Here is a 66276-nt window from a genome sequence, read left to right as displayed (position 1 = left end):
GATGCTTCTCATCTCTCCGTTCCTGTCTGTCTGTCCCTGTCTATCCCTCACTCTGACTCTCTCTGTCTCTGTAATAAAATAAAATAAAATAAAATAAAATAAAATAAAATAAATAAAAAAAAACAAAAAAAAACTGCACATGAATGTTTCTAACAGACAAAAAGTGGACAAAACTCAAATGCCTTAAATGGATGAATGGATAAATAAAATACAGTATGTACGTGCAATGTAATCTTATTTGGCAATAAAAAGGAATAAAGTACTAATAAATGGTACAACATTGATGACCCTTGAAAACATGCTAAGGGAAGCCCTGACTGAGTAGCTCAGGTGGTTAGTCATCCCAGTACGCTCAGGTTGTGAGTTCAATTCCTGGCAGGGGCACATACAAGAAACAATGATAATAATAAGTAGAACAACAAAACTGATGTTCCTCTCTCTAAAAAAAAAAAAAGTGCTAAGGGAAAGAAGTCAGACACAAACAACCACACAGTGTAAGATTCACTTATATGAAATGTTCAGAACGGCCAAATCCATAGAGGAAATGTGCAGTGAACGGTTGCCTAGGGCTGGGGAGTAGGCAGTGGTAGGAAATAAAGGTAAAAGTTAGAAGGTACAGAGGTTCTTTTGAGGGTGAATGAAATATTCTAAGATTGATTGTGGTAACGGCTACATTACACAACTCTGTGAATGTACTAAACTATTCAACTGTATGTTTTGTTTTTATTTGTTTATTTTTATTGATTGATTTTAGTGAGACAGGAAGGGAGGGAGAGAGGGGGAAAGACAGGAACATCAATCTGTCCCTGTATGTGCCCTGACTGGGGATCAAACCGGCAACCTCTGCACTTCAGGACAATGCTAACCAACCAAGCTATCTGTCCAAGGCGATCAACTGTATGTATTGAATGGGTAAATTTATGATATGGGTAAATTATATCTCAATAAAGCAGTTAAACACACACACACACACACACACACACACACACGTACACACACACAACAGAAACCCGAGGTCACTACTGGGTACCAGGACAGCTGGTACCTAAGATGGCCCAAGCTGTGGCTTTGATCCCCTGCCCTCTGTTTCCTTGCCAATTGACCCCCACTCTTTTTGTTGCCTGGAAGGAACAGCTGCTCTGCCCCCTCCCTTAGCTCCGTCTGAGGTCTTGTTCGTCTCCAAACTGTGGGGTGGGGCTACGGTGCTGGGTGAGACCAGGCCTTTGGCCACAGGCCCTTCGGCTAGTCTTGGCCTAAACTCCTGCAAGACAGTGTCTCCTCTGCTTGGCCTATGTGGGCAGGCAAGCTCTGGCAGCTCAGAGCCTGGCTGCCAAGGCAGTCAAGGAAATAGCCTTAGGGTGCTAAGCTAACACAAAGCAGAGGGCCCTGGGCAAGTGTAGGCAATACCCTTGCTCACCAGCCTCCATCCAGTCCCTTTAAACCACAGAGTAGGGCCAGCTCAGAGGCAGGCTGCTTGAGAGTAACAGGTCTTGTCTTTGTGGTCTGAATCCTGGGGTCCAAAAACCAAGATCACAAGGACAGTGTTCAAGGGAAACTGAGGATCCCCCACCCAATCCTTGGATTTTGCAATGAGATTGTAAGAGGTTAAATTACAACAATTTCTTGTAAGGGCTGAGTCACAGAACTTTCTATAAGGAGTTAAGGCACTGTAGATAACTAGGAACTTAGTTCACAAATCTTAATCTTTACTTTGTTGCCTAAAGAAATACAGGGAGTTCTCTTGTGGAAAGTTCCCAGGGGCATGGATGGCTCCCAGTGGCTCCAGACCCAGGCCGTTCTGGAGCAATGTCAGGGACACCAGATAGACCTGTGCCAGTGTCAGAAGGACATTCCAGAGAGGCATTCCTGCAAACAGGACTCCCATCTCCCATACATGGCTATGTGACTGACTGCATGCTATATAATGAATCACTAACCTCTCCAAGATATATAAACTGGCCAGTCAGCCGAGACTGTTAGGGCAAGATTTGGATGCATTTGCATTTTTAGGCTCCCTGCCTTCTCAGGTTGCTGGCAGTTTGACTAAAAGACAAATACCCTTATACCACTTGGATCCATCTCTGTGATTAATTGGCAGCAATGGGCAACTCAAACCCCAGCTTGTTCTGGTAACAGGATTGAGTCCATGGAGTCCCTCAGTGAGCCCATCTACTGGCACCTGTCAAACAGCCCCCACGACCATACCCCCATGGGAAAGGGCAGAGCTAGCAAAGTGGACCAACCTACCCTGGGGGTACTCCCCGATCTGAGAGTAGACCAGAATCCTGTAACTGATGGAAGACAGTGCTGCTGGAGGAGGGTGTGCAGATGAGTCATGGACAGTGGGAGGGGGGCCAGCAGAGCTCTCTGCCGTGGTTAGGGATCAGAGCTGAGGTAGAGTGCCAGTCCCTCTGCCACCCCACTGGTGGAGCTCCTTACATACTCTCCGTTTTCCTTACCCGTAATATGGGGCCACCACAGTGCCTACTTCCAAGATTCCTTGTCAGCATGAATTCCAATAATCTGTGTGATTCACCTGGCCCAGGCCTGGCTCCCACTGAGTACTCCCAATGCATGAGTCATTGTCACTGTCATTTGGGGGCGGGACTTGGAGCCAGGGCTGTGCACAGCACAACTCTGGGGGGCATCATTCAGAGGGCAGCCATTGTGGGTCTATTACAGAACTCTCAAGCCAATGGAAGGAAGAAAGCTGCCTCGAGAAGTTGTACTTTTCACTAATTTGCACAAAGTTGACACGGTCTAGGTATGCACTAACCAGTACAATAGCCACTAGCTACATATGGCTATTTTTATTAAAATTGATTCAAATGAAGTAAAATTAAGAATTCAGATCCTTAGTTGCACGGACCATATTACAGGTGCTCAGTAGCTTCACAGGGGCACAGTACCGGACAGTGCAGATGAAAGACATTTCTATCATTGCAGAAAGTTCATAGGGACCACGCTGGTCTAAGTGGAAGTGTTGCCTGGAAAGACCAGAGGAGGCTTTGCTGAAGTTTGTGAGCAAGCTTGAGAGCAGGGCCAGGAGGGGTCGGAAGAAGAGAAATGGGTGAGAAGAAGAGGGAGTTGCAGGCAGGAAGTCACATAGCTCCTCCCCTCTTTCCTCCACATTCTTTTTTTTTTTTTTTTTGACAGAGACAGAGAGACAGTCAGAGAAGGATGGATAGGGACAGACAGACAGGAAGGGAGAGAGATGAGAAGCATCAATTTTTTTGTTGTGGCACTTTAGTTGTTCATTGATTGCTTTCTCCTATATGCCTTGACCGCGGGTCTCCAGCAGACAGAGTAACCCCTTGCTCAAGCCAGTGACCTTGGGTCCAAGCTGGTGAGCTCTGCTCAAACCAGATGAACTCATGTTCAAGTGAGCTTGGGGTCTCGAACCTGGGATCCTCCGCATCCCAGTCTGATGCTCTATCTACTGTGCCACCACCTGGTCAGGCTCCTCCACATTCTTAGCGTCTTTAAGCCCAAATGAGATCCCCAGGAGTCAGTCTTTGAAAAAGAAAGTTAGAAGAGAGATTGGAGAAGCTAGGACAGGAATAGGCACAAGGGTGATTGGCAAGCTCCCTTTCAGGTGGAGAACCTCAAGGGCGGAGATCCCTGGGTGGAGGCGGCGACCTTCTGCCTACCCCAAGCTGTGGTTCTGCTGTGGAATTCAGGTATGCAATATGAGTGCATTTGTTTCTTTATGCAAAAACAAGAAATGCACACACACCTTGAAAATCCCAGCAGGTTCAGTCCAACAAGGAAGTATTTGGTTCCAACTGTGAGTATTAACCTGTGAGCAGGTCAAGTGTATAGACTGACACTGGTACTTGAGTAGGCATGCTGCGGTTTGGAGCAGTGCCTGGAACATAGTGAAGTGGACACCAGCTGGCATTTTAAGGTTGGATGAAGAAGACCCTTCTGGGAAGGGGACTGGTGTGCTACTTACTCTGATTTTGGGGGGAGGGGTAACCAGGCTGGGGGATATGATGTGGAGTTAGAATCTCAGATCTATGATAAACAGCACATCCCCCACTGGCTGCAGCTGCTCAGCTGCTCAGTTGGAATGACCTTTGCCTGGTGTAAGCATGATGTTTTGAGAGGGGGAGTTGGTATGTTCAGATGGAGCCACTGAGAAAGGTGATTCTTAGGGGGTGCGGTGAGGATGGGGGCCGGGATCCTGCATAGCCTTTTCCATAATACCATCTGCGAATGATATAATGTGGTATACACATGCTTGTGTACAGTTGTGTGAGTCAGGTGACAGGTGTGGAAGAATACACCATCAGGGTGGGAGTGGGTGACCAAGGAAAGGTGTTGGAGCAGATGCAATGGTGGGCTTTGTCTTTATACCTTTGTAGCACCTTATTCCATTTATTACAACTGGCAAGATCTGAAAGATATAAAATGCTGTCCAAAAATTTAATCATTTACTAATCCTTTCTCTCCTTTTTCATGGTGAACTTTTGCTTCCGCCTCCAGATCCAGAGAGAAAATCATTCTGCTGCTGTTGATGGTACAACCTGAAGGAGGTAAGGAACGGGCAGTGCCTTATGCCAGGGTCCTCTGTGTGTCAGACCACACATGTGTCAGGCATGCACTATGAGTCCACTGTCCTGTTGGACTCTCCCAACCTAAGGGTGGGATTATTATTTCATTTTACAGAGGAAAAATTTTGGTTTAGGAAGTAGAGTAACTTAATGGAATATGTGGTTTAAGATAGCATACTGGCTAAGAACCCAAGAAAAAATAGAATTCCCTTCAAAAGGGTTTAGCTAAAGAGAACTTAAAGATCTAGCCTGACCAGGCGGTGGTGCAGTGGATAGAGCGTCGGACTGGGATGTGGAGGACCCAGGTTTGAGACCCCAAGGTCGCCAGCTTGAGCGTGGGCTCATCTGGTTTGAGCAAAGCTCACCAGCTTGGACCCAAGGTCGCTGGCTCGAGCAAGGGGGTTACTCAGTCTGCTGAAGGCCCACGGTCAAGGCATATATGAGAAAGCAATCAATGAACAACTAAGGTGTTGCAATGTGCAACGAAAAGCTAATGATTGATGCTTCTCATCTCTCCGTTCCTGTCTGTCTATCCCTCTCTGACTCTCTCTCTGTCTCTGTAAAAAAAAAAAAAAGATCTGCAGGCATGGTTAAGAGAATCAACAAAGGATGTGGAGGATCAGGGACTAACAATAGCGGGAAGTCATTGTCACCCCTTGGGCTGAGGGGAAGGAATAATGTTATCAGAGGAGCTCACAAGGAGCAGGAAGAGGCCAAGGAAGACCCCTCCCCCCCAGTCTCTCTTGCCCTTCAGTTCTGCTGGTGCCTCTCACTGGCTGATCCAACAGGAAGCCAGAGAACACAGAAGCCAGGGTGATGCAGTCTGTAGGGGGCCGAGAGGTTGGAGAAGGAATGGGAGGGGACAGAAACGGAGAACCAGGACACAGACAGTAAGTGGTGGAGCAGGAGTAGAACCCAGAATTTACTGACTCTGAACTGTAGCCCCGGAAGCCACTGTACTTACTCACGTGCCCCTTGGGTCCTACACATCACTCTGTACATGGGGTCACCTGCCAAGTAAGAGCCCAATCCTGGGCTCTAGTCATTCCTTCTTTCTCTAGCCAGAATATTCTTGTTCCAGTGAGAGGGCTGAGTTTTGGTCAAGATAGTGGCATCTGGTTCCACTAGCTCAGTAGGGAAATGTAAGCCCTTTATTCTGAGCCAGATGTTAGTGTGCACCTATGTTGCTGTTGGGGACCGAAATATAAACAGGGTATTTTTGCAATTTGGATATATCTAGGGGACAGAGGTGCTGGGCCCAACTCCTATCTCACATGCCTAGTTAACAGAGCTATACCTGATTCTTGCTTGTCTCACCCATGTTCTTCAGAAGAGGCTGGAAGCTAGTTTCTTATTGGTGTAAAGTTAGATTTGAATGGTATGGTGGGGGTTGTCTTTGAGTTGTCTTGGAAACAATTGAATTGCTAATGAACCACGTTTTTGTTTTTGTTTTTTTTGTTTTTTTAATTTTTCTGAAGCTGGAAACGGGGAGGCAGTCAGACAGACTCCCGCATGCGCCCGACCGGGATCCACCCGGCACGCCCACCAGGGGGTGATGCTCTGCCCCTCGGGGCGTCGCTCTGTCGCGGCCAGAGCCACTCTAGTGCCTGGGGCAGAGGCCAAGGAGCCATCTGCAGCGCCCGGGCCATATTTGCTCCAATGGAGCCTTGGCTGCGGGAGGGGAAGAGAGAGACAGAGAGGAAGGAGAGGGGGAGGGGTGGAGAAGCAGATGGGTGCTTCTCCTGTGTGCCCTGGCCAGGAATCGAACCCAGGACTTCTGCACGCCAGGCCGACACTCCCCCACCGGGCCAAGCGGCCAGGGCCTGAACCACGTTCTTCCCCTGAATAAAGACTGATGCGCTTTGGGGAGCAACCATGTTACAGCCCAGGAACAGTGGAGACTGTTCTCTGTGCTATCCTCCCGAACCCATCTGTATATATATATATCTTTAAGTCTCTGTCTATCACTTATTCAATTCCATATCTTTTCCCGTTCGAAGACCCCGTAATAGATTCGTTGTGGCTGGACCGCGACAGGTCCTGTGCTCAATGCCTTCCTTCTTCCAGGACCCTCTTGAGTAAATGGGGCATTGATGTTGGTGAATAAGCACTTCCATTTTCTACCTTGAGCTACTTTCAAATGGCTGAGACAGTCTTGCTGGATTGCACATGCAGACGCCCAGAGCAGTGGCTAGCTCCTCCAAGGCCACTTCCAAGGGTGGCCCTCCATCCTCCCTGCTTTGCTTTCACCACCCCTCATTCTGGCTCCCTGGGATCATCTTCCAACATAAACTTGCACTAAGCCTTTGTCTCAGGCTCTGATTTCAGGGAACCCAGGCTGAGACAACCTTTTAACACTCATGACAGAGGTCCTATTGTTATCCCTGCTCTGCAGGGATGGAACCTGGGGCTTGGAAAGGTTCTATGACTTGCCAGGATCATACAGGTAAGGGCAGAACCACTGAGCCAGTTAGGAAGGAAGGAGCGGTATGTGTGCTCCTCTCAGGGAGTGGGAGATTGGTCTTACCAGGGAACCGCAGTAGGATTGCTGGCAGTGTCGTGCGCCCACTGATGTTTGTGGTTATGAATTTAAAGTGAGACCGGTTGGCCAAGTGATGGGATGCACTCCAGTAATATGCAGATGCTGAGGAGGGACAGAGAGGGCAGGTGGGGGGCTAGAGTAGGCACCATGGGCTGGCAGGGGAGGGGGCTGGGCAGAGTAGGGGACACACAGAGCAATACGGATCCGGAAGTCAAGATGACAGGAGTGACTGGGGGGCTTGGGCTCCTGGTGATGACAAAAGTTTACAGGGAGTGATGCAGGATGCAAGTCCTGACAAGTGCTCCACCTTTTTCTTTTTTCCCCATAGAAAGCAGGAACATAATTGATTCCAAAAGATGGTAGAAGCAAGAAATTCATTCTGAATATATACATACTTTGGTGTAATTCTGTTAGGACAGCTCTCATCTTGAACATGCTCTCCTATTGGCTGCTGCACTGGAGTCTGACTGTCTTGTGACAGCTTTTAAACACTTCACTCATTCCCATGTCGTGAGCAGGCAGGAGCCATCTTCAAATCCACAGGTTCCAAAGAGAAAGAGTGCTGTGTTTCTCAGAATAGCACCTTCTATCTCAGAAGAGTGCATCAACATCTTACGGCATCAGCACAGTTTAGATTAGGAAGGCATGTAATTGCCTGACCCGTGGTGGCACAGTGGATAAAGCGTCAATCTGGAATGCTGAGGTTGTCGGTTCAAAACCCTGGGCTTGCCTGGTCAAGGCACATACGGGAGTTGATGCTTCCTGCTCCTCCCCCCTTCTCTCTCTCTCAAATGAATAAGTAAGTAAATAAATAAAAAAGAAGGCATGTAATTCATCAGAGTGTAAAAAAAGATAACAGGAAAAAGAATTATTGCATTGTAAAATAAGGTATTCAAATGTGCTGTGAATGTTTAAGGCAGCTGATGGTAGAAACAGGCAAGTCAAGGAAGGAGGTCTGGGCTTAGAGGTGATTTTGTATTGAGAGGATTTTTCTTCTTGACCTTGATGGCTGAGCAATGGACAGCAGGTCTTTCTCCTGAAGTCCAGTAATATTTGAGCTACCAGGTGGTTTTATTTTTCAACTGTGGTCCAAAGAGAAGGTTGAGTTGAGCCAGAATTGCAATCAGCTCAGAAAAGATAGCAACAAACAGAACAAGTCACCAACATGGTGATGATTACTCCATGGTTGGGACTCCTAGGGATGAACCAGGGCACCACCTAGGATGATGCCCCAGAACACGCTCATCACGACCAGAGGCGCGGTGAAGCCGCAGTGCGCCATGCTTGTGGCCGGAGCTGCCAGCCCCTATCTCCCTGCCGCACTTGGGTCCCGCCCGAAGTCAGCGCTCCATCTTTGACTTTAGAAAAGAATGACCCCCAAAGATACCAAGATCAGGAGACACTCTCTCAGAGGCTGGCTAGGTCATGCCAAGGGGGAGGCGAGGCTGTGTGGCCAGGGATCAATGTAGCCCCTGCCAGGCCCTGGGTCCCAAGAATCTGACATTGAACCTGGACTTCGTGATTTATTCCCAGCATGATTTTGAGTTGCTTTCCTGGCTTTTCTCAAATTCTACATCTGTAAAATAGAAAGAGAGGCACTTAGGGGTTGGGGAAACAATCTTCCTTCTACCCTCTGCATTCTTCTGGCTGGTCTAATAATCAAATTGACATGAGGCAGATTGAAAGGAGAAAATAACCAAATGGATTATATATGTACAAGAATATGGACCATGAGGACAAATAGGGCAGTTGAGGCTTATATTCTATTCTAGACTAAGAAGGAGGCAGGGGTCTGTGACTTCAAAGGGAAAGCAGCAATCACAGGTAGAAGAGAAAGCACAACATTTGGTAAACAAATTCTTGCAGGGCTACCCAGAAACAATGGACACAGAGGGGAGTCTGACAAACAGAATCAGCTAGGTTCCTCCCTGTCTGCAACACTCAGATCATGTTATGATGCAGAGGTGCTATCTCCCTTCCTGAAAGCAGGGAGGGAGATTTTCTGTTTAAATCCCTTCAGTCAGGGAAAGGGGGAAGTCCAAAGATTCTTTCTGAGTTCTTTTGTTTTTTAAAAATAGCCAGTTTACCTGTGTTAGCGCAGTGGGTAAAGTGTCAACCTGGAACATTGAGGTCACCGGTTTGGAACCTTGGGCTTGCCTGGTCAAGGCACATATGGGAGTTGATGCTTCCAGCTCCTCCCTCCTGTCTCTCATTCTCTCTCTCCTCTATAAAATGAATAAATAAACAAGAAAAAAATCACCACAAATAGGCAGCTTAAAACAAGCAAGTCCCAAAAGACATATTTTGGAGTGGGAAATCCTGCTTCCCTGTAGCCTCCCACCTAGATGGGTGGGGGGACAATTAGAGATCACATCAGAGAAGTAGTAAGATCCAATGCTGACCTGCCAGGTGTCGTGCTGAGTGCTCTTTCCAGCCAGTAATTTATTTAACCTCCACAAACACTTGGTGGGGTGAGTGCTATTAGAATGACACGTCACAACTAAGAAAACTGAATTGCTGGAAGTTAGATGACTTGCCTGAGGTCGCCAGCAGAATGCATCAGCCCCAAGATTTTCCTTGGCAGCTCTCAACAGAGTCTGTTCTTCCCCTCTCCTTCGCCCGGCCTCCCAAGGGAACTGCCCTATAACAGGCAGCATTTTCCCTAACACCAGTCAGAACAGAGCTGCCACTTCCTTCTCCTTTTCAGCCAGCTGTTCCTGGCTTTCCTCGGCTCCTGTGGGCTCAGCTCCAAACAGGGGGAGGCCAGGTCTCAACACTGCCTCACAGCCTCCCCTCCCCTGCGGCCAACACTCTTCTGGGGGAGAGACCCAGGGCTCTTAAGGTGCATGCAGAGTGGGCTGGGGGACGTTTGCCCCTGCCTGAACTGGGGGCAGGAGTGACTTCTGATCTGCTTGGCCTTTATGGCAGGCGGGAGACCGTTTTGGCAGGATTCATGACTCCACCCTCCACATCCCTCTGCCTGTGAGCTTGGGGCCCATCCCCACTTCCCCTGCTGCACTGAGGAGTTTCCCAGACTTGTGGATCCATGTGGCCAATTTCCTCACTTCCTTCCTTGGGCTCCATTCGCCTGCTAAGCCCAGGGCCCTGCTCTGCATGCTGCCTTGCCTGCTGCTCACACGCCTAGGCCAGGCCTGAGCTCAGGTGCTGGAAAATGGGTTGGGACCAGACAGCATAGAGAGGCCTTGGCATTTGGGACCAAGCCTATGACTGCTGGGGTGGGCAGGGGCTGTAAGTAGAGTCCAAGAAAGAATGTATAGGTGGAGAGAGGAAGAGGTGACTGGGAGCCCCTGATTTCAGAGATGGGGTAGTGCCTATGCTTATCTGTTATTTACTGAGCACTTGGCATGTGCTAACCGCTACCTTACATTCTTCATCTGCATAATCTCACTGAATTCACACTGCAGGTCTCTAAAGTAGGTATCATGACCCTCAGTTTCCAAACAGAGAAACCAAAAGACAGAGAAGTTAGGGGGTGCGTGTAAGGGCACATGGAGGTGACTTAACAGGATTTGAACCCAGCAGTCTGCTTTCCCTGGACACAGGGGAGAAAGGTCAAAAGCTGAACTGGGAACGCCAGGGGATTGTAGTAACCCAAGGGGACACGGAAACCAGTTTTCTCAAAGCCCCACAGGAAGAAATGTGTGTTTATCTTCAGGGTCTCCTCTGGCATCATATGCAGGAGATGTTGCCCCCACCGGCTCCCAACTCCCTTCCGGGCTGGGGCCGAGTCAGGATGGGGCTGGGACCCCAGGGTAGGGGTGCCTAGCAGGGAGGTAGGCGAAGACGGCAGGGTGACAGACTCCAGAAGCCCTCCCTGAACAAAGACTGGGTGGGAGGAGGCCTGGTGTGTCCCCACCCCGCCTCCCCCAGCGCCCGCTGAGCCGAGACCACAGACAGCACGGGCGGAGCGAGCATGGCGGGGTCGGGGGCCGCTCTGCTGCCTCTCGTCCTGCAGCTCCTGAGCCTGGCGCTGGCCCGGGGGTCGGGCAGAGGTAAGTCGGGGAGCCCAGGGCTTGGGGTCGGCCGGCCGGGCGGACCCACCCTTTCTCAGTCCATCTGCGGGAAGGACCTGGGGCCTCTGCCTGTCCCGGCCCTGCCCGGGGGTGGCGGCCAGGCTTCGTCCCCGCGCGGGTGGAGGAGCCCGCGTGGTGGGGGGCGCCCAGGCGGAGGCGGGGGGTCCCGGACAGGGAGGGGGCCTCCTGCCATGGCCTGGGAGGAATCCTGCAGGCGGCGGTGGGGGAGAGGCTGGCCTGGAATCCGGGATCTGAAGTTAATAATTTGCCTTGAGAAAGGGGGAAAGGAGGCCGGCTCCCGGAGCTGACTTGGAGTCTGCGTCTGGCTTTCACCCAGAGGGACAGGCGGGAATCGCGGGACCAGAGAGGGGAACTGAGGACACTTCCGTGGGGAGCAGTGAGGCTTTGTGCAAGGTCCCCCCCGGGCAAGGGACTGGCCCTGTCTTCGCTGAGGGTCCCGGAGGACTCCCAGCTTCGCCCTGCCCCCCTAGTCGTTCCTGCATAAGCAAGTCTGGAGGAGGAGGCGAGTCAAAGGGGTGGCCCTGCCCAACGGGGCGACGGCACCATGCACAAGAGGCTTGGGTGCCCGCGTTTGTTGGGGTGTCAGAAGCCTGGATGTGGCGGGTAGCGGGGCAGGCTGGAAGATAGGCGGCCCTTGGGAAAGGTCACACTTGGCCCTGCTGCTGGGAACCTTTAGATGTGTCACTTAGACCGCTGTGCGGAGGGAAAAGGAGCAGGTGGAGGCAGGGAGGACCCTGTCTTCAGTCCTCTGAGCGGAGACGGACCGACAGCGGAGGGGGAGGGGCGGGGGGATGCTGGGGGAGGGGAGGTGCAGAAGTGGGTAGTTGAACCCCAGATTTCTGAGTAGGTGGGGATGGCACTAACCAAGCCAAGGACTAGAATCTCCAATCCCTCCTTGGTGATGGCAGGGGGTTGTGGTGACATTAATTGGATGTCTCACAGGAGGACTAATGTCCTTGAGAGAAACCCTTTCAACCACTAATGAGCTGTCTCTGTGGGAAAGAGCCTCCCCTCCCCCTCCTCCCAGCCCCTCCTCTGCCCTGCCCACCCCACTGGAGATCTATGGGATGTCAGCTTGTCTGCCTCCCCCACACAGCTTTTACTTTTCTGACTTGCAGGAGAGGGATCAAAGTGAGGTAAAAGTGATTGTCCCCAGCCCCAGATCTGAGCTCAGAACCCCCCTTTTCTTTCTCATAGAGTCACCAGGGACAGCTAGCTGTCTGGAGCCTTGCAGGCTAGTGGAGGCCCTGCCAGTACCTTCCCCAAACCCTTTAGGAAATGCAGCCTAGTCCCATTTTCTGGGGCCCACCCTGCACAATGTGGGGTCCCCAGGCCCCTTGGCCACAGGCCTGGAAACAATGGCCAGTCTTCAGAATTGTACCCCTCCTCACCTCACACCCCACACTCTTCAGAAGTAGTGTCTTTTTTCTTTTCTTTTTTTTTAAAGACTTTATTCATTTGAGAGAGAGAGGTGGGGGAGGAGCAGGAAGCATCAACTCATAGTAGCTGCTTCTCCTATGTACCTTGACCAGGCAAGCTTGGGGTTTCGAACCGGTGACCTCAGCATACCAGTCGATACTTTGTCCACTGTGCCACCACAGGTCAGGCAAGTGGTGCCTTTCTGATAGGTGGAGACAGCAGTTGGCTGGCAGGGTCTGCTCATACCAGAACCCAGTCACCTCCACACGTCTGTGTCCTTCTCCTGCACTTCAACCTGTGCTGGCTTTGGGACTCTCTCAGCATGACATGTCAGCTCCCCAGGCTGCCCCTGGCTGAGTCCCTGGCCCAAGTGATGATGAACGATGCTGCCATGCAGGGAGGCTCTGGTCTAGATCCTTCCTGTGCCCCCAGAGGGCAGTGTCCTGGGAGTGGGTACCTGAGTAAAAGGTTTTTGCTACTTGGAAAAGCTGGTCTGGGTCACTTTTGTCCACTCAGGGCCCCCTCTGTCTCTTCTTTCCATATTTTTACTCTAGCTCCCCCCTCTATCCTTTTCCATAGATGATGGGTGAGCAGGTGAACAGGTGGGGCACAGGGTGACATCATTGGGCAAATAGGACCTAGGAAACTTTGCTAGCCTCTCACTCACAGGGCCACCCTGGATTCTTGTACCTTCAGGTGGGGCTGTCCATGGTGAGTCCCCGGGGTTTGCTGACATCCTTGACTCCTCAGCCCCTGCTTGGGCCCCCCAGGAGCAGAGGCGCCCCCTAAAGGAGTCATTAGAAAGGCTGGAGGCTGAGGTGACACAGCTCAAAGAGCAGGTACTATTGGAGGCTGGGCCTGTGTGCTGTGTGCGTGGGATAAGGCAGGCTTTGTTTAGTGGGTGGAAAGGAGAGAAAAGTTGGGTTTGGGGTGAGCAAGGGACCCTAAAACAGAGTTTTTCTAAAAATTTATTTATTGATTTCAGAGAGGAAGGAAGAGAGAGAGAGAGACAGAAACATTGATTTGTTCCTGTATGTGCCTTGACCAGGGATCGAACCTGCAACCTTCACATTTTAGGACAATGCTCTAAACAACTGAGCTATCTAGTCAGGACTAGAGTTTTATTTTAAATGTACATAGAGAGTCCTGACCAGGCGGTGGCACAGTGGATAGAGCATCGGACTGTGGGATGTAGAGGATCCAGGTTCTAGACCCCGAGGTCACCAGCTTCAGCATGGGTTCAACTGGTTTGAGCAAAAAGCTCACCAGCTTGGACCCAAGGTCGCTGGCTCGAGCAAGGTGTTACTCGGTCTGCTGAAGGCCCACAGTCAAGGCACATATAAGAAAGCAATCAATGAACAACTAAGGTGTCGCAACGAAAAACTGATGATTTATGCTTCTTATCTCTCTCCATTCCTGTCTGTCTATTCTTCTCTCTGACTCTCTCTCTGTTTCTGTAAAAAAAAAAAAAGTACATAGAGAGGTTATCTGAACATTTATTTATTTGAGAGAGAGTAAGAGAGAGGACAGAGAGAAACATTGATTTTGTTTTATGCATTGGAGGTTGATTCATTGGAAGATTGGGTGTCCTTGTGCCCAAAGAGAGGCCTGGGGACTCCATGCCCCATGGGAGCCCATCCAGACCCCGGGTTCTGAGAACTGTGACTGTTTGAGCCAGATGTTGACTGGAAGTGGTCTCATGTCTGCTTGGGAACTGTCCAGTTTCCTTCTCATCCTGCCTCAGTTTTCACAACCCACAGATCTGTATGGGGTAGTAGGGGAAGCGGAGCCAGCACCTCCAACCTCCTTGACTCTTTGCTCCAGAACAGGGACCTGCAAGAGAGGGTGAGGCGGCTGGAGGCCTGTGAATGCCACCCTGCTTCTCCCCAGTGCTGGGAGCTGGGGCGGGCCTGGCCCGAGGGGGCTCGCTGGGAGCCTGACGCCTGCACAACGTGTGTCTGCCAAGATGGGACCGCGCTCTGTGACCCCAAGCCGGGCCTGCCCCATTGCCGTGGTGAGTGCCACCCTGTCTGCCCGCTGGGACCACCTTGGGGCCTCGAGAAGGGCAGGAGGGCCTGAGTGACGGAACTGTCTCCTTCTCAGGCTGTAGCCACAACGGCCAGGCCTATGTCAATGGGGACACCTTCTCCCCAGACGCCTGCACCACCTGCCACTGCCTGGTGAGTTCTGTGACCCACCTGAACATCCCGTACCTGTGCCTCTCCCCCTTACCTGATTGTTTCCCTTTAACAGTGACAGAAGTTGCTTGTCACTGCAGCCTGTTGTGCCGCATGTTAAGTAATGGAATGGCCTGCCCCCTCCCCAAAGTGTTGCTGCGGGTGGCCTTCAGCTGATTCTGTGTAGTTCTTCCTGGAGATCAACCCTCATGCACGTGGTGGGGGCCCCTAGGCCCCTCTGATTCGGTCCTGACAAACAGTGGCATGGAAGGCAAAGAGGATGGTGTTGCTTGTCTTCCTACATCACCCCCTCGCCTGTGGACTCACTGTCCCCGCTCATCCATCTGCCCCTGCCATCAACCTGCCTGTTCTCCGTCAGCTGGCTCCACATCGACCTTCTTCCGGCCTTCGTGCCTCACTCTCATTAAGGAAGGCTTTGATCCCCTTCCTAGGATCTCTCTACTTTGGGAATTTGCTGGCAACTGGAAGAGATGATTTCTGGGGTCAAGAGTGGTGGGAGGTGATGTAGATAGGGGGTGGGATGTCTCTTTTCTGCCCTTAACCCATGCCCCTGAGCCAACCCAGCCTCTTGCTCCTCTGACGTGTCCCAGCCTGGGGTAAGGTTTCAGTTCCAGAGACCCTGCCCTCCAGGGTTCTGATGTCTGTGCAGCCACCAACCTGCCTCCCCACAGGAAGGAACCATAACCTGTACCCAGAAGCCATGCCCAGGGGGACCCTGTCTGGAGCCAGGAGCATGCTGCCCACACTGTGAGCCAGGTCAGCCTCCTGCCAGCCCCGGCGCCACCTCCTGTGCTCATTCTGGGGCCCCTGAGCCATAGTCTGCCACCTGCCACCTGCTCCATGCCCAGAGGGCGCCTGCTCACTTCTTCTGGTGTGGCTAGCAGAGTTCAGGACTGAACCCAGTCAGCAAAATTCTGATTGTGGCCTGGGACTAAGCCAGAGGCTCTGTACAATCTTTTACCTGCCCTTGGGGAACTTCTGGTCGAGTTGATAAAATAAAGTTATAGTTAGTTTAACTCAAGATCCAGAGGAGGTGTAGAAAGGTGGTAAGTGGTTAGTAGCCAGAGGAGAGAGCAGGAAGGCAGGGGAAGCCCATCAGACTAGGTGTCAGGGCGGGCTTTACAGACTGAGCTGGACCTTCAAGGGAAAGTGGGATTTCACCAGAAATAGGCAGTGCTTAAGGGCCCTCTGGTCATGAGAACAGGGTGGGGAGAGGTGCGTTGCAAGAAATCAGTTTGGAAAAGGCCAGTGGGATGGACTGCTGTAAACCTTGCAGTTTAAACTTTCTTCTGTGGGCAATAGGGAGCCATTGAAAGTTGAAGAGCCAGAGTGGGGCATGTTCAAAGAATTATTTTAAGAGTGTTTATCTGGTACGATGTTAGGTGTGGAGTGACCAGTTAGAGCAGTTGTCCAGTCATGAAACCAGGGATGGCAGTGGGCTACAGAGGAGGGGTGTTTCTAAAGAATGAGCAGGAGCTGGTGCTTGGTTTTGCAGCTTCTTTAAAGAGGGAACATAAGGAAGATTGGAGAAAGGCGGACACTGGGTTATAAGATAGTTAACAAGATTATGGGCTCTCGTGAGGATGGTTGAGGCTTATATCAAAGGTATGTTAACATAGATACACAGTGGACAGGGCTTGCTTAAGGCAAAGATAAGCCTTTTACTAAAAAAGTCATATGCCTGAAGCATGACTAACCACCATGACCAGTTAGGAATTTTTGATCAAATCACCCTGTAAGGTTACTTTCCACAGAAGCCTTTTTTCCCCCCACCACAATCTGAAATTAAAATTTAGCTGAGCATCCTGTATCTTATCTACTTTACTCCAGGAAGAACCTTAGCCGGTAACAGAGAAGGTGAGACAGGGCTTGGGAGACAGAGAGGTCTGGAAATGTAGCGTGGGTTTCTTGACGGGAGATGAGGAGTGAAGTTGGAGTTGATGGATCTCAAAAACAAAGAAAGAAAGAAACGGACATGCACACAGCCTGCAGGAGAAGTGGGGTCTCACGGCCACTGCTACCCCATATGATGTCTTTGGCAATTTTTTTTAAAGGGCACCCTTTCCCCAACATTTTCATCCATTGAAAAATACAGTAATGGAAATCTACTGATTATATTAGAATCAGACAGTTTACTGCCACCTGCTGGAAAGTTGTGGTAAATACTAAAATCTCTGACGTCCGACTCCTGAATGGTGCCCCTTCTTGTGGTGCCCTCTGGGGTGTTTTTGTCTTAGTCCTCTGGGTCTCTTACTTGGGGGCTTGGCCTTGGTTTTGTAGGCTGCCCTGGAGGTCATAGGGCTGGTGAAACATGGCAACTGGAGCCCTGTGTCACCTGCACCTGCCAGGTAAGGGAATCAGAGCCTGGCCCCAGCCACTACCCAAGTCCCTCCTGCTCAGCATAGCCCAGGCCTGGCAGCGCCAAGCCCAATCTGGGGACCAGACAGAACTGCTGCCACCGCCACCCAGGCATTGAGGCTGGAGCCTGCTAGGCCTGCTGGGCCAACAGAGTAAATCCCAGTAAGCTGCAGTGGAGAGGGAGGGAGGGCTCAGTGTCTGCCCCGCAGGCAGGGACCGTGCGGTGCCAGGGGACCTCATGCCCAGAGCTCAACTGCATGGAGAGCTACACCCCACCTGGGGAGTGCTGCCCCGTCTGCCGGCCAGGTGACTTCCCCACCCTGCCTTACCCCTCCACCCTCAGCCCCTGCGGGTACAGTACCTATTTGGGGTCAAGCCTTCTCTCGGGTGATATTCACCCACCCTGCTCTCATCTGACCAGCCTGTCACCCGGGCTGTGTTGTGTGTCTCCAGGCTGTGAGTACGAGGGGCAGCTTCATGAGGAGGGGGCCAACTTCTTGTCTAGCTCCAACCCTTGTCTCCAATGCTCCTGCCTGGTGAGTCCCCCGCGCCTTTGCCCAGGCCCTGCTTCTCCTTAGATGTCCCCCACCCCACCCTGGGGTCACTCTCTCAGCCCCTGACATGTCTTCCGAGGCCTGGTGCCAGTGAGCTACACTCTGTGTCCTGACCCTGTGCCCCACCTCTCCAAGGGTGCCTGGCCCCTGCCTGCCACGCCCCCTCTGGGAGCCAGACCCAGAGGCTTTATAGCTGTTGGTACATTACAGAGGAGCCTGGTTCACTGTGTGCCCACAACGTGCCCACCCAGCCCCTGCCCTGAGCCAGTCCTGAGACCTGGCCGCTGCTGCCCGACCTGCCCAGGTGAGCCGTGACCCTCCCCTGGCAGAGCTCCAGGAGCCCACTCTGCTGGCTCTGACCCAGGGGTTCAGTCAGTGAGAGAGGCTTGGCCACACCCACTCTGCAGCCGCACCGCCTGAGCTCAGATTCTGTCCCAGCTTGTGGTTGTGGGCCCCTGAGTGAGTTATGCTGTGCCTCGGTTCCCCATTTGCAAGGTGTGGATAATGATATTCTATCTTGATAATGTTGACTATTACCTGCTTTATGCACATTTAAGACCCAGTCAGTGCCCTTGAGGCAGACCACTAGAGGGTGACACTGACTCACACACCAATACTGTCCCAAAGGCAGGAGTGGAAGCTGGCGCTGGGTGCTATGGAAATCCAGCCTGGGCACAAGAGGAAAAGAATCCTGAAGTCATTGTGTCCTGAGTGAACCTTAAGGATAAAGGGCAGTTAGCTAGGTGAAAGGTGGAATAGGCAGAGGACTTCCCAGGAAGAGAGGGCAGCTAGAGAAGAGGCTCGGGACTGACACTCAAGAGTGCAATTGGTGGATGTCAGGTGGGAAAGTGCAAGCGGACAAATCTTACAATGAGAGGTGGGGAGGAGCCAGAGGGAGGTGGGCGTGGCCATGCTGGGTCCTGGAAAGCTTGGTAGGGCAGAATAGGAGCTTAGCCTTACCAGGTTTGGGACACAGGCAGCCACCAAGGGGTCTAGGCAGAAGCATGACCTAGTCTGGTCTGGGCTCAGAGGAGGGGCCACAGAGGGCATGTGGAGGAGGGTGGGGCAGGCTGAAGCTGGGATCCAGGCTGGCTTCCATCAGACCTTCTCCACCCATTTCCCCTCCAACTGTAGGCTGCAATGAAGGTAGCTCTCACTGGGAGCATGGCCAAGAGTGGACCCCACCTGGGGACCCCTGCCAGATCTGCCAGTGTCTGGTGAGCCCCTGATGTCGCTCCTGGGCTTCCCCCACCCCTCCTCTTCCCCAGACACGCCATATTAATTCTTTCACTCCACTGAGCACATCGTAAAGGTAGTGAGCAGATAGAAATGAAGAGGACCTGACTCTGGGCGCTGCGAGAGCAGGAGTGGGGTCGTGCCCATCTGTATGCCCAGCTCTCAGCACAGAGGGTGGACAGCATGGGTTTTGAATGGAACTCAAGGAGCTTACAGGCTACAGGAGTGAAGCCGGGCAGGATGTGACTGGTGGTACAAGCTCCAGGGAGGAAGAAATGCAGATTGACTTGAGGTGTCTAGAATTGCATGTTCTGACCAGAAGCCACAACTGCATGTGGCCATTGAGCCCTTGCAATGTGACTGTCCAATCTGAGATGGGCTTTAAGTATAAAATACACACAGGACTTTAAAGATTCAGTATGAAAGAAAGGAATGTATGATGTTCATATTTTGTGTTGATTACATGCTGAAATAACATTTTGACTATATTGGCTTGAGTGAAACATATTACTAAAATTTAGTTTTATCTGTTTTAATTTTTTGAAATTTAACTACTAGAGGATTTTAAATGACATACGCGGCTTGTAGTATATTTCTATGGGGCACAACAGCTCTAGGAAATCTTCATGGAGGGGTGGTGTTTACCTGGGTCTTAAAGGGTGAGTAGGATTTAAGCAGGGAGAAATGGGGAAGATGCCCCAGGTCTCATAGCCTGAATGTTTGCGACCCCACCTCAAATTCAGATGTTGAAATCATAACCTTCAAGGTGATGGTATTAGGAAGTGGGACCATTGGGAGGGGTTTAGATCATAAAGGTGAGGCCTCATGGATGGGGTCAGGGCCCTCAGAGCAGCGTCACTTCCTTCTGCAGTGTGAGGACACAAGGAGACAGCCATCTTTGAAGCAAGAAACAGGTTCTCACCAAGTGCTGAGGGGGGCTGTTTCCTGGGGGCTGAAGCCAGCCACAGAGCACCAGCCAGCCACGGACTGAGGACTCCCTTGTGGAGGCCTTGGGCTCCTTCACAACCATGTGCTTACCCTCCCTGTTCACACTGACCCCATCACACACTTGTGAGAAAAGTCTCCAGTGGCCCAGATGCTGTTGGGGCTAGAGGCAGTGAGCGCAGGTGTAGGTGTGAACCCAGGAACGGCGTCTGGGTGGGAAAGGTGATGAGAGGGGGAGCAGCTACTGTTTGTTAACTGCCAGCTTCCAGAGGGGAGGTCGATGCCACACCTTACCTCATGCCCATAACAAGGCTATGAGGACAGGAATATTACTGTTTCTTTTTTTCCCCTCAGATGAGTAAACTGATTCACAAAGAATTTAAGTATCAAGCTAGGTTATAATCTGTATTAGTGTTCTAGGGTTGTTGTAACAAAGTGCTGCAATGCAGTGGCTTAGCCAACAGAAATGTGTTGTCCTGATTCTGGAGGTCAGAGGTCTGGGATCAAGGTGTTAGTTAGCAGGGTTGGTTTCCCTCTGAAGGCTGTGAGGGGAAGTGTTCGGGCCTCTCCCTCATCTTCCTGTGGTGGGCTGGCCAACTTCCGTGTTCCCCGGCTTTTGCCTTCATTTTCACATGTTGCTTTCCGTGTGTGTGTGTGTGTGTGTGTGTGTGTGTGTGTGTGTGGGTATGTGTACGTGGTTGTGGGTGTGTGTCCAAATTCTTCTCCTCCCTTAAAAAACATTTTTTTATTGATTGATTTTTAGAAAGGAAAGGAGAAAGAGACATAAACATTGATCTGTTCCTGTGTGTACCCTGACTGGGATCAAACTGGCAACCTTTGCATATCTGAAGATACTCAAACCAACCAAGCTACTAGACCAGGGCTCCCCTTTTTATAAGGACATCAGTCATTGGATTAGGGGCTACCCCACTCTAGTATGACCTCATTTTACGTCATTACATGTACAACAGCCCTATTTCCAAATAAGGTCACATTCTGGGGTATGGGTGGTTAGGACTACAATATGTGAGTTTGTATGTGGTGGGGACACAATTCAAATTGTGACAATGTCTAGTAAGTGGATAGCTAGGACGCAACTGTTGTTTTTGCCACTTGGCTGAGCTCTGACGGCCCCCTCCCTGCTCACTCTGCCCCCTACCAGGAGGGCCGCATCCAGTGCCGCCAGCGAGAATGCTCCAGCCTGTGCCCATACCCTGCCCGGCCCCTCCCCGGGACCTGCTGCCCCGTGTGTGATGGTGAGTCAGTGGGTGGAGCCTGGAGGCTCAGAAAGTTGATTGATGGCCCAGCTAGGTTTCACAAAGGCCAGGACCTGGGGCAGCGAGGGGTGCCTGAGGAGGGTCTAAGGCACACTCTTCCCAACAGGTTGTTTCCTAAACGGGAGGGAGTACCGCAGCGGGGAGCCTGTGGGCTCTGGAGACCCCTGCTCGCACTGCCGCTGCGCTGTGAGTGTGGCTGCCCCGCAGGGAGGGCCTGGCTTCCAGGCCTGCCTCTGGAATGCTGACCAGGCCCTGTTGTCAGAATGGGAGTGTCCAGTGTGAGCCTCTGCCCTGCCCGGCTGCACCCTGCAGATACCCAGGCAGGATCCCTGGGCAGTGCTGCCCAGTCTGTGCTGGTGAGTGGGGGGCGCAAGTCACCAGGTGAGGGCCAGGCATTGGCCAGAGAGAGGATGTGTGTGGGGGGTGCTGTCTTAGACCTACAGGAAGCCCCTTGAGCTAAAGTACAGAGAAAATCCTTTATAAAACTAAGCTTCTGTCACCACCAGTAAAGGAAGGGTTCTTACCTCACTGTCTCATGGCAAACTGGCACAGGGGTAGGGCCCTGGCTCCTGGGGGGAGGCTGGCAGGAACCCCGAAGGTACCCGTCCTCATCAGGGTGGAAGGTGGATGTCAGGATGGAGTGAGGCTTTCCCACCAGCCTCCAGCCCTGTCCCCTCACCTCCACCCCCTTTCTCCCTATCCAGGATGTGAGTACCAGGGACACCACTATCAGAGCCAGGAGACCTTCAGACTCCAAGAGGGTGACCGCTGCATCCGCTGCTCCTGCCAGGTAGGCGGTCCCCCTGTCCCATGCCCCAGATCTGTCCCCTCCTTGAGGGCCTCTCACCCAGTGTCCCTTCTAGGCTGGCGAGGTCTCTTGTGAGGAGCAGGAGTGCCCGGTTGCCCCCTGCACACTGCCAGACTCTGGCCCCCGGCTGTGCCCAGGTGTGTGTGGGGGGAGGGGAGAAACAGCTGCGAAGGGCGCCGCTGCCAGTGGCTGGAAGTGGAGGGGTGTTCCTTCACAGTAAGGGGGGCATTGCTAAGTCCATCAACCCTTCCAGGGCACATGCAGAGGACCAGATCCTGTGGTCCAGGAAGGGGAGGATGGAGGGATAGGTAGAGGTGTCTGGGTTGCCATGGTGACAGCCCCCTTGCTGCAGCCTGTGTGCTCGGGGGAGAGGAGTTTGCTGAGGGGGTCCAGTGGGAGCCCGATGGTCAGCCCTGCACAGCCTGTTCCTGTCAGGATGGGGTGCCCGTGTGCGAGGCTGTGCTCTGCGCCCCCATGCCCTGCCAGCACCCTACTGAGACCCCTGGTGAGTGCCCCGCCCTGATCTAGCTCCCGTCCCCTACTTTGCCCCACCCACCCTGCTCAGCTGGGTTCTGATCAACCTGCCCCACCCAGGTGCCTGCTGCCCCAGCTGTGAGAGCTGCACCTACCACGGCCAAGTGTATGCCAACGGGCAGAACTTCACAGACACAGACAGCCCTTGCCACGCCTGCCGATGCGAGGTACCTCCCCAGGCTCGCTGCCGCCCTGCCGAGCCCCTCCCAGGGCTCACCCCCATTGCCCTCTCCCCTGCTCCCAGGATGGGACCGTGAGGTGCTCCTTGGTTGACTGTCCACCCACAACATGTGCCAGGCCCCAGAGTGGACCCGGCCAGTGCTGCCCCAGGTGCCCAGGTACATGCTTACTGCACCTTTCCGGCTTGGGGGACCCTGAGCCCTGCCTTCCCATGCCCTGTGGGCACAACAGTTCCCTTTCCCTTAAGAAACAACGGCCTTCTTAGTTGTTTCAGTTCAGACGGAGCTTGGAGCTCACAGGGCATGGGTGGGAGGGAGAGGAGACCTGTGATCCTTCATGTCACTATATCCCCCTTTTTTCCCATCCTACACTGCCTCTTCCCATCCCTATCACTCAGACATTCGTCAGTGTGCCCTGGGCCCTGCCCCCTGCCCACATGGACAGTGATGAGCATGTGTCACAAATGGGCATGCACAGGCAAGAGCCCTTCGTCTTTCCACCCTCAGAGGTGCACACATTTGCCTGTCGGTAAAGGGACCACACACACACACACACACACACACACACACACACACACACACACACACACACGTGTGCACTCAGAGAGATACCCATGCCTGCATCACTGCCCCCTCCTCCCCTCTGTGGGTAAGTGGCACTTCTGCAGAGGCTCTGGACTCCAAGGGTGGAGGCTCTGTCTGTCTGTAGGTCTGCTCCTAGCACCCACCTTCTTTCCCCCCACTCCTTCCCACCGACTGCTCAGACTGCATCCTGGAGGAACAGGTGTTTGTGCATGGTGAGAGCTTCTCCCACCCCCGAGACCTCTGCCAGGAGTGCCAGTGTCAGGAGGGCCATGCCCACTGCCAGCCTCGGGCCTGCCCCAGGGCCCCCTGTGCTCACCCGCTGCCTGGCCCCTGCTGTCCCAGTAACTGCAATGGTGAGGCAGAAGGATCGGGTAGGGGCGGGATCTCCTGAGGTGGCCCAGCCTCATCTCTGGGCATTTAGGGCTGGGAGGGCATGACCTGGGGCAAGTCGGGTCTCCCCCAGGCCTATAGCTGCCCCTCCCCCAGGCTGTGCCTTCAGTGGGAAAGAGTACCCCAATGGAGCCGACTTCCCCCACCCCTCTGACTCCTGCCGCCTCTGTCACTGTCTGGTAAGTCTGCCGCCTGGGTGCGAGGAAGAGTCCAGGGGAGCAGGGGTGGGACTTGGGGAGACCAGGGGAGGTCTGCAGGCGTGGGCGTGGGGTCAGTCCGCCTCCCACCACTAACCCTGCCGCCGTGGCCCGTCTGTCCACGCAGAGTGGCAATGTGCAGTGCCTGACCCGCCGCTGCCCTCCACTGCCCTGTGCGGAGCCGGTCCTGCTGCCCGGAGAGTGCTGCCGGCAGTGCCCAGGTAAGAGCTGGACCTCGTGGCCGCTCCCCCCTGGGGACCCTCTGCAGCCTCTCCCCGACCCCCCATAATGCGCGCTGTCTGGCCTCAGCTTCCCCCTCCAGCTGTCCCAGGCCTGGGGGCTTGGTCCCCGCGCGCCACCAGGAGCACTTCTTCCTGCCCGGAGACCCCTGCCACCGCTGCCTCTGCCTGGACGGCTCCGTGTCCTGTCAGCGGCTGCCTTGTCCGCCCGCACCCTGCACCCACCCGCGCCAGGGGCCCTGCTGCCCCTCCTGTGACGGTAACGCCCTGGCGGTGCCCCCTTTCCACACCGCAGCGCCCCCCGCGATCCGCTTCCTCCGACTTAGCGGAGCCTCGCCCTTGCGGTCACTCTCTTACCCCTTGTCCCCCTCTCTCCACCCCCTGACATTGCTCCACCGTGGTATTCCCCTTCCTCCTGGCCTGGCCCTCCGATGTCACAGTTCTCACAAAGAATTTGGGGAGGCAGTGCCCACTTCGCTGGGAGCCTGGTAGACAGCCTCCATGGCCCCTAGCCCTGCCCCCTCCTCTGCCCACTAGGCTGCCTGTACCAGGGGAAGGGGTTTGCCAGCGGAGAGCGCTTCCCTTCGCCCGCAGCCCCGTGCCACGTCTGCCTCTGCTGGGAGGGCAGCGTCAGCTGCGAGCTCAAGGCCTGTGCCCCTGCACAGTGCCCCTTCCCTGCCAGGGGTGACTGCTGCCCTGCCTGTGATGGTGAGGGACAGGGGACAGTGGGGAGGGGACGGGAGGGCTGGGTTAGCGTCATTCTTACTGCCCTAGAGAGGGTCTAAAGTACTTATTACAGTAAGGAAAAAAAAAAAAGCCTGGATTTTTCTCCTGCTTCTGATGCTATTTGGCTGTGTGACCTTGGACAAGTTATACAACCTCTCTGGGCTTAATTTTTTTCAATGTTTAAAAAGACACATTTTATAAATGTGAATTTTATTTTTATTTTTATTTTTTTCTGAAGCTAGAAACGGGGAGAGACAGTCAGACAGACTCCCGCATGCGCCTGACAGGGATCCACCCGGCACGCCCACCAGGGGGCGACGCTCTGCCCACCAGGGGCGATGCTCTGCCCCTCCGGGGCGTCGCTCTGCCACGACCAGAGCCACTCTAGCACCTGGGGCAGAGGCCAAGGAGCCATCCCCAGCCCCCGGGCCATCTTTGCTCCAATGGAGCCTCACTGCGGGAGGGGAAGAGAGAGACAGAGAGGAAGGAGAGGGGGAGGGGTGGAGAAGCAGATGGGCGCTTCTCCTGTGTGCCCTGGCCGGGAATCGAACCCGGGACTCCTGCACGCCAGACCGACGCTCTACTACTGAGCAAACCAGCCAGGGCTAAATCAATTCACTTTTAAATTTATTTAGAAAGTAACCTTTATATCATGCTGTAAATAGAAAATCAGATTTGCAAGGAATAGAATATTATCATAAAAATGAATACAATTAAAAGCCTAATATTAAATTTGGATCAAAGACTTTGGCCCACTAAGGCTTTGAACCTGAGACTTACTCCCCTTTTCTATTTTTTACTGACTTTGATTTTTTAAAGGGACGTTTTAGAATCACAGGAAAATTGAGAGAAGATTATAGGTTTTCCCATATGTCCCCTGCCCCCACACAGCACAGCCTCCCTCATTATTAGTGTCCCCCACCAGTGTGTTATGTTTCTTACAACTGATGAGCCCACGCTCACACATCATTGTCACCTGAAGTGCCCTCTTTTTCTAAAAAGTCAGAAAGTGTCAGCTGCTACATGCAGGCTGCTGCCACCACCCTGGGACCCTTTCCCTTCCTTGATTGATCAGATGGCTTGAATGAGCATTAGAAAGGGGATACCTTGAGTCCAGGCCACCTAAGTCATCTCAAGCAATTCCCAACTCTCCTCGGATGGTGCAGTGGCCTGCTAGGTATTTAACTCTGGGGACAGATTCCTTGTGGTTTTTCCCTACAGATTGGCCAGGGAGAACTTTTTTCAGGCGGGAGGAGAGAAAGTTGGCCCTTTGGCCAGTCTGACTCTCCCCCTAACTCTCCAGTCCTTTGCCCACTGGCCTGGATTGAGCCCTCCCTCCCCACCATGGCCAGGTCTCTGAGGCCTTGGACTCAGGCCAGGTGCAAGCTCAGAGCTGATGACTGCTGTCCTCTCACCCCTTTCTGCCCCCACCCTGCCTCTCCTTGTTCTTTCTCCAAGGCTGTGAGTATCTAGGGGAGTCCTACCTGAGCAACCAGGAGTTCCTAGACCCCCGAGAGCCCTGCAACCAGTGTACCTGCCTCGAAGGCTTCGTAACCTGCAGCCGCCAGCCCTGTGAGCCTCTGGGCTGCAGGCACCCTCTCATCCCGCCGGGGCACTGCTGCCCCACCTGCCAGGGTAGGGCGGCACCTACCCTCCCACTGCCCCTTCTGGACTTCCAGCTACCCAAGGTCACCTGGTCTGGCCACTGCCACCCCTCCCTGTGATAGCCACACTGCAAACCCACACCCTGCATTCTCATCACACTCCTCACACTGTATCCCTGCCCTCTCTGTCACTGCTGTCACCTCTCACTGACTGTTGGACTCACCAAATAACTGCCCCTGTGCTTCCAGACCTTTCTTCTCTTAAATGGTCTTGCTGCCTTCTTAAAATATCACATCACGAGACTCAAAAGCTTTCAATGACTCCCACTGCCCTTGGGGGCATCAGGTGGGGCAGCTTCCTAGGCCCACCGTCCTGAGCCCAGTCCATCCCCCGCTTTCCAGGTGTGCCCACCCCTTACCTCCTCAGTCTGTGATCCCCACCCCCCACTTCCCACCCTTCACTGCCACCTGCATGCACTCTTACCCCCTACAGCCTGGCTGAAGTGTCCCACCCCTCACCTTCCCAGCCACTGTTCTCTCCTCCCAGAGGTCCCCAGGTCTGGCTGTGTGTGCATGTGTGTGTGAGAGAATGTGTGAGTGTGTGTAAGAGTGTGTGTGCCAATAGACCTTATTTATTTATTTTATTTTAATTTTTTTACTTACTGAATTTAGAGAGAAAAGGAGAGTGAGAGAAAGAGAAACATCAGTTTGTTATTCCACTTATTTATGCATTCATTGGCTGGTTCTTGTTTGGGCCCTGACCAGGGATCAAACTTGCAAACTTGACATATTGGGAGGATGCTCTAGCCCAGGGGTAGTCAACCTTTTTATACCTACCGCCCACTTCTGTATCTCTGTTAGTAGTAAAATTTCCTAACCGCCCACCAGTTCCACAGTAATGGTGATTTATAAAGTAGGGAAGTAACTTCATAAAGCAGAGTTACAGCAAGTTAAAGCATATAATAATAATTACTTACCAAGTACTTTGGTTGGATTTTCGCTGTTTGTCAGAATAAATCTTTATAAAACAACTTACTATAGTTAAATCTATCTTTTTATTTATACTTTGGTTGCTCTGCTACCGCCCACCATGAAAGCTGGAAAGCCCACTAGTGGGTGGTAGGGACCAGGTTGACTACCACTGGTCTAACCAACTGAGCTAACCAGCCATGGTAGTAGATGGCTTTATTGACAGCAGCTCTTATGTTACATTCCCTGCTTGCCAGGATGCCTCTATCATGGGGTCACTGCTACCCCTGGAGAGACCCTTCCTGACCCACTTGACCCCACCTGCTCCCTCTGCACCTGCCAGGTGAGGTGGCCCCTTGGGGACCTAATAACCTTTCATCCCTGATCCGCCTTCCTGGGAAGGCATTTCCTCCACCCAAGTTCACAGGGTACATTCTGCCTGTGACAACTAGTGAGACAGGAGTAGCTTCGGTCTCCGGGGCTGAGCGAGGAGGGTTTGGACCTGGCAGGCGCAGTAGGGTGCCCCCTCTTGGGACAGAGTGTAGCCTGGTCGGAGGGTGCAATGACATGGGAATCAGGAAGCGGCAGTGTGATCTCTCTCCCCCAGGAAGGTTCCATGCGGTGCCAGAAGAAGCCATGTCCCCCAGCTCTCTGTCCCCACCCCTCTCCAGGACCCTGCCTCTGCCCTGTGTGCCACAGTGAGCTGCCTCCTCACACCCAGGCCCCCATGCCTGTCCCTGCCCCGCCTCCCTCCACTTCTGCCCGGCCCGAGGTTGGACAGGGCAAGGTGGCACAGCCCCCCACCCAGGAAGCATGTTGCCCACAGGCTGCTTCTCTCAGGGCCGCCAGCACCAGGATGGGGAGGAGTTTGAGGGGCCCCCAGGCAGCTGTGAGCGGTGTCGCTGTCAGGTATGGTAGGGAGGTGGCAGAGGGGGCTAGGACGGGGGCTGGACATGGTGCCTCTGAGGCACCCGGCCTGGGGAGCAAGTCACTGACCCAGCTTCTCCTGCAGGCCGGCCAAGTCAGCTGTGTGCAGCTGCAGTGCCCACCCCTGCCCTGTCCACTCCAGGTCACAGAGCAGGGGAGCTGCTGCCCTCGCTGCAGAGGTATGCCCGGCTGGTGGGGCCGCCCCCTTGCTTTGGCCGCTGGGCCCAATGCACCTCAGTCTGCCCCACCTCCCCCCACTCAGGTCCCCTCTGGTCCTTCCACCTCTCTGTCCACGCATGGCCCTCCCACACCTCGGTTCTTGAGCCTTCACCCCTGCCCTCTTCTGCTCTTCCTACCTGTCCCTGCCCCTGACCTGCCAGACCATCTCTGCCTGAAGACACTTATTAGAATTCCCCACAGCTGCCCCTGCCTAACCACACCCCATTCATGATAATAATAACATTTATTGAGCATATACCATATCTCACTTAATCCACACAAAGATTGTACCAGGTAGGTGCTATTCCTATTTCACCCATGAGAGAATCGAGGTACCGAAAGGTAACATAACTTACCTGTGGTCACTCAGCTGGTAGGTGGCAGAGACAAGATTTGCATCTAGGCTGTCTGGTTCAAGAACAGAAGACTTCCTTAGCCTTTCATCTGCCCAGCATGCTGTAGATTCCAGAACCATAACACGAGGCAAGTGTCTCACTTGCCCTGTGAGGTGGGCAGGAAGGACAGGTGAAACCCCTATTTAACAGCTGAGGAGACAGACTTGGAGAGACTGAGTTACTTTGGACACATGGTTAGTGATGGAACCTTTCATTCATTCTACGTGCATTTATTAGATGCCTGTTGCATGCCAGGTAGTAGTGCTGATGCTGGGCTACAACAGACGGTGCCTGCTGCCTGGCAGTTGGTTTAGCAAGCAAGCAGACATGGAAGGAAGGGGTCAGTGTGCAAGAATTCTGGACTCTGACCTAATGTCTTTCCCTCCACCACAAACACGGGGTCAGCTCCAGGCCACCTCCCCCCCACATCACTGCAGATCCCTCTCCCATGCCAGACCCTCATGCCCTGCTGACCACCCAGGGTGGGCGATCTGGGGCAGACATACAGAACCCCGGCTCAGCTTACCCTGCCCCCCTGGGACACAGGCTGCCTGGCCAGCGGGGTGGAGCGCCCTGAAGGCAGTAGCTGGGAGCCTCCGGACAGCCCCTGCTCCTCCTGCATGTGTCACGACGGCGTTGTCACCTGTGCCCGTGTCCAGTGTGTCAGTTCCTGTGCCCACCCCCATCAGGGGCCTGGTGACTGCTGCCCTCGATGCTCTGGTACTGGGAGCCTGGGCTAGGGTAGCAGGGAGGCAGAGACAGGCTTTGCCAGGAGTGCCCCATTCTCGTACACACCCAAGTCCCAAGGGCTCAGGGTACCTGGGGGCATCGCTGTCAGCCTGAAGGCTCCCTGCTCCCATTCTGCTCTTGTCCCGCCCCAAGACTGTGAACATGAGGGCCGGAAGTATGAGCCAGGGGACAGCTTTCAGCCTGGGGCAGACCCCTGCGAAGTGTGCATCTGTGAGGTGGGTGAGGGTCACGCTGGGCTGGGAGGGAGCTGGGGGGCAGCCTGGGAACTGTGGGGAGCAGACAATATGGGGGTCAGAGACAGAATAGTGTCCCTGTGGCCAGGAGGTGGGGCAGGGTTTGGGGTGAAGAGCCAGCAAAGCCAGGAAGTCTGGGGTTAGCCACTGCCGCACTGGTGCTGAGCATGGGGAGGCAGTGGGCAGGTCCTGTTGGTGGGAGTGTAGGGGGGTGTGAGTCGGGGGTGGGAGGAGACACCTGGGAAGTGGTTGGGCCATTGGGGAATCTCCATTTGAAAGGTAATGGGGAGCCAATGGGAGGGTTATGAGCAAGCAGTGATGTTATAGGTCCAGAGATTAGGAAGTGTGATTGGAGAGGAGGGTGACATGAGAGTATAGGAGGGTCAAAGGTCACATGATGGTTCAAGCCCAAATGCCTGGAAAGAGAAAGGGAAATATCTCTGGGGATCAGGGCATTGGTTGAGGAGTCTGGGGAGATGCTGGGTCTCTCTGGAGACTGGAGTGTGACCTGCTAAAGGAGCTACAGCAGGGAGATGGGAGGGTCTGGATTCCAGGGGGATGGGGGAGCTCTGTTCCTGGGGCCTGGGACCCACCCCTTGCCTACTCATTCCTGTTGTAGCTGAAGCCTGAGGGGCCTCCCAGCCTTCGCTGTCACCGACGGCAGTGTCCCAGCCTGGTGGGCTGCCCGGCCAGCCAGCTCCTGGCCCCTGGGCCCCAGCACTGCTGCCCCACCTGTGCCCGTGAGTCCCCAATACAGGGTAGATAAACGAGGGCAGGGTTGCCATCCCCAGACTGAAGCTGGAAGTGCCAGCCATCTCCCTCCACAGTCCCAGCTGTCGCCCTTTCCTGAGTCCAGTGCACTGTTCTGGGAGCCCAGGCCCTGGCGGGCGAGGCTTGCACTGCCCCCAGGGGAACTGGAGAAGTTGTCAGGGACCCCTCGACTCTGAAGCCAGGTATAGTTTGTGGAACTTCTTGCCCAGCAGATGTTCTGCAGGGTGGCAGTTGTGCCAGCTGCTGGCTTATGAAAGCAATGAGTCTGGACCTGAGGGGCAGTGAGTGGTCTAGCTACAGAGATGGGGAGAGCTATTCTTGTCAACACTTGCTGGGGTATGCTTCAGCAAAAAAGAAAAAGACTACTATTTATTAAGCACCTACTGCATGCCATGCACTGTACTTGGTAGTTTTAGTAAACAGTATCTCATCTAATTCTCATTTACCCAGTGAGGTAGATATTTTTTTTTTCTTTTACAGAGGCAGAGATAGACAGGGACAGAGAGAGATGAGAAGCATCAATCATCAGTTTCTCATTGCGTGTTGCGACTTCTTAGTTGTTCATTGATTGCTTTCTCACATGTGCCCTGACCGCGGGCTTTCAGCAGACCGAGCAACCCCCTGCTGGAGCCAGCGACCCTGGGTCCAAGCTGGTGAGCTCTTTGCTCAAGCCAGATGAGCCCGCGCTCAAGCTGGCGACCTCGGGGTCTCGAACCTGGGTCCTTCCGCATCCCAGTCCGACACTCCATCCACTGCGCCACCACCTGGTCAGGCTAGGTAGATATTATTATTCCCTTTTTACAGATGAAGAAACTGAGGTTCTGAGAGGTTGATTGATCTGCCTAAAATGGCACAGGCACTGAGCATTGACACCTGGGGTGCCCAGTTCTCTGTACCCCATAAAACATAATGTTTTAGCCAGACAATGTGAAAGAAGTGGAAAGGGGAGCAGACATGGCCTTGTGTGATCTTTAGGGACCTCAGGCTAAAGAAGCCACACTTTGTCAGTTTCAAGACACCCCCCCCCCCCCCCCCGGGTAGCCTAGCAAAGTTCCTTTTGAAAAGTCCAAAGATTTCTTTGCTGAACCAAAAGGAAAGAGGATTTGTCCTTCCTGGAGTCAGGGTGCTGGGAATATGGATTTGCCCTGGGCCCAAGAAGTCTGGGCCTAGAGTGGGTAAGCGAGAGCAACTGGGCTTCCATCCCTGCTGCCCCCTTCTACCCTCCACATCGCATTCTTGTCTACACAGAGGCCTTGAGTAACTGCACAGAGGGCCTGGTAGGGTCTGAGATGGCCTCACTGGACCCCTGCTACACCTGCCAGTGCCAGGTGAGCCCTCTGCCCTTGGGGACTCCCAAAGGCCTGTCTTCCTCCTCCTTTGTGGGCTGTGCTGAATCCTCTCCTGCAGCAGCTCCGGGCTTCCCACTCACTCTGACATTCACCCACTTGTCCTGAATGTCACATTCCACTGAGGCCCTGCTTCTTCCCTGCTGTTCTCCACCCATGGCGTTCATATGCCTTTCCCTAGGACCTGACTTGGCTCTGCATTCACCGGGCCTGTCCTGAGCTTAGCTGTCTCCCATCAGAACGCCATACCCCCCCTGAGACCTGCTGCCCCGTGTGCCGGGGTAAGTGCCCAGCCTTGATCTGCCTACTCAGAGTGTGACCCTAAGAAGAAGACAGGAGGGGTGGCATGCATGGGCCAAGTGGGCAGCCCAGGTCTGCACTCCGAATGCCAGCTTTGTTCTTCTGTAGAAATGGAGGGCTTATTCATTGGGGGTGGAGGAGAGACCCACGAGGCAGAGGGAGGTAGGGAATGCAGTTTGGATTCTCAAGGCCTCACCTGAGGCTGGCTTGTTAGTGCACTCAGAAACCTCAGGCCACTGGTGGGTACTGTACTGCTGAGCTGGCCACCAGCCCAGAAGAGGATTTTAGCTTCTGGCTTTTTGGGTTTCTGGGACCCTTTAGACGATTCAAGTCCTGGTGCAGGACCTGCCATCTAGTAGGCCCTCTACATGCTGGTTGAAGAAGTTGATACCATTAGGGTGCTAAGTTGATGGGGTGACCCCTGCTATGGGTCTTCAGGGTGAGCTCCCGGGAGGAGGGATACAGCTGGAAGGTCAGTGCTCCTCCAGCCCCATTTCTTCTCATCAGAATGTGTGGTGGAGGCTGAGGGCCGGAGAGTGGCGGATGGGGAGAGCTGGCGGGACCCCAGCAACGCCTGCATTACTTGCTCCTGCCATGTGAGCTGCGGGTGGGAGGGTGGGGGGGTGGAGGACCTTATAGAAGGGTGGAGCCTCAGGACACAGCCAACCAATACCTGTTCTTGAAGGTAATTAGGAAAGGGTACTCCCTCTCGGTGAGAGGGGGCAGAGGTATCCCTGGGCTTTGGCAAGAGCTGAGAGCTGTATTTCCAACCCCACTTGAAGTGCATGTTCTTGTGGGACAGAGATGGAAAGGGCTGCTGCCCCAGCCCCTGAACCAGACGGCCCCCAGAAGTGTGAGGCCAGGGACCCCAGGTCCTACCGGAAGCCCATAGAACAATGACTTCTGTCCTCAGCTGGGCCACGTGGAGTGCCACCTTGAGGAGTGCCAGGCTCTTTCTTGCCCCCGTGGCTGGGCGAAGGTTCTGGACGCTGGCAGCTGCTGTGAACGATGCCAAGGTGTGGGGCCAGGATGATGGGGGAAGGAGGACCAAGACCCAGTATGAGGGACTGGCAGCTGACCCTTGCCCCCCTCCCTCACCACCCCCAAGCACCCTCAGCCCCTGCCCAGTCGTGCTCGCACCAGGGACGAGAGGTGGCCTCCGGGGAACGCTGGGCCGTGGACGCCTGCACCATTTGCTCCTGCGTGGCCGGCACCGTGCGCTGCCAGGGCCGGCGCTGCCCGCCGCTCACCTGTGGCCCTGTGAGTGCCGCGGTCTAGGCGGTGGGTGAGTGGGCACGTGGTAACGCCACCCTGGTTCCACCCAGGGAAAGAGGAAGCTGGGCTTGGGCCGCGGCCGGGGAGCGCCGGGACACCAGGGACCCGCAGTTTGCGGAGCGGCCACGAGGCGGTGCGCTGAGCCCGCTCTCAGTAAGTCTGGGCGCCGGAGCGCTCCTCTGCCGCTAGGGAGGCTCAGCGCGGGGTTCCGCCGGGACCGCCGCTTGTCTGACGGTGTCTGGGGCCGAGGCCAGGACGAGGCCCCTGCCCTGAATCCCGGCAGCTGCTGCCCGCGCTGCCTGCCGCGGCCGGCTTCCTGCATGGCCTTCGGGGACCCCCATTACCGCACCTTCGACGGCCGCCTGCTGCACTTCCAGGGTAGCTGCAGCTACGTGCTGGCCAAGGACTGCCGTGGAGGGGACTTCAGGTGCGCAGCCCCCTCTGCCTGCTTCCTAACCCCCTACAACCCACCCTGCTGACCACTGCACCCGGGCCTCTCCCACCGCAGTGTGCACGTGACCAACAATGACCGGGGTCGCAGCGGTGTGGCCTGGACCCAGGAGGTGACGGTGCTGCTGGGGGAGGTGGCCGTGCGGCTGCTGCAGGGCGGGGCGGTCACGGTGAGGCGAGCAGAGGACGGGGGTGGGGGAGGTGGGGGGTGGCCGCTAAGCGGGGCGGTCGGTCCGGCGTTGTACACTCTCCCATCCTGACATCACCCTTCCCTCCGGCCTCCCTTCTCCTCCAGGTGGACGGGCGCCCCGTGGCCTTGCCCTTCCTGCAGGAGCCGCTGCTGTACGTGGAGCTGCGGAGATTAACCGTGATCCTGCACGCCCAGCCAGGGCTCCAGGTGTGGCCAGGGCGCTTTGTCTTCTGTCAGGCCTGAATACTCACGAGATAGTGAATCTCTGGGAGTGGGCAGCACTTCACCTGGGGGTCCAGTTCAGGAATGAAGACACAAAGTGCCTTCCTGGGAGCTGTGGGCGACTCTTCACAGATCCCACTGCATGTGCAGACTTGGCCTTGGCCAGGGCAGCCTCCCTTCCTTGGAGGGCCTCCATCCTACAGTAGGGGGCGTGCTGACACAGTGAACATGGCCAGGATGGACCTTGGGCTTCTTGGGGTCCCTATGTTTCCCCACTCCTCAGTCCCAGCCTCTCCACACAGGTGCTGTGGGATGGGCAGTCCCAGGTGGAGGTGAGCGTGCCTGGCTCCTACCGGGGCCGTATTTGCGGGCTCTGTGGGAACTTCAATGGCTTTGCCCAGGATGATCTGCAGGGCCCGGAGGGGGTGCTCCTACCCACTGAGGCTGCGTTTGGGAATAGCTGGCAGGTGAGTGGTATGGAGCTCCAGGAGGGTGGGGCAGAAGACCTGAGTGTCAGAGAAGCCCTCTGGTGTGAAAATAGGGGTGGGATGGACACAAGATGGGCTTTCAGGCTTTGTGTGGTTTGGGGGCTTCTTGCCTGTCATGGAGAAGACGGGATAGCTTATTAAAAGAAGCCTCATCATCTGATTTCCCAAGCCCTGCTTTGCTATGCACAAGCTGTGTGATCTTGAACACATTACTTGCCTGCTCTGGGCCTTTGTCCCCAAAGGAAGAGTAGCTGATGCTCGCTTTGCTATTCTTATAGGGAAGTTTTTGAGGCTAAAACAAAATATTGGGTGGAAAATGCTTTGAAGGACAGTGGACAAAGGTCAGCTGCCCATGGATGCTGTCACACCAGGGTCCTTTTCCTCACATAGGTCCCAGAGGGGCTGGGACCTGGTCGGCCCTGTTCCAAGGGCCGTGAGGTGGATCCTTGCCGAGCAGCGGGCTATCGTGCCAGGCGGGAGGCCAATGCCCGCTGTGGGGTGCTGAAGTCCTCCTCATTCAGTCGCTGCCACACTGTGGTGCCACCAGAGCCCTTCTTCGCTGCCTGTGTTTATGACCTGTGTGCCTGTGGCCCTGGCTCCTCAGCTGACGCCTGCCTCTGTGATGTCCTGGGAGCCTATGCCAGCCACTGTCGCCAGGCAGGGGCAACGCCTGCCTGGCGGGGCCCCACGCTCTGTGGTGAGCTGGCAATGCCCAGTGTGGGATGGGAAAGGGGGTGGTACAGAGGACACTGGTCCAGATGGGGTAGGTATGGGGAGGACCGCAAGGGGTGAGCAGGGCAACTGGAGCACTGTGACCCTGTCTTTCACTCCTCCTGCAGTGGTGGGCTGTCCCCTGGACCGTGGCTTCGTGTTCGATGAGTGTGGCCCGCCCTGTCCGCGCACCTGCTTCAACCAGCATGTCCCCCTGGGGGAGCTGGCGGCCCACTGTGTGAGACCCTGCGTTCCCGGCTGCCAGTGCCCCGCAGGCCTGGTGGAGCACGAAGCCCACTGTATCCCACCTGAGGCTTGCCCCCCAGTCCTTCTCACTGGGGACCAGCCACCCCATGATCTGCTCAGCCCCAGCTGGGAGTCCCAGGGGGCACCCTGATCCAGGAGGACACTGACCAGGACTCATCAGACCAGAAGTCTCCTTGGCCAAAGCTTCAGAGAGCACCTGCCCGGGCACTGGGAGCCTCGCCCCGTGTCCCGCAAAGACCGCAGCCGTGTTGAATCAGAAGCAGTAAACTCGGGGCCCGCCCCAAGGCTGCTGTGTGTGTACGTGTGCTTATTCCAGGTGTTGGGGCGGTGGCATGGGCTGCTTGGGACGTGGGAGACAGAAGTCAGTGTCCCCAGAGTCAGAGGGGTGGCAGCTGTGGGGATTCAGTTCTGGGCCTTCCTCAGTCCTGTGCCTACATCCCTGGTGTGTCCCTACCTGTCACATTCTGGTCCCAGCCCTGTGTTCACATGTAGCAGGCATGACCTGTGGCCCCTTGGGGGACTCTGTGTGGCGCCATGTGGAATCCTGCAGGGACTGGAGTGGACGGAGAGGGGGCTGAGTCCCCAGGGACCTCCTCTTTTCTCTTGATTTGGGAATACCAAGTGCTCAGGTGCTCCTGGGCCACTCTAAGAGCTGGTAGTACAGGAACCCTGTGCCTGGACTGGGGACCAGGACCGTGATGAAATACACATGTTCATGTGCACACACACCCCCCCGCATTCATGTACACCTGTGTGCATTCACAACCATACCCACCCCTGAAGGGCATGTGGGCAGGGGACACACATGTGACTTTCAAAGTCATCCTTGTAGGGGAAAGAACATGGGTTTTGAAATAGAAAAACCCTATTTCTTTGAAAAGGAAACTATCTTTTTTTAAGTGAACTCTACTTTGAGTTCTCTCTGCCACTTTCTGGCTATGTGACATGGGTGTGTTAAGGAGCTTTGCGAAAAGATCAAGGGGGATCCTATTCTCATTGCTGGGTCCCTAATATTTCAATAGGAGTGAGGAGGGTGTTGGGCTGAATTGACATCACCTGCTTGCTTACTCAGCCCGCTTCTGCCCAGGCTGCTCTCTGGGGCCCCTCCTCTAGTGGAGGTCACAAAGCAGCAGGCAGGCAAATCTGCTCATGGCAACAGAAACCACGAAGATTACAGATCATCTCGTGTGTTTATCCCTCCGCCCCCTTAGTTATAACTTAGAACAGTGTTTTTCAACCGTTGGTCCATAGACCGGTCCACCAGGAATTTTGTGCTGGTCCACAAAAGAGTTAACCAACCTGCTGTTGTATGAAGATTATAGACCCAAATGATCTTAGTCGAATTTGCTTATGCTCAGGGTGATTTCTGCCTCAGTGGTCCCCCAAATAATTCTATTTTCACTGGTCCATAGGTGTAAAAAGGTTGAAAACCACTGACTTACACAAACTGTGTCTTCATCTGATGTATTGCAAGGAATAAGTAGAATGACCTACAACAGCATTCTGCATGGGGACTGCTTGAAGCCAGTAGTAGGGAAGCACTTGCCATTGTCCCGACTGTCGCCATTGTCTTGCCTGTGATGGCTCACATTCAGGGACCAGGTTTTCCCAGGGCTTATTTATCCCAGCCATCCATCCCCAGAGGAGGGAGACAATATCACATGTTAGGGTAGCTTATGTTCCGGGGTCCAGTCTTCTGATCTATAAGATGGGGATGAGAGTGATAGCGCCTCCTTCACCAAGTTGCCATGAGGAAGGGTCACATGTATGGAGCATTGGTGTCCTGGCATATAGTCAGCTCTTGGTTGCTGCTACCCATGTTGAGTATACTAGATGCCTATATAATGCAGCTTCATATCTGTATGTATGCGGATGTAAAACTCATTTGGGATTACAAACAAATGCATACGCATATCTCTCATACAGGATCACACTCATCTTACACTGCCACCTCCATGACCAAGACACCTTTTCAGCATCGGGCCAGAATCTCTCTGACTTGGCTGTGGTCCAGGCTGTGGCTCAGATGGCAGGGTCCTGCATTATTGAGCTCAGGAGCTTTGTCTCCTTGCTCCCGTGTGCAGGTCCTGCTCCTCCTCTCTTCAGGCTCCAGTGGCACGGGGAAGGGAAAAGGGACATCTGTTCGAGACTCCTACCCCATGGCGCAGGCAGCCACACCTGGGGGCCTAGGGCTCCCTTGTAGCCCCAAACAGGCCTTGGCTTTGTACCAGCGCCTCTTCCGGTGCCCTGCAGGCCTGGGCCAGCTCCAGGCTGCACTTCGGCAGGTGAGGGAGGCAGGGCACTATCTCCGAGGGGACAATCTCTGTGTGTGCAGAGAGGATTTCTGACCCAACCTTGCATCCCCAGGTGCAAGAGGGCCAGGCCTCTCCCTCGGGCCTGGAGCTGCCCACCGTGCTGCTGGCGATGGAGCGGAGCCGGCGGGCCCAGGAACAGGTAGGGGCAGGCCGGGGTCATGGCACAGGGTAGGATGGGCAGCCCTTCACGTCCTGGTTCATCTCTCGGCAGCTCCTGTGGGACTTGGAGCTGCTAACGGGGGCAGGGCTGGGGCTCTTCTGGCCTCCCCGGGCCCAGTTCTGTGCTCTGAGGGACCAGGCCCACGGTGTGTGGAGCCAGCGCAATGAGCCCCATGCTAGGACGGGCGGAGACTCCGAGCAGCTGATAAGCAGGGTGAGCAGGCCAGGGGGCGGGAGTCAGTGTGACTTGGGGGCAATCGTAGTGGTAAGGGAAGTGGAAGCAGTGCAGGCTCTGCAGACAGATGGATCTGGTTCAGATCTTGGTTCAGACGTTCTATGTGGGCTGTAAGTCTATTGCCTCAGCTAGCAAATGGGGAAGGGAGCATCTTTCTCAGAGGGCTGCTGGGAGAACCAGTGGACTCATCCATGTAAAGGGTTTACATGATGCCTGGAGCACAGGTCCTGCTCATTCTGTGCAGGCCATTAGCATTCCATAGTTAATGACTTTGGTCAAACCAAGTGCGTGGTGGTGGTTAGAAGTCTTTAGACATGGCTGCAGTGTGGGAGGGAAGCAGGTCTGGTAGGGCCCTGGGGCAGAGGCACTGATGCCCACGGTACCTCTGAGATGCAGTACTGAGCAGCCCCAGCCGCAGGCCCCTCTCTCCGGGGCTGGGCTGGCCGACCCCTCTAGGAAGAAGGGTGCTCTGGTGACCGGGAACTAGGACTGTGCCTCTAGTCCAGCTTAACTGTCAACCTCTGAGCCACTTTGGGCAGGTTGGAAGCCACCTCTGGGCCAAGGCATCCTCAGCTGTATCAGGAGGGTGTCGAGGGAAGTGTCCAGCCAACACTGGTGGTTCATCTGAAAGCTTGACTGGGCAGGAGGGACCCCATTTCCAAGCTCCTTCACCTGGAGGGGAAGGGGCGGGGGTGACCCAAGGAAGAGGAGTCTCTGGGGGCTGTTTTAGAGGCTGCCTACCACACCAGTGCCCTGGGACTACCCCCCTACACCCCTTCCAGAGTTCTAGGTTCTGCTCATCGCCCCGGACCGGGGACACCCTGAGCCAGAACCATCAGTCCTTGGAAGGGTGAGTCTTTCTCCGAGGGAACCTGTGTACTCCATGTTGCCACACAAAGTGACAGAACACGGACCCCTTTCCTGGTCTCCTCCCACAGCCCTGCCCTGAGCCCTCTCCTCATGCACCAGGTTCCTCCACCAGCTCTCACTCAGCTGCACCCATATGGTCGCCTTACAGCCCCTGGTCAAGCTCCCAGGGTCCAGGGGCGGGGGCAGGGGCCCGGGCAGGCCACCCTGGATTGAACTTGATGTAGGGGTGGGAAGGCTCAGCAGCCTGCTGGGGAAGGGGAGACTGGCAGGTAGGCTGCCCCGCCTCCCTTTCAGAGCCCAGGTGCAAGAGGTGGGCTTGAGGCAGATTTTGTACTCCGGCAGGGGACAGGCCCCAGATCTGGGGGAAGCCGGGAATGGTGCGGACCCGAGGTGGGAGAGCCCTGGTGAGCCTGCAGAGCCCACACCTGGTAGGTTGACAGGAGGGGTTGGCAGCCAGGACAGCAGGAGCCCCTAGGCCATGGTGGCCAGATTAGATTGGGAGGAGGCAGGGAAGTCCTCACCCTGAGTCCCAGGATTCCAGCCCACTCCTTACTCATTCTTCATCTCATTTTCTTTTTATTGGGTGTCAGGGCCGCCAAGGACACCAAGGTTTTATCTTATGTGCTAATTCCCCTTGATTGGTACTAGCTGTCTCAGATGCTATATCCAGGAGAACTCTAAGCTAAGTTGGGGCTCACAGGAGAGGGGCAGGGAATGCCTGCCCATGGCTGTTCGGTGAGGAGGGGATGGAGCAGCCCACTTATCAGACTTGTGCTAGGCACAGGGGATATACTGAGCACAAGAGTCTTGGCCGTGTCACTTGGTCCTCATCTCTGAGGAGACCACAGCCTAGTGAGAGTGTGACCATAAACAGGCGATTAGAATCCAGTGGGATAGATGCTGTGAGCCCTTGGCCTATTAAACAAAATGGACACTCAAAGGATTTGTTAAATAACAAACCCAGCAAAGCCATAAGCTTTTAATTGTTTCATGGTGCACATAAGAGAAGAAGAAAGTGGCAATGATTTTCTGATTGATAGAGAAATTTTTACAGGTATAGTATTTCTTGGGAATACAGAGATACCAATTACAACATTATTACCAGAGAAATAGACAATTTAGTAAGACAACACACCAGAGGGAGGGGCTTGGAGGTTATTTTCACAGTTCATGGCAATAATTTCTAAAGGCGTTGGAATCTTATCAGACCGCTTTGTTCAGAAACTCTTCAAAAGACAGATTTATTTTGCCCTGGCCGGTTGGCTCAGTGGTAGAGCATCGGCCTGGTGTGCAGGGGTCCCGGGTTCGATTCCCGGCCAGGGCACACAGGAGAAGCACCCATCTGCTTCTCCACCCCTCTCCCTCTCCTTCCTCTCTGTCTCCCTCTTCCCCTCCCACAGCCGGGGCTCCATTGGAGCAAAGATGGCCTGGGCACTGGGGATGGCTCCTTGGCCTCTGCCCCAGGCACTAGAGTGGCTCTGGTCGAGAGAGAGCGACACCCCAGAGGGGCAGAGCATCGGCCCCTGGTGGGCAGAGCTTCGCCCCCTGGTGGGTGTGCCGGGTGGATCCTGGTCGGGCGCATGCGGGAGTCTGTCTGACTGTCTCTCCCCGTTTCCAGCTTCAGAAAAATACAAAAAAAAAAAAAAAAAAGACAGATTTATTTTCACAGGGAACATTCTCGTTTGGTTAGTTATGAATATTCCCACATCCATATTGCATAAAGATGGGATGTTCTGGTGAAAGTTCTCAATTTAAGACCTTATAAAATCAAGTTCTCCTATCTAGTTTTATGGATGCTGAGCGACTTCCTTCCCTCCACAGCTGCAAGGGAGCAGAGACATTTCATCTCCTTTTTTAGATTCCTTTTGTTAATTATGAAGACTTGCAGTTTTGGCTCCAGCCTAAAGTTTCACTTCCTGAATTTCATTTGATGTTGCTGTCAGAAACCAGGAAAGAGCTAAAAGAGGATTTCCCTTAATAATAGAAAAGTAAGATACATGCAGTGGGTTTCCTTATGGGCCTGGATGGGCCCATCAGGACAAAGTGGGGATGTCCTTATGAGGCTCTTCCTGCTCCAGGGCATCCCGTAGTGAAGGAAGAGGATCTGCAGGTTCCCATGAGATGGTCTACCTTGGCGGGGAGGATGAGGAGGGTGGGGCCAGCTGTAGGCAGGCAAACCTGACGAGCAGCCACAAGTTAGGCTGTGTAAATAAAGGTAGAACAGTGAACTGTGACAACCCTGAAGTTTAAACATCTGCTCTTTGGGCACTCGCTCCCCTTATCTGCCGGGGATTCCCAGGCTTTTTGGTTCCAGCTCAGGTGAAATGTGAATGAGGGGCTGGGACCTGAGCGGAGGGCTCCTTACATCAATCTTTCTCCCTCAGGTTGCTTGCAAGAGCTGGACCCCACCACCAGTGGTAGCTTTGGAGAGCCAGAAAACTCAGAGTTCAAGGTGAAAGAGGTGAAGGGTCCTGGGCACCGGCCCTCTCAGATTGAGGACCGTGGGGGTAGGGTCTGCTCTGCAGGAGGCTGTTGGGGTGAGGCGGGGCCCCCTTCTACGACTATGTGGAAGGAGAGACCATTAATGAAGCACCTTTTATGCTACATAACATGGGTTTAACAAATTTAGGAATCGGGCAAGGGCCATAAGGGAAGTGAGGTCCACTGGGGCAGCCACTGGGGTCTCCAGGCTCCCCTGGGGAAGTGGCCCTGGCACAGGGAGTTCCTCACAAGCCTGAGACAAAGTGCTCTTCCCTTCCACAACCTGGTCCAGGAGGAAGAGAGGGGCCAGGCAGAGCCCACAACCCAGAGGCACCTTTCACTGTCATCTGGGAGCCTACAGAGGAGGAAGGTCATTCAGGAAGCCCTGGGGCCGTCAGGCCTGCCTCCCCAGGGCCTGCCAGAACCCCAGGACCCCTTCCTGGGGCTGGGCTGGAGCTTGGGCCAGGACAGAGCAGAACTTCAGAAACTTCTGGGAATTAAGATTCCTCAGAGTCAGAGAGATGAGGACCCTCGGGGTCAGGGAGGGGAAGCCCCGCAGAGGGAGAACGAAGAAAGTCCTCAAAGTCAAAGAGAGAAGACAAACCCCGGGCTGAGTAGGGAGGCTACTCAGGCTCTAGGAGAGGTGTCTGGGGTTCCAGGGTGGGAGACGCCTCTGGTTGAGAACAAAGATGCTTTTCCGGATCAAAAAGAAAATCGCCCCGAGTGCCTGAGAAAGGAGACCCCACAGGGCGGGGAAGTGAACATCCTTCAGTCTTCTGGAGGCCCAGGCTGGATCTCACAAGCCTGGGAGGTGGCTCAGGGCGAGGCACCTACACAGCCCCAGGAGGAAGGCAGCTCCCGGGGAGTTGCAGGAGACTTGTGCAGGTCTCTGGGTGAACAGAGGCCGCCGCCTGGGGGAACGGAAAGCCCAGGCCCCCAGGGAAGGAGCACCCAGCAAATACAGGACAAGGCCCGCATCCAGAGAGGAGAGGCAGCCCTGGCCGTGGGAGAGCAGGGGACTGGCCGGGAGGGGGAGCTGGCTCCCCTTGGGCCCCTGGCCCGGCCACACCTGACAGGCCCAGGAGCAGGGATGCTAGCGGTCCCGGGTACCGGAGGCTCTGAGCCGCGGGAGCACCCTACAGCTCTCCCAGGGCACCCTGGGCTGCAGGATCCGGGAGGGGGCCGTTGCCCCGCGGAGCAGCAAGTGGGTGAGAGGGGGCTCCAGCCGGGCGGCTCCGTGAGGTTCCCAGGCTCCCTCGAAGAGCGGAGGGGCGCTGCTGGGGCCCCCAAGGCCGCATGGCCCGGGTCCCCGGGCAGGGCAGAAGCACCGGCGGTTGTGAGCGCGGCGCAGCAGGAGGCGGCCCTGCAGCGGCTGCTGGAGCTGCACTGCGCAGCCAGGGACCGGCGCCGGCAGGACCGTGAGCAGCAGCGACTCCGGGTGCGTCCCCCTACCAGCGGGCCCGCTGGCGGGCCAGGCATGGCAGGCGGCCACCAGCCGCTGACAGCTCTCTCCCCCAGGTCCTGGAAGGCCTCCGCATCGCCAGGAACCGCCACTGCCGCGTGCACCCCCTGGGGCCCCCGCCCAGCCCAGCTCAGCTGCTGCCACAGGCAAGAGCCCCCAGGAGAAGGGGGTAGGGGGCGGGGGTCGAGCTGGGCGGCACCTGGGCCCCTTGGAAGTGCACGCGCCAGGCACTTACATTGACACTCATGGAGTTGGGGGTAGGGACGGGGTAGGGACTGGGTAGGGAGTCTGTCCCTGGGCTGTCCTGTGCTGGCTCCGTCGAGCCGCGGGCTTGGATACAAGGGCACTGAGCGCTCGGCACCGCCCAGGAGGACGCGGAGGGGCAGCGGCGCGCCCTGCGAGAGCAGCTGGAACAGGTGCACCGGGAGAGGACTGGGCGGCTGCGGGCCCTAGGAGCCAGGTGAGGGGGCTGGGGGACAGACTTGTGGTGTGGTAGCGGTCCCCTTTCCCTGGCATGTGGGATAATGGGCCACTGTCTCCCCAGGAACACCCAGAACTTCCAGCAGCTACTGTGCCCCCCTGGCGCTGAGGAGGCTGCGCCCTGGGGTAGCGCTCATCGGTCCTAGCCCACTAACCGCTGCGGAATCTTCAAAGGGATGACTAAGGAAAAACAAGAGGGCAACCTGCAGAGCAGAGGTAGTTTCAGAAAAGCCCAGAACGAAGCCTCGAGGCCTGGGAGAGCCAGACACACACACACACAGCGGCTTCTTCCCACTCCTAAGCACACTGCCTGGCCCTAGTTCAGAGGGCCACGTCCCGGGGGTCAAGGGGTGCGAAGGCGCCATTCTTTCGGAAGAAGGATTCAATGCGGCACATCTTGCAGGAGACCAGATCTTGCTTCACTGTGGGGCCTGGGAAAAGATGTCAGAGGCCAGGAATGGGTTCCTGAGAAAGGAACTCGCAGAACATGACAGCCTGGCCTACCAGCCCTAGGAATCTGACCGCATTGTATCCACTTTGTAAGCGTGAATAAAGTGCTTCTGAGGATTGGGAGCTATGGGAAAACAGGGAGTGGGTTGGGTGCCTGGATCAATGCTATCATTGCCCCCAGCCTCAGGATCTTCAAGGAGAGGGTGGCAGGACACTACGGGACAAAGCTAGATTTCTCTGCGACAGCTGGGGCTTTTATCTAATTCCTGCTTTGTTTGGAAATTGCTCCCTTTACTTCCCTTTTAGGGCCCTGGTAAAAATGGGGGAACTTTTTAGACAAACTTTCAAACTGTGTATATCTCCAACCCTCCACCTGTTCTGCACAGGCCCTCCAGCAGCTGGAGAAAGATACACGACTGAGTAGTTTACTTGAAACCCAAGTAGTTCACACGACAGAGAGCGAAGGGACACTAGGCATCACCCAGCAATTCTGCACCACTCCCTGGCATATTCCTTTACCCACACCTTAACTCCCCATCTCAAACTACACCACTGCCTCTGCTTCTCCCCCTCCCAACTGATGACCTGACTTAGCTTCACAGAAAAAGTGGACTCAGTCCAGACGCCATCTCCCTATACCTCTGTGACCCCTGCCTCTCCTCCTGTCAGGCTCCAGAATCTGGATCTCCCAGAGGAGCTTACCCCATCTTAAAGAGCACCTATTTCTGCCTGACCAGGTGGTGGTGCAGTGGATAGAGGGTCGGACTGGGAGGCGGAAGGACCCAGGTTCGAGACCCCGAGGTCGCCAGTTTGAGCGCGGGCTCATCTGGCTTGAGCAAAGAGCTCACCAGCTTAGACCCAAGGTCGCTGGCTCCAGCAAGGGGTTACTCAGTCTGCTGAAGGCCCATGGTCAAGGCACGTGTGAGAAAGCAATCAATGAACAACTAAGAAGTCGCAACACGCAACGAGAAACTGATGATTGATGCTTCTCATCTCTCTCCGTTCCTGTCTGTCTGTCCCTGTCTATCTCTGCCTCTGTTAAAAAAAAAAAAAAAAAAAAAAAAAAAGCACCTATTTCTGATGGCCCCACATATGCATCTTTAGTCTGACCTCACTCCAGAACGACACACAGCCGCCTGATGCCCCCAGCACATGGCCTGTACTGACCCATCTTCACCCCCACCACCACTTCCCGCCACCGGCCCTGCTCTTGACACAGCTGCTCCAGCCAAACACCTAGGTATCATCAGTGCATTTTTTCCCTTTTCTCATTCAATCCCTCAAAAAGTTCCATTGATTCTTCCTCCAAAACAGATCCTGAATCTCCTTCTGCTCTGCTGACCACCCTGGCCCAAGCTATCATCTCTTGTAAGGAAAACTCAAAGTAGCTGCCTAACTCCTCTGGCAGTCTACGCTTTCCCCTGGGCAGGATCCTGCAGAAGTCAGGGTGATTTAAAAAAAAAGTAAATCAGTGTACTCCCCTGCTTAAAACCCCCCATTTACTTCAATAAATCCGGAACTCCTCCTTATCATTTAGCTCTTAGTCTTTAGGTTCTAAATGCCTTTAGATCGAGCATTTCCTGACAATCTCACCTAATGCAACACATACCCCTACCACCATCCCATCACTCCCTAATCTCATGGTGGAACTTCTCCCTCCCAGACATTTCCTTGCTTTTATGGGTGCCCTCAAAGGAGTGACCCTGTGTCTCCTGTGCCTCATGCCCAGCACACTGCTTGGCTCATGGCGGGTGCCTCTGTGCGGGGAGTAGTTTCCAGGAGGTTGGCGCTCACCCAGCTGCCAGCCATACGTGAAGTTGGTGGTGATGGGGAAGAAGTAGCGCTTCTCCGGCACGTCCAGTTTCCGGGTGTTGAGGTAGCGGTAGCGCCCCTGGGAGTCGTGGGAGATGCCTTCATACAGCAGGGCCCGAATGGCAGGCAGCACTGGGTACATTTCTGACTGTATAGGAGCCTCCGGGGCAGGGCTGGGGACCCTGGAAGGGACTTCTTTGGGGGCAGGGGGGGGTGAGGGTGGGGCTTTGGGGTATAGAGTGGGCAGTTTGGGAGGTAAACGGGCAGACGCTTTAGCCTTCTGCTTGGCCTTCACCATCGCCCCATACTTGCGGTGCCATTCACAGCGCAGCATCTTCTCCCTCAGAAACTCTTCCTTCCAGAAGTTCTGCCGCACTGTATCCATGTTGAGTTGCCGTGCCATGGTGGTAAGGAGAGGTGCTGGGGTGGCTGCAGCTGAGGGGTGAGCACAGCAAGCAGTCCTTCTGACAGCAGGTGACTACCCAGGGACAGTCACCAGGCAACCAAGCCTCACCTCACACAGGGCCAGGGTTCTACCTGCCATGCCCTCAGCAGACCTCACATGCAGCCTCAGGCCAGGCCCGCTGGCTAAGAGCCTTGATCCCCAAACCTTCTGGAGGACCCAGGCCCTGTCTAGTACCACAGGCTTCTAGTGCTTTCTTCTTCCATCCCCTGCAGTCAGGTCCTCCACAGCCAATAGACTGAAGTGGGGGGAGCCAGGGGCCTGTGCGCAAGCCTCCTCCTATACCTCTCTACCAGGGCTGGTCATGTTTTTTTTAATAACCAGTCCTTGAGTTATGGCCTCCTGGCCCAGTCTCCCTTGTCCAGCTCCTCTACACGCCTGGATCTTTGGCAAAACCTTTTCCAGCCCTGCCCATCTAATCCCTCTGACAGCCTCATCCTACACGTGTCCCTTCTAGCACCCAGGCTCAGTTTGGAGAGAAGTTAAGAACTTTATTTTAATTTAACATCAACAATGACACTGTGTAACAGCTCAGGGAGGAGGTACTGGAGAGAGAAGACAATCAGGCTTCCTGTTCCCTAACCAGCCTTGGTGAAAATGACAGAGCCCCAGCAACAGGGAGGCACCGCATCTAGCCTCTCAGTGGAATGAGAATGGGCATGGAATTGGAAATCAGAGGCTCAGAACTTAGGAGGGGGCTGACAGCAAGCCTGAGAGAGGCGGCAGGGCTGTGGGGAATCCCTTAGCGTAGGTCTTCGGCCGTGAACATGCCCTTGGCCCTGCGCAAGATGGAGTCCTTGGCGGCATCATAGGGGTGCTCTTTGGATGGGATCTCAAGAACGGCGGGAATGGAGCGCTGGTGGGCGTCGAGTGCATGCCGCACCATCTCTGCAATGTACTGGTTGATGAGGATGATGCCAATGTCGTCCCGGTTTAGAAACTGCCTGTTGGGAGAGATGAGAAGGGAGTTTGGGACAGCCCACTCTGAGTTGGTAGTTTGGGCTGCAGCGGGAATGGGCTTCACCCTGAGGGCCCAGAAGACAAGGGTAAAGGTTGCTACACTAAACTCTTCCTTTCCAGAATCAATTTAATTCAGAAGCTAAGGGCCACTGTGGTCAGAATTGGCTTATACCTTCCCCGTTTAGAAGTGCACTGGTAATGCAGATTAGGATACATACAGTGTACTCACGTGCTGCCTTTGTGTAAGAAAGGAAGAGGTAATAGATGTCTGTCCTTTTGCATCTGCATGAATAAAACGTGGAAAGGCCGTGGCTGGGTAGATCAGTTGGTCAGCGCAGTGTTTTTCAACTGCTGGTCTGTGGGCTGGTGCCGGACTGCCAGAAATTTCATGCCCACATAAGAGTGGATAACTCTTTTGCAGGCCAGCATTCAATCTGGCACTGGTCTGCAGCCCAGTGGTTGAAAACCACTGGGTTTTAGCATCATCCTGATATGCTAAAGTTGCAGGTTTAATCCTCCATCAGGGCACATACAATGAATGCATAAGTAAGTGGAACAACAAATTGTTATTTATCTCTCTCTTCCCTTTCCTCTCTCTCTAAAATCAATAAATTTAAAAAATGTTAATAGGCCCTGGCCGGTTGGCTCAGTGGTAGAGCATTGGCCTGGCGTGCAGGAGTCCCGGGTTCAATTCCCGGCCAGGGCACACAGGAGAAGCACCCATCTGCTTCTCCCCCCCTCCCCCTCTCCTTCCTCTCTGTCTCTCTCTTCCCCTCCCGCAGCCAGGGCTCCATTGGAGCAAAGTTGGCCCAGGCGCTGGGGGTGTCTCTATGCCTCTGCCTCAGGCATTAGAATGGCTCTGGTTGCAACAGAGCAACGCCCCAGATGGGCAGAACATCGCCCCCTGGTGGGCATGCCCGGTGGATCCCGGTCGGGCGCATGCGGGAGTCTGACTGCCTTCCTGTTTCCAACTTTGGAAAAATACCAAAAAACCCCAAACAAACCAAAAAAAAAAAAAAAACCCCAAAAAAGAAAAAAAATGTTAATAGCCTGACCAGGCAGTGGTGCAGTGCAGAGAGCATCGGACTGGGATGAGGAGGACCCAGGTTTGAGACTTCGAGGTCGCCAGCTTGAGCGCGGGCTCAGCTGGTTTGAGCAAAGCTCACCAGCTTGGACCCAGGGTCGCTGGCTTGAGCAAGGGGTTACTCGGTCTGCTGAAGGCCCATAGTCAAGGCACATATGAGAAAGCAATCAATGAACAACTAAAGCGTCGCAACAAAAAACTGATGATTGATGCATTGATACTTCTCATCTCTCTCTGTTCCTATCTGTCCCTATCTATCCCTCTCTCTGACTCTGTCTCTGTAAAAAAAAAAAAAAAAGTTAATAAAAAAGAAAAATTGCGCAGTGGATAGAGCATCGGACTGGGATGCGGAGGACCAAGGTTCGAGACCCTGAGGTCGCCAGCTTGAGCGTGGGCTCATCTGGTTTGAGCAAAGCTCACCAGCTTGGACCCAAGGTCGCTGGCCCGAGCAAGGGGTTATTTGGTCTGCTGAAGGCCCACAGTCAAGGCACATATGAGAAAGCAATCAATGAACTACAGTGTCGCAACGAAAAACTGATGATTGATGCTTCTCATCTCTCTCCATTCCTGTATGTCTGTCCCTATCTGTCCCCCTCTCTGTCTCTGTAAAAAAAAAAAAAAAAAATCAGAAAGAAGCTAAGTAGGTATTGACAGAGGTGGGGGAGGGAGGTAATGAGGTAGAAGAAGACAGGAATAGGAGTGAGACTTTTTTTTTTTTTTTAAGATTTTATGTACACAGGTTGGGGTGGAGTAAGGAGTATCATCAACTCATGGTTGCTTCATTTTAGTTGTTCATTGGTTTCTTGTCATATGTGCATTGACCTGGCAAGCCCTGGGTTTCAAATCTGGGACCTCAGCATCCCAGGTCAACACTTTATCCACTGCACCACCACAGACCAGGCAGGAGTGAGACTTCTTAATGTGTGTACCTTTTAAGTATTAATTTGCAAACCACATAAACACATTAAGTTTTCAAAGGAAAACAAATTTTTGGGTTTTTTTTAAGAGGGTTGTTGAGACCACTAAAGGCCTCAAGGTCAATGCTGGTGAGGGCAGGACTGGATCATGGGGAAGTTTGGCATGAGTCAAGAACAGAACATAGTAACAGGAAAATCAATAGCAAAGAAATCACACTTTCCGCACAGAGGGAGCCTGGCATTAGGATCCTCCTCTCTTGTGATCACCCACCCACTCATTAATTTATTTATCCATTAAAACTATTTAGGTTGTATTATGCAATTCTACACCAGAAATTTGTTATTAACTAATGTTACTCCAGTAAGTTTAATACTAATAATTTTAAAAAACCTAGTTACTGAGTACCTACTCTACCAGACACTAAGGTAGGTTGGATTTGATCTCTGAGGTCCCTTTTGGTTGGAAACATGGCAAGTTCTTTAAAATTTGTCCTTCTCCAATAACAACTTGGGTCACTTTACCAGACTGCTTACAGATCTGCAGAGATCAACCTCCCTCTTCTGGGCCTATCATACCCCAGGCAACAGGAACTAGTCTCAACTGGCCGCTCAGGGCTGGGCTGTTTAGGGTGAAACAGGTGGAGTGCTTTCTTCCTGAGACTTGGCTGCAGGGACCGCAGAGAAGGGGCGAGGAAAAGAACAGGGAGCTGGCATCCTCAATTCTAGTCTCCAGGACAATGCCTGAATGTAGGGCCTTGCCTACACAAGGCAGGACACAGTACTGATATTCTGCACCCTGCGCTCAGGACGGTGGGCAATTCCAACACAGACTGGGGAAAGGCGGCACAAGCAGATTGTGGACCTGGCTTAAGAGGCAGGGAAGTTTGTGACTGGGTTCACATCACTAATCACGTCTCTCCCATGTCACGTGACTTTGGTGCGTGCCTTAACCTCTCTTTGAGCTTTAGTTTTCTCACCCACAAGCGGGAATAGTAATCCCGACCTTAGAGAATGATCGTGAGACTCTAAGGGAGACGAAAATAGGAGAAAGCTTGAGCCCCGGGCCGCCTAGGTGTTCACTAGGGTTGCGGTTCCTAGGGGGTCAGCTCGCAAAAGGGCCGAGAGCGCACAATACCCGGAGCCTGCACCACCGGTTAACCGGGAACCGCTGCAGAGTTGCTGAAACCGGCCGCATCCGGGGTCTGGCGCTCTGGGCGCCCAACCTTGGCGGGGGAAGTTGGGCCGAGGGCGGCGCCCGTCACGAGCTCCGTTCCCCTTTCCTAACACACGGTCATGTGAGGTGGGAGCTCGCGAACCCGAAACAGACCCCAAAGGCAGTTTGGAGCGCGGAGGCCTCCGCTCCGACAGGGCCGGCGGGCCGATTTCCCTGACGCTGGGGCCCGGGACCTAACACTCCAGCCAGGGTCTGGAAGGCCCGCGCCGTGCCCGCCTTCTGCCCGCCTTCTCCCCACGCTCCCACCGCGCAGCAAAGCGTCTCGCTCAGGCCTCGCCGGCTACTGTACCGGAAAGTGTCTTCGATCTCATTGACGGTTGTATCCTTCTCCACCACCAGGAAATTAGGGTGGCGGTTCTTGTTAAGCTCCCCAATGCCGCCCAAGAGGAAGCCAGTCACCGTATCCTCGTCTCCGATCACCGCAATTAGCTTCCCTCTCCCCGCCATCCTAGTAAACAGCTCAGTCCAACGCCTCCAGATCCCCAAATCCCCGCCTCTACAGTGCACAGTTTTTTCGGGGGCCAGCCCCCCCACCCTTCAGGCATGCGCAGTTTTACCACCACGCCTTTCCGGGCATGCGCATTGATAGCAAAACGGCCTTAATCTTTACGGCCTGCGCGAGAGTGGCTCGAATCCGGAGACTACAATTCCCAGAAGTCCAAGCGTTATCACAAGTTGGCAAAAGACTTTCTGATTGTTCATTCAATGAAAGTGTTGATCCTACTTCCGTTAGATACTGAAATCTCCAAAGGTGAAGGCCGTTCTTGCGCCCGAAAGCAAGGTCTGAGTCTCTATTGTGTGTGAAAAGCATGTAATTAACAATTAGTACCTATTGTTTAATTAATAAAAGGGTGAACAAGTTAATGATGTGACTGTCTAGTGAGGTAGAGTCGAATGAACAGGCAATTACAAAGCAGTGTGTTCATTGCTAAAACGTGAGAAGCATGTGGAAGCACATATCAAAGGTAACTAGTCCATGGGAGAGGGGGCGGTCCAAAAGGTTGTAGGCAGGATGAAGGGGATAGAAATGACAGAAAAGAGGATACAAATCTACAAAAGAGGCACAGCCTGTACAAAGGCTTGGTGGCTAGAGAGCATAAGTGCCTTCATTAAAAGATGGAGAGTCTGGCCCTCTCCCCCCCCCCCCCCCAGGTGAAGAAAACGGAGATACTTGATGTTACATCCCAAAAGACAGACCACAGCAAACCAAAAGTGAATTTTATAAGTTTTATTGCAGACCTGCGCAGGGACTGCAGGCAACCCAGAGCTTCTAAAATGACTCCTTTTTATAGGGTGGCTATCTAGGCTGAGCAAGCATTTACAGAAGCTGATGTGGCAGTTAGCTATTCGCTAGGGAGGTCGCACGCAGCATAGCAACAGGGATAGTGTGTAGCTCAGTGGAGAATTTCAAACATAAACTTCTGATAAGGGTCTCTGACTCATAAAATACAGGATGTTTGCCCAACTTTGTGCTGAACTCTTTGTTCTCGGCCTCACAGGGACCTTGTCAGCACTTGAGTTCGCAATTGGCCTGTCTCCGGTAATCAGTAATTCCTGGTGTTGACTGAACGCGGGTTCCCGAGCCGCCATTAAGCTAGTCTGAGATTACCGCAGCAAACTTCTGCCTCTCAGTCCTCTTTCCTGGCTCTTCACTGCTCTGCCGTCCCTTACCCAACTCCCCGCTTGGTCCCTGCCTGCCCTCTGAGGCTCCTTGGATCACATCGGTTCTCCTTGCCCAGGGCCAGCTTCACAGATTTGGGGGATGGGGCCTTTTTCTTCTCAAAACTGCCTCTTCCTCTTTCCCCTTCAAGACTGGTTTTCAGAGGGTTGCCCTGTGCACTCGTCCTCATTGTGGTTCTCAAGACTGGACACTCCCCCTTAGCTGGCTCTTTTCTGGGCTCCTGTCTCCTTTATCCTTATACATGTACTGAACCTTGTTTTACCTGCCATCTTACACCCGAGACCATACAGGCGCAGTGAACATTACAAGGAGAGCCCGTCTAAGATTCCTAGAGCCCCCAGACTTAAAGCCGCCTGAGCTCCTCACTATCAATTAAAATTTGGAATGACCAGCCCTGGCTGCTTTTCTCAATGGATAGAGCATCAGCCAGGCGTGCAGACGTCTGGGCTTCCATCCCCAGTCAGGGCACACATGAGAAGTGACCATTTGCTTCTCTTCCCCTCCCCCAGGAGCTGAGGATAGCTGCGTTGGTCGGCATCAGCCCCAGATGGTTTGCCAGGTGGATCCTGGTGGGGCGCATGTGGGAGTCTGTCTCTCTCTCCCCTCCTCTCACTTAAAATTTTTGGAATGACTATTTTTTGTCTGCTTTTTTTCTGCTTGGAGTGACAGTTTTGATATTTCCCAGCTTGCTTCATTGCCTCAATTACCCTTGTGTAGTCAGGAACCCTGACATCTCCAGATCTGCACCTAACCTGCTTGCCTTCCTTATCTTTGAAGGAGGCAGAGTAGGGTATGTTTGTGTTGGGAGTAGGGGGAGCACTAGCTTGAGTCAGAAGACTGGAGACCTTGTTGGAAGTTGGCCTGTCTTGATGGATGGAGCTTTGGCCAATCACTTCTCCTCAGTCAAATGACTTATTAAGGCGTGATTCCTTTCGCAGTGTCCACAATCTGTTCAAACAGCGGTTTGGCTAAGTGATTTAGCAGCAAGAAAAAGTTCCTACAGATCTACTTGCTTAATATTTTCATACTGTCTGTACCCATTAGGGCTCAGTTCTTAATAGATGTTGGTATTATGATTTTTAAATGTATTGGAAAACTTGACTGAGGCTAAGCATTTTAGCCCTTAAAAGTTTTTTCTCTCATACTAAAAAAGCTATAGCTAGATCTATAAAAGATGATTTTTAAAACCCAATCTATTATATCAATAAAGCTGGAGGGGGAAAAAATCCAACAATACCATTTTACACCTACAAAATTAACAAAATTTCATTAATATCAAATATCCCGTGTTTAAATTCCCATGATTTCAATGAAAAAAATTTTTGACTATCCAAATGGAATCCATACATTGTATTGTGTCTCTTAAATTTCCTTTAATCTGTAGGTTCCTGCTCCATTTTTTTATTGATTTTAATTTATTGTATTTACATAGATTCTAGTGTAGCCCCGAATGCATCCCCCTTCCCCCGTATTCCCAACATGTTTGCATTTTTTAATTCTAAAAAAAAAGGAGAGTCTGGAAGTCATCCTGAGGACAGAGTTATCCTGAAGCCACTAAAGACTTTCAAGCAAGAAAATGACATCACCAGATTTATGTTTTAGAGACAGCATTGAAATGGTGCTGTGTAGGGGCAAGACTACAAGAGGAGTAACTGTGTGGCTAGACTTGATGGTGGCCAGAGCTCAGGTGGTGATTGTGAGGAATGTAGAAAAGGAGCTAAAGCGAAGATATTTCGAGATAGAATGGACAAAACTGGTTTTTGGATTGCATGTGTTTGGGAGTGAGAGAGAGAGAGATCCTGGAACCTCCAGGCTTCTGGCCCGTGCGGCTAGGTGCATAGGAATAATATTCCTGAGGGAACTCTGTGAGATGAACATGCCGAAGAGGAAAGGTCCACTCTTTCCTCCTTCATTTTTTTGTTTTGTTTTATTTTAAAGACTTTATTCAATTTTCAGAGAGGAGAGAGAGGGAAAGAAGGAGAGAGAGAGAGAAGGGGGAGGAGCTGGAAGCATCAACTCCCATATGTGCCTTGACCAGGTAAGCCTGGGGTTTCGAACTGGCGACCTCAGTGTTCCAAATCTATGCTTTATCCCACTGCGCCACCACAGGTCAGGCTCCTCCTTCATTTTAACAAACAGACACCCTGGCGTCTGGCATGGTGTCTGGCATGGCAGTTGGGAGTTTACAGCACTCAACACCCAGATGTTCTGATCTACTTGTTGTTATGTGTATAATTGGCTTGGTGAATTTGGGCACACTTGGCTAGAATCTTGGCCCTGCTACCTGGAGGTATGGTTTTGGACTCATCAACACCCTTCCCAGGGTCTTGTTTTCTTCAGATAACAGAATGCCAACCTCATAGGCTGTTAGGATTAAGGGAGATGGAGCCCATAAGTGTCACCACCAGGGGCCATACTGCAGTTGGAGGGAGAGCAGCTGGGCTGAATATCCATAAACACATCAATATACACAAGCCCATGGCAGCAAATCATGAAGAAAACTCTCGAGGCAGAGGAAGGGCAGAGTGAGAAGCAGTGTGTGTGGAAGCGCCTGACTACCTGGCACAGAACTGACCCTTGATGGCCATGAGTGCTTAGTACTTAAGAGAACAGACCCCCCTCCCCCCAGCGGTGGGTCTGTCAGATAAAGCAGGGAGCTGGGCCCATCACGTCCATCACACATTCCTTCATTCAGCTGGCATTTGTCAAATGTGGCCATGAAGAGGTTGAGGATACAAAATTGATAAAAATATGATTTTTGTCCTCAAGGAGCCCCCTCGGGATGGAGGGGAGAGTGAAAACCATCCTGGGGAGAGGGGACGACATACAGAAGGAGGGGTCTTGAGGGGGCAGGATCAAGAGCAAATGAGAGAAGGGGAAAGGAAAGGAGAAACTTAAAGTGGAGCAAGGGGGTAGATAGGCTACCGAGTGAAGAGGTGGCTTTGGAGTTGACCCACCACCATGTGCTGAAATGTCCAGGGAAGGGTCTGAGAGTTGGGGAATCAACTGAGTGAAATGTGTCTTTGCCCTGCTCTGGCTACTCAGTTGCTCATTCATTTATTCCTTCATTACACCTGTGTCAGACCTGCCAGGGTTAGAGAGCTCAGTTTAGTGGGGAAGACTGACCCCTGGACACATGGTCACAGATCAGGGTAGTAAATGCAACTAGAGACATGTTCCAGGGGGAGCTGGGGGCTTCTCCAGAAGGGGTTCAGTAAAGCTTCCCGTTGAAGAGGAAGATGAGGAGGGTGGAGAGGCGAGGGTGTTCTCTGGCAGAGGCCCAAACTGTGGCATGGGTACTCGGGAAACTAGAGACTGAAGAGGGGTTGAAGCTGGAGGGTGCAGTGGGGAGTGAGCACTGTCTGACTCAGGGGCTTCTGGAATGAATGGGTTTGACCAGGTGGTGGCGCAGTGGATAGAGCGTCGGACTGGGATGCAGTGGAATGAATGGGTAGGGGTGCTGAACCTGGACGCCTTGTTAGGAAGAATAGATGTTAGTGCCCAGAGTAGGAGAGAGACACTCAAGGGCCCTGAGTTGGAGAGGGCCCTAATCTCTTTAGTATGAACCCCTCTGGCTGCAGTGTGGAGGGCAGGTTGGAGGGAGCTGACCCAGTCCAGGAAAGCTGACGCAGCAGGGAGACTAGTGAGAGGCTGGTTCAAGAGGAAGACCCTGATTGACCCAGGACCTGGATGGAGTAAAGGGTCCTGGGTTTGCCTATGGTTTTGCCTGCCTGCTGGGTGAGGAGCATTCCTGTTTGAGTCAGTGCTCATGTTTTAAGGTCCTAATTTGGAGAACATCCTTGAAATCAGGCTGAATAGAAAGCAGCCTCCCAGTGGTCCTAGGGCAGTCTTATAAACCAGTGTCCACCTTCCTCTCCCACCCACCAACTCTTCAGGCATCTGAGAATGGCCCCCACCCCCCTAATGGCCGCCCCTCACTCCCACCTCCATCAATCCCACATCCCTAACTCCCCCCCACCCCTATTCCTAGTTCTTTCTGTGAACATTCTGCCAACATCCCAGACCGAATAGATGACCCAGAGGGATGTTCCGCTGCCCCAGGCCCTTCCCCTTGGCCTGGGTCAGTCCTCCAGGGGACAGGCAACCAGCCTCGGCCTCCCTGGGGCCTTACTTAGTGTCACTGGGCCAGAAGCACTCGCACAAGAAACAGCCAAGCCTTGCGACAGGCCGCACTTTATTTGGAGTTTTCCACCTAAGTGACTCCCAGCTGAGCCACATGACATGTGCAAAAATCCCCCCAGAAAGCTGGGCCTCGCAGTGTGTAAAAAAGGCCCCCTATGGGGCAGAGCTGTGCAACCATAAAAAAAAAAAGAAAAAAGAAAGGGGGAGAAATCTGTCCCCCAGGGAGCCCGGCTTGGGATATAAATTGCCCAAGCCAGGCCACGTGCCAACGCTGCTGTTGGTTCTGGGTCCTTTTTCTCCAACGATTGTGCTTCTTTTCCAAGTCCTTAACGTTCTGGGGTTGTAGCCACCAGAGGGGCAGAAGCAGTCCTCAGTGCAACGAGGCCCGGCCAGCAGTGAGGTTTGAGGGTGTCCTCTCACACACGCAGACACCCCCAAACATGTGCTCCCACACTGGCCTCAGCCCCACCAGAAAACTCAGGGCTTCCCTGGCCCCCTGAACTCTCAGTCGGCCCTCATGTCACATTCAAGGGGAGGGACACTGCCCTGAGACAGACAAGGCCTCCATCCCTGGGGGCTCGGTGGGCTGGAGAGGCAGTGCCATTCATTCCACACCTTGAGGCAGGTGTTTGTGGTGTCTGATTGTGCACGTGTGCATCTGGGTGTGACCCATTGTGTGTGTGTATGTGAGTATGTGTTTGGCCAGAGGTGGGGGCTGAGGCTGGGGGAGGCACTTCTGGGATTCAAGGCACATTGACTTTGAAGGGGCTTCCGGGGACACTTTCATCGCCCCACTTGACGATGAGGATGTAGTCCCCTTTCTCCTTGACGGTGTAGGTGACGTTGTATACCCGGTTGCCCATGTGCTTCACATATACCTCCTCACAGGGGGTCTTGGGCCCATGCACGCCCACCATCATCATGTTGGTGCCTGGAGAGGGAGGCAGGGAGGGTGGGCTCACACCAGGGACCCTCGCCCACAGCAGCCCCCACCCGCCCTGTTCCTGCCCCCTTGCCCACCCTAGGAGACCACCCATCTCCCCCTCAGCATGCCTGCTTTGCTGCAGTCCACGGTGAAGGAGTTCTTCTGGCCCACAAAGGCCTGGGACAGCCCGGGGCCCCGCGTGACCACCTTGCTGGCATCCGAGGAGAACTTGGGGATGGAACTGTAGCTGGAGCCCCGGCTGGAGGATGACTTGGTCACCGTTTCCACCAGAACGGTGGACGTTTCATGAAGGCTGTGGCCTCCAGACAGCCGGGGACCTAGGGGCAAAGTGGGATAGCCAAGAGGGGGTCAGACCGGCACTGACAGCCCCATGCCTCGCCCGCTGGGCTTTGTCTGGGAACTCCAGTCAAAGTGTAAGAGTCTTGCTTTAAAAAGGAGCATGTGGCTTCCAAAAGGAAAGCTTGCTAAATATTTACTGAGCTCTATCTTTTTGGAAGCCAGGAGGACAGAAAGTTAAGCTAAAGTTTGGGGAGCCATCCCAGGGAAAAGATGAAACCCTGATGGGCAATAATGAAGCGGAAGGATTTGAGTTTTAAATGTGATTCTACAGGACTCCACACGTAGAGTCTGGAGAATGGCGTGCTGTGTAAGGCCAGGCCCGTTTACTACTGGGAGCCTGACTCTGACCCTGACGTGAATGGCCACTGGAGCCAGCCAGGGTGGGCAGGGCTGCAGGGACCTCTCCTACCCAGGGCACTCACCTGTCACTTTGGCCTTGAAGGGGCTGCCCACGATGTGCTGGGGACCGCCATACTTGATGGCGATGAGGTAGTTGCCAGGGGCCATGGGAGTGTAGGTGACCACGTGGCCCTCAGGACACTCCCGACAGTCCAGCTGCACCTTGGAGGGGCCGTCAATGGTGACAGACAAAGCCCCCGATCCCGCATTCAGCGTGTTGACGATGAACTCCGATGACACGCCTAGGGGTCAGAGGTCACAAGGGTGTAGGCAGGAAGGGCTTGGGGCCCAGTGCTGAGGAGGGCCCGCCCCAGGCTCCCCTGAACACGCCTGTGTGGGGACTCAGGGTTTGTTCCCACTGCCTCTGCCTCTGGGGAGGGGCAGTATAGCACTAGAGTCTGAGCACCCCAACAGTCACCTCCCCGGCCTCAGGCACTCACCTGTCGTGCCTCCCTCAAGCCCGGGACCATAGGCTGACACCAAGCCTGGGTCCCCTGCCTGGCTCTGCTCCCCAACACGGATCTTGAAGGGACTGCCAGGGATGTGTGCACCATTAAACTTGACATCAATGGAGTGGACGCCATTCTCGTGGGGGATGAAGCGGATGGTGTGCTTATCTGTGGGGCAGAGAATCAGTGGGTGAGACTTTGTCCTTCCCTTCTCCTTCCCAGAAGGTCCTAGCTTGGCAGGAGTGGTGAGGGCAGGGCCAGCTCACCACTGTCCAGCTCAGAGACGTAGCACTCCTCCACTGCCCCCGAGGGCGTGTGCACCCTGGCATCGATCACACCCCGCGCGCCGTTCAGCTGCACTGCAAAGGAGGCTGGCTGGTTCACCTTGAGCCCCGTCTCCTGTGGAGACCACAGAGGAAGGTCAGACTCCTGGGAGGGTCTGGCGTGCTGCTCTCCGCAGCCTGACACTGCTCTCATGGCCCAGAGGCTCCCACCTCCTGTCCCAGCCTGGTCCCTGCTGCTGGCCCAGCTTGGGGGTGCTCAACAAAGCTGAGATGGGAGGTGGGAGCTGGGTCTCTGGCCTCAGCATGCACCTGCAAGGCACTGGGGTGACCCAACTGTGCCGGGCACAGCGAAGGCTGAGAGGTGATATGCCCAGTCCCAACTCAGACACTGGAAAGTGGGCCTGGGGGCACAGAAGTCAGTGCTATGTGGAGAACTGAGTGGCTCAGAGGAGGAACCAGTGTGGCCTAGATAGGCCTGGGGGCCTCCCTGGAGGAGGTGGGACAATAGGGAGATAAAGATGAGCCTGGGGGTGAGGCATGGAGCCCAGTTCTAGAGGGGGCTCTGAGGAGAGGCGCAAGGGCTCCTGAGGCCGAGAAAACTATCCACAGGGGCAGCTAGAAGGCGGCGTGGAGCCCCCTTGCTGTACTGACACTGGAATAGAGGGACTGTCTGTCTGTCTGGCCCATTCAAGGTCAGTACTAGGCCCTTGGCCACATGGCCCGCCATCCTCGACTCTTGTCCGTGGCCTCTCAGGTGGCAGAGGAGCCCCACCCTGAGACACACACCTGGAGGCTGGTGACAGTAAGGCGTCGCGCGTCATCCGACAGGGAGGCCACAGGCACCACGAAGGGGCTGTCTGGGATATGCTCATCGTTGAACTTGATCGAGACCTCATAGTCACCTGGGGAGGCGAGGCAGGTCAGCATAGGCCCCAGAATTGGCAGCAGGGGGGAACCACACCCACCCCAACCTCCTCCCAGGACGCTCCTTGGGTCAGGGCTCAGCTTGGGGGACAAATAGGCATTCCCAGGGGTGTGAGGTGGAGGGAGGTGGGGCAAAGAGCAGGGGAGAAGAGGATGAGTCAGTTCTGTGGCCCCAACCAGTGTTTGCCTAAGTGGTGCGCAGAAACCCAATCTGAGAGGTCAGGCAGGCCCAGCCCCCACCCCCATCATGGACACCCACCTGGTTCCTGGACAACATAGGAGACCCCGCAGGAGCCATCTTTGCGGTCCTCAAATGCAATCTCTGCCTTGCTGGGACCTTCCACGGCAATAGACAGGCCGCCGGCGCCTGCCTCTCGGGTCCAGATGCTGAACTCGGCTGGAGAAAGGGAAGCAGGGCAGGGGGGCTGTTTAGCACCTTCACCCATCCTCCTGGCTGCCCTGCCCCCATCTCCCCTCCTGGCTACCTGCTCCTCACCTGGCACACCAGCGACACCTCGCTCTAGCCCAGTGCCTCCAGCTCGCACCTTATGGGCACCGCCTTCACCCAGTGGCCCCACGGTGAACTGAAAGGGGCTGCCGGGCACATGCTGGCCACGGTACTTGACAGTGACCGTATGAGGCCCCATCTCCTGGGGCACAAAGCGCACGCTGTACGCGCTGTCTTCCCCCTCCACGATCTCTGCGGCTTCTGTCTTCCCAGATGGGCTGGTCACCTGTGCAGTCATATCCTGAGAGCTGGCCTCACCTGCAGGGCGGTGGGGCTGTCAGGGTGAGGCTGGGGCCACTACTGGCCCTAGATCTGCCCTCCCTCCTCAGTTAAACCCCTTCCTCTACTCAGACCAGCCCTGGCTGGCTGCCTGGCCGCACCCCACCACATCAGGAAGAACAGAAGAGGCCCAGCCTCCCTGTGAGGACCCCGCCCAGGCCTGCTCACCCTCCTGCTGCCTGGTGATGCTTCCAAAGGAGCCCAGGCGCTCCCGGCCCAGGAAGTCCCCGAAGACGGCAGGGAAGGGGTCTCCGCCGACCTGGGTGGACTCCTCCACCCGCACCTCACGCTTTGTCTCCCCGCCCCGCGTCTTGCTGATCTCCGTGCGCTCCGTGCGGGTGTACGTGTGGCTGCTGCGTGTGAAGGTGCGTGTCAGGCGCTCCTGGGCCGACACCATCTGGAACCAGTTCCCTGTGGGACACATGGTGGGGGGTGGGGGGAAATGAGCAAGCAGGACAGAGAGCCCTTGGGCAGACCCTAGGTCTGAAGGCCCTCCCCTCCACCCTGCCCTGCCCAGGCTCTGTGGCTGACCTCATCTGGAATCTTTAAAAAAAATTTTTTAACTTATTGATTTTAGAGAAGAAGGGGGAGAGAGAGAAAGAGAGACAGGAACACTGATCTGTTCCATATGTATCAAATTGGCAGCCTCTGTGCTTTCAGAGCTCCCGGCCGGCGCCTCACCTGGGATCTTGAGGTTGAGATCACAGGTGCTGCCGATGGTGGCGATGGAAGGTGCCTGCCGGCGCCGGGTGATGCTTTCCTTCATGCGGCCCTCACCGGTGACCTTCACTGTGAAGGGGCTTCCTGTAGGGGGAGAGAGGACGAGCCAGGCGGTTCAGGCCGCCTGCCTTTGGCCTTCTGGCCTCCCACTGCCCAGCTGCAGCCCAGGGCCTTACCGGGCACATGCTTGTCTGCAAACTTGATGTTGATGATGTAGGTGCCGGGTTCCGTGGGGCAGTAAGTGACTTTGCATGTGCCATCCTCCATGTCTTCACAGTTGATGTCCACCTTGCTGGGGCCTTCAATACTCAGCCCCAGGCCCCCATAACCTGGCAGGAAATGAGATACATCTTCCTTAGACCCTGCCGCTCACTGTGACTCTGCTCTCCCATCCCAAACTGCAGGCTCCGTCTGTAATGGGTACTCAAGGTGTGTAGAAACCGCTAAGGAAAGATGGCCTGGTGGGAGGAGGGGGGAGCCAGGCTCTGGCCCAGAGGGCCAGGGACAGGCAATCTGGGAAATTCCTAAGGCCAGCCGCTCGGGTTCCAGTAAACAACAGGGAGACAAACTCATGACAGCTAAGCTTTCTCTTAACTGTGAAGAACTGACATGAGGACATTCACTTTCTCCTAAGTAGGTCCCAGAACATGAATCCCAGCAGACTGGGCCAGGAAGTTTAGGCAGGAGGGTGTGGCCAAGGGGACGCTGGGGAGGGGAGAGAGACAAGGGACAAGTCCTCACGAGAGGCGCTAGCTGAAATAAGGGGTCTCTAGGGCAAGAAGCACCTGCATTACGAGTGTCCACGATGAACTCTGCCACCTGGAAGGTGTGTCCCTCGGAGAGGCCCTTGCCCCAGACTCGCACCTTGCTAGCATCCCCGATCTCCGACGGCCCCACCAGGATCTTGAAGGGGCTGTTGGTGACGTGCTTGCCACTCTTGCGCACGCTCACCACGTGCTCCCCCACTTCCTTGGGGGTGAAGGAGATGCCTGTGGAGAGGTGGGAGTCAGACACAGAGCCTGGGCCTGGCAGAGTGACCGCTCCTGGCCCCTTCAGGCCTTCCCCCTCCCGCGGCCCCGCCCAGGGCCACCTGCTCACCAATGTGCCGGTTGGGCAGGCGCTTCAGCAGGCAGGGCTCCTCGTTGCCCGAAGGAGCACGGATGCTGGCAGTCAGCAGGCTCAGGTCACTCTCGGTGATCTTCAGTGACACGTCGGTGGAGGTGCCCACATTTAGCTGTGACGTCCTCATGGAGTCATCACCTGGTGGTAGAGTTGGGGTATCAGGCGGCTGTGACTCCAGGCAGGCCCTGTCTTCGTGGGGCTTAGGAGACCTCCTGGCTGATCCCACTGACTAGACTGAGGATTCCACACATGCATGGAGATGCCCAAGCCTGGAAGAGCTCCGGCTCCATTTACACATTAGCTACCAAAGATTATGAATGGGTTAAATCCTTAATTTGTGCATTTTTATCCTGAGTCACATGTGGACCAGACGACACGTACCCTTTACCCTCTGTGTGACTCTGTTCAACTTGCTCAGCCTTTCTGGGCCGATTGGTTTCCTCAGCTATCAAAAGGGGTTATCAATACCCTAACCTCACAGTTACTTCAAAGACTAAATGAGATGATGTGTTTCAAAGCATGGGTGGTGGGTGGGCTGTTTCTCACCTGCTGTGGAGAACAGACTTTCTTACATTTGTCCAAAAATAACCTCTTGCACCTCAAAGGGCCCTACTCTAAGGCCCCAGGGACTTGAACATTCTGGGCTTGCATGTCTGTTGTGTGCCAGGTGTATGTCACAGGCTGTGTGTGCCCACAAGTCCCCCACCTGTGATCTTGGCTGTGAAGGGGCTCCCAGGGATGTGCTTGTCATCAAAGCGCACGATGATGCTGTAGTCTCCTGGGGCAGTGGGGAGGTAGGACACGGTGCAGGTGCCATCCTTGTTGTCCTTACAGGTGATCTCCGCCTTGGATGGGCCCTCCACGGCCAGGGACAGACCCCCTGCAGGTGGAGGTGGGGCTGAGATCAGAGGTCCTGCCCTCACCCCTGCCCCTGGCTGCCCCCTGCCCCCTCAGCCCCAGCCCCCTGCCTGCCGCTCCCTCACCTTCCCCAGCATCCTTGGTGACGATGGTGAAGGTGGCTGGCTTGTTGACCATGCCGTGGCTCAGGCCTGGCCCATAGGCACTGACATGGCGGCTGTTGATGGCGTCCACATAGAACTGCAGGGGGCTCCCTGTGGTGGACAGAGAAGGGGGCTGGGTTAGCAGTGAGCAGGGGGGCTGCCTGAGCCCTACCTCTCTGCCATAGGGGCCTAACTGGTGTCGCTCTGCCTCCCACCAGCCTCCCCAGGACCTCCCGGGGTATCTGCACACAGTAAGTGCTCAATAAATACTGTTGAAAGGAGGCAAGCAAGAAGGAAGTCGCTGTGGGTTGCTCTCGGCTCAGCCTGGCCCAGCCCCTGACTCACCAGGGATGTGGTTGCCGTCATACTTGATCCCCATCTGGTGGAGGCCTTTCTCCGTGGGCGCGTATCTCACCGTGATGGTGCCGTCCTTGTTGTCCGTGATGTTGGGCCGGGCCGTCTTCCCAGAGGGCATCCGCACCTCCCCTGCCAAGCAGACTCAGTTACGTAGGGGAGCTCAGCTTCCCCTACCACAACCCCCTCCTGGCCCCGTGCCTGTGTGGCTCTGCTGGAGGTGGGCACAGCCTGGAGCAGCGGAGAGAACCCTGCACTGGGAGCCAGAGGGCTGAAATCTGAGTTTCAGCTCTACCCAACTTGCTATGTGACCTTGGGGGACTTACTTCCCCTCTCTGGGTCCCAGTTGTCATCTCTAAGACAAGGGGCTGGACACAGGTGTCCCTTCCCTGAACCCTGGGGCCCAGGCTGTACCTGTGAGCTCCCCTTTCTGCATGGTGAAGGGGATGACCAGGTTGAAGGGCCTCAGCATGGACTCCATTGGCTCCACGGGCACCACTGGCTCCTCTGTGGCCTACGGCAGGTGAGAGGGAACAGTCATTGACTGAGGAAGATCTGTGGGGCTTGGCCGGAGCCGTGACTGAAGTCAGAGACAGCGAGGCAAGAACAAGACGGTTAACGGTGAAACCAGAGCAGCAAGTGAGGTGTGTCAGCTGCCAGAGAAGAGGTGCGTGCCCAGCTCAGGGAGCCCTCTGCCCAGCCTGGCCCCGCCTGCTCCCCAAGATGGCCCCAGACCATGCCCAGCCCCGGCTGCTGAAGAACAGAAGGAAGAAATGAAGGCAGAGCAGGAGGGCGAGGGCTCGCCCAGGGGGAAGCAGCAGTACCCAGCGTGTGGGGTAGGGACTGCGCCGGTGCAGCTGTGGCACGTCGGTGGGCTCCTCCACATGGGCCATGGGGTCACACGCCTGGGAGGCAAGGCACAGAGAGCTCAGGATGTGGCAGGCCAGCGCACCAGCTCGGGTGATCAGGCGCTGACTCAGGGAATGACCCCGGGGCCTGAAATCTCGGATGAGTATCTAGGGTGCTTTACACTCTGGAGGGCTTCCTCATTCTGTAGGACCACCTTGGGGACACATATGGGGACAGTGATCCCAAGGGTCAGCTCCGGAAAGAGCTGACCAATGGCAGAGGGGCCCAAGGTGGGGCTGTGTTCACGTCCCGGGTTGGGAGGCTGCAGGAAAACCAAAGGCTTGACTCTGGAGCACTCTGGACCCAGCATCCTTCAGACATGGGGATGGGTTCTGGGTGTCCTTGCTGTCACCGAGAGGGCCCTGCCCACCTCCCCGGCCACCGCCTGGCCCTGCTGCAGCCGTGGCACTCACCAGCACATGGAAGGGGCTGTTGGGGATGTGCTCGCCTCCAAAGCGGATGGTGATGACGTATTTGCCCGGCTCGGGCGCTGTGTAGTAGATATCGAAGGTGCCATCGTGGTTCTCAACCACGTCCACGTCGAGCTCTGCCCCATCCGGTGTGGACACCGTGCATGTCACCTTCCCCTTGCCGGCTGCCTTGGCATCCACCGTGATTACCGTCTCCTCCCCGATCTGAATGCGGGGGCCTAGGCAGGCACCTGCCACACAGAAGAGGCCTGTCAGGGGCCCATGGGGAATGTGCCCAGCACCCCCTTTGTTCCCAGCTGCCCCACCACCTCAGCCCACAGCAGGAAGAGAAAAGATAGGGCACTCACCCAGGCCATGGCCTCCAATGGACACTGGAAAGAGAGAAGAAAGAGTGTGAGGCCGTGCAGAACTCTGGAGGGGTGGGGCGGGGACAAGGAAATGAGAGGGGTGGGCTCTTGGACCAACAGTCCTCAGAGCACTGGGCCAGGGACTTGGAAGAGCTGAGGGGTGCTGGATGGTGAGCAGGGACAGAGGAAGCAGGTGTGTGCCCACCTGTGACGAGGCACTTGCTGGCATCCCCAGTGGGGAGGGCATGGATGCGGAAGGGCGAGTAGGGGATCTCATCGCCACCGTACTTGATGGTAATGGTGTACCGGCCACTCATGTCCGGCAGGTAGGACACGGTGTACGTGCCATCCCCGTTGTCTCGGATGTTGGCCTTCTTGGGTTTACCCTCAGGATCCTGAGGGAGAAGCAGAGGTCAAGGCCCACCCGTGCCAGAGCCTGACCTGGGAGGTGGGCTAGGCGTGGACTCACCAGAATCTGGACAGTGAGCAAGCCCTCCCCAGCGTCCCTCGCATCAATGGTGAACTCCACAGGCAGGCTGGCAGGGATGCCGGAGGCATTGAGCCCTGGGCCGCTGGCCCGCACCTTGCTGGCATCATGGGCTG

At 54.7% G+C, this 66276-nt stretch overlaps 5 protein-coding genes and 1 pseudogene across 12 annotated transcripts in view; 2 read left to right on the top strand and 4 right to left on the bottom strand.

The window, feature by feature from the left end:
* Nucleotides 1-8039: 8039 nt before the first annotated feature.
* LOC136392171 (V-type proton ATPase subunit e 1 pseudogene) lies at nucleotides 8040-8380 on the bottom strand (annotated as a pseudogene).
* Nucleotides 8381-11024: 2644 nt separating this feature from the next.
* Nucleotides 11025-36199, top strand: KCP (kielin cysteine rich BMP regulator). 6 transcript variants are annotated; one of them, XM_066362625.1, is made up of 42 exons: nucleotides 11025-11111; nucleotides 13269-13411; nucleotides 14397-14586; nucleotides 14676-14752; nucleotides 15442-15526; nucleotides 17051-17118; nucleotides 17338-17434; nucleotides 17582-17664; nucleotides 17893-17986; nucleotides 18817-18899; nucleotides 21026-21119; nucleotides 21247-21326; nucleotides 21403-21496; nucleotides 21845-21930; nucleotides 22004-22085; nucleotides 22301-22453; nucleotides 22543-22649; nucleotides 22727-22820; nucleotides 23426-23599; nucleotides 23733-23815; nucleotides 23961-24054; nucleotides 24143-24331; nucleotides 24610-24780; nucleotides 26257-26433; nucleotides 27629-27714; nucleotides 27979-28069; nucleotides 28198-28280; nucleotides 28384-28477; nucleotides 29459-29632; nucleotides 29795-29877; nucleotides 30515-30635; nucleotides 31915-31994; nucleotides 32194-32293; nucleotides 32820-32908; nucleotides 33226-33328; nucleotides 33421-33572; nucleotides 33842-34014; nucleotides 34096-34207; nucleotides 34333-34434; nucleotides 34752-34916; nucleotides 35328-35634; nucleotides 35777-36199. In XM_066362625.1, the coding sequence occupies exons 1-42, from the start codon at nucleotides 11033-11035 to the stop codon at nucleotides 36043-36045; spliced, it is 5061 nt and encodes a 1686-aa protein (XP_066218722.1). In that variant the 5' UTR covers nucleotides 11025-11032; the 3' UTR covers nucleotides 36046-36199. The 6 variants fall into 6 exon arrangements, 4 of the variants coding, with proteins under 4 accessions (XP_066218722.1, XP_066218721.1, XP_066218723.1 ...); XR_010748821.1 differs by having other exon boundaries at nucleotides 17338-17664; nucleotides 34752-34781; nucleotides 35459-35634; nucleotides 35777-35916; XM_066362624.1 differs by having other exon boundaries at nucleotides 17338-17664.
* Nucleotides 36200-38074: 1875 nt separating this feature from the next.
* Nucleotides 38075-44097, top strand: LOC136392170 (collagen alpha-2(V) chain-like). The gene is made up of 10 exons (XM_066364220.1): nucleotides 38075-38200; nucleotides 38283-38369; nucleotides 38442-38603; nucleotides 39407-39474; nucleotides 39789-39922; nucleotides 41879-42006; nucleotides 42124-43413; nucleotides 43494-43583; nucleotides 43806-43897; nucleotides 43982-44097. The coding sequence occupies exons 1-10, from the start codon at nucleotides 38075-38077 to the stop codon at nucleotides 44061-44063; spliced, it is 2259 nt and encodes a 752-aa protein (XP_066220317.1). The 3' UTR covers nucleotides 44064-44097.
* Nucleotides 44098-44238: 141 nt separating this feature from the next.
* SPMIP1 (sperm microtubule inner protein 1) lies at nucleotides 44239-46983 on the bottom strand. 2 transcript variants are annotated; one of them, XM_066362628.1, is made up of 2 exons: nucleotides 46162-46983; nucleotides 44239-44348 (listed from the first exon to the last, which is right to left on the bottom strand). In XM_066362628.1, exons 1-2 carry the CDS (start codon nucleotides 46580-46582, stop codon nucleotides 44239-44241), a joined length of 531 nt encoding a protein of 176 aa, XP_066218725.1. In that variant the 5' UTR covers nucleotides 46583-46983. The 2 variants fall into 2 exon arrangements, 1 of the variants encoding a protein (XP_066218725.1); XR_010748823.1 differs by lacking the exon at nucleotides 44239-44348 and adding an exon at nucleotides 44685-45086 and having other exon boundaries at nucleotides 45439-46983.
* Nucleotides 46984-47118: 135 nt separating this feature from the next.
* ATP6V1F (ATPase H+ transporting V1 subunit F) lies at nucleotides 47119-51381 on the bottom strand. The gene is made up of 2 exons (XM_066362629.1): nucleotides 51127-51381; nucleotides 47119-47586 (listed from the first exon to the last, which is right to left on the bottom strand). The coding sequence occupies exons 1-2, from the start codon at nucleotides 51282-51284 to the stop codon at nucleotides 47385-47387; spliced, it is 360 nt and encodes a 119-aa protein (XP_066218726.1). The 5' UTR covers nucleotides 51285-51381; the 3' UTR covers nucleotides 47119-47384.
* A 5975-nt stretch (nucleotides 51382-57356) lies between these two features.
* FLNC (filamin C) overlaps nucleotides 57357-66276 on the bottom strand; it is a 26579-nt gene continuing 17659 nt past the window's right edge. The window contains exons 27-48 of one of the 2 annotated variants that reach the window (XM_066362622.1): nucleotides 66143-66276; nucleotides 65879-66068; nucleotides 65674-65697; nucleotides 65309-65556; nucleotides 64811-64891; nucleotides 64401-64500; nucleotides 63978-64118; nucleotides 63615-63743; nucleotides 63338-63511; nucleotides 62608-62769; nucleotides 62295-62498; nucleotides 61686-61838; nucleotides 61471-61593; nucleotides 60958-61200; nucleotides 60499-60768; nucleotides 60262-60399; nucleotides 59865-59980; nucleotides 59061-59193; nucleotides 58786-58962; nucleotides 58369-58587; nucleotides 57715-57924; nucleotides 57357-57592 (exon numbers count right to left, since the gene is read on the bottom strand). The exon at nucleotides 66143-66276 is cut by the window's right edge and continues 23 nt beyond it. In XM_066362622.1, the coding sequence (XP_066218719.1) occupies nucleotides 57405-57592; nucleotides 57715-57924; nucleotides 58369-58587; nucleotides 58786-58962; nucleotides 59061-59193; nucleotides 59865-59980; nucleotides 60262-60399; nucleotides 60499-60768; nucleotides 60958-61200; nucleotides 61471-61593; nucleotides 61686-61838; nucleotides 62295-62498; nucleotides 62608-62769; nucleotides 63338-63511; nucleotides 63615-63743; nucleotides 63978-64118; nucleotides 64401-64500; nucleotides 64811-64891; nucleotides 65309-65556; nucleotides 65674-65697; nucleotides 65879-66068; nucleotides 66143-66276 (3557 nt within the window). In that variant the 3' untranslated portion in view covers nucleotides 57357-57404. The remainder of the gene's footprint in view (nucleotides 57593-57714; nucleotides 57925-58368; nucleotides 58588-58785; nucleotides 58963-59060; nucleotides 59194-59864; nucleotides 59981-60261; nucleotides 60400-60498; nucleotides 60769-60957; nucleotides 61201-61470; nucleotides 61594-61685; nucleotides 61839-62294; nucleotides 62499-62607; nucleotides 62770-63337; nucleotides 63512-63614; nucleotides 63744-63977; nucleotides 64119-64400; nucleotides 64501-64810; nucleotides 64892-65308; nucleotides 65557-65673; nucleotides 65698-65878; nucleotides 66069-66142) is intronic. The other variant, XM_066362623.1, reaches the window with a different exon arrangement.

This window comes from Saccopteryx leptura, chromosome 2 (assembly GCF_036850995.1).
Source record: "Saccopteryx leptura isolate mSacLep1 chromosome 2, mSacLep1_pri_phased_curated, whole genome shotgun sequence".
Taxonomy (NCBI): Eukaryota; Metazoa; Chordata; class Mammalia; order Chiroptera; family Emballonuridae; genus Saccopteryx; species Saccopteryx leptura.
Note: the sequence above shows the minus strand (reverse complement) of the source record. Positions and strands in the feature narration are given on the sequence as shown.

Coding starts and splice junctions, on each gene's coding strand:
- KCP (XM_066362624.1), top strand. CDS start 11,033: ATGGCGGGGTCGGGGGCCGCTCTGCTGCCTCTCGTCCTGCAGCTCCTG. Junction 15,527..17,050: donor CTGCCCACACTGTGAGCCAG/GTCAGCCTCCTG, acceptor TTGGTTTTGTAG/GCTGCCCTGGAGGTCATAGG. Junction 17,987..18,816: donor CTGCTGCCCGACCTGCCCAG/GTGAGCCGTGAC, acceptor CTCCAACTGTAG/GCTGCAATGAAGGTAGCTCT.
- LOC136392170 (XM_066364220.1), top strand. CDS start 38,075: ATGGCGCAGGCAGCCACACCTGGGGGCCTAGGGCTCCCTTGTAGCCCC. Junction 39,475..39,788: donor AACCATCAGTCCTTGGAAGG/GTGAGTCTTTCT, acceptor CCTCCCTTTCAG/AGCCCAGGTGCAAGAGGTGG. Junction 39,923..41,878: donor GCCTGCAGAGCCCACACCTG/GTAGGTTGACAG, acceptor TTTCTCCCTCAG/GTTGCTTGCAAGAGCTGGAC.
- SPMIP1 (XM_066362628.1), bottom strand. CDS start 46,582: ATGGCACGGCAACTCAACATGGATACAGTGCGGCAGAACTTCTGGAAG. Junction 44,349..46,161: donor CACGTATGGCTGGCAGCTGG/GTGAGCGCCAAC, acceptor ATCTTTTCCCAG/GCCCCACAGTGAAGCAAGAT.
- ATP6V1F (XM_066362629.1), bottom strand. CDS start 51,284: ATGGCGGGGAGAGGGAAGCTAATTGCGGTGATCGGAGACGAGGATACG. Junction 47,587..51,126: donor GAGATCGAAGACACTTTCCG/GTACAGTAGCCG, acceptor CTCTCCCAACAG/GCAGTTTCTAAACCGGGACG.